The 72,089-nt window shown below is 38.1% G+C and overlaps 4 protein-coding genes across 11 annotated transcripts; 2 read left to right on the top strand and 2 right to left on the bottom strand.

The window, feature by feature from the left end:
- Nucleotides 1-30,919: 30,919 nt before the first annotated feature.
- LOC110912797 lies at nucleotides 30,920-33,320 on the bottom strand. Of its 2 annotated transcripts, none has more exons than XM_022157610.2 (6): nucleotides 33,218-33,320; nucleotides 32,129-32,269; nucleotides 31,977-32,024; nucleotides 31,827-31,884; nucleotides 31,606-31,743; nucleotides 30,920-31,382 (listed from the first exon to the last, which is right to left on the bottom strand). In XM_022157610.2, the coding sequence occupies exons 2-6, from the start codon at nucleotides 32,206-32,208 to the stop codon at nucleotides 31,092-31,094; spliced, it is 615 nt and encodes a 204-aa protein (XP_022013302.1). In that variant the 5' UTR covers nucleotides 32,209-32,269; nucleotides 33,218-33,320; the 3' UTR covers nucleotides 30,920-31,091. The 2 variants fall into 2 exon arrangements, with proteins under 2 accessions (XP_022013302.1, XP_022013303.1); XM_022157611.2 differs by having other exon boundaries at nucleotides 32,129-32,241; nucleotides 33,218-33,307.
- A 14,479-nt stretch (nucleotides 33,321-47,799) lies between these two features.
- Nucleotides 47,800-56,844, bottom strand: LOC110912794 (G-type lectin S-receptor-like serine/threonine-protein kinase At4g27290). 7 transcript variants are annotated; one of them, XM_035983983.1, is made up of 10 exons: nucleotides 56,826-56,844; nucleotides 56,692-56,739; nucleotides 56,570-56,607; nucleotides 52,297-55,803; nucleotides 51,448-51,567; nucleotides 51,207-51,373; nucleotides 48,960-49,170; nucleotides 48,639-48,876; nucleotides 48,395-48,545; nucleotides 47,800-48,272 (listed from the first exon to the last, which is right to left on the bottom strand). In XM_035983983.1, the coding sequence occupies exons 4-10, from the start codon at nucleotides 53,579-53,581 to the stop codon at nucleotides 47,964-47,966; spliced, it is 2,481 nt and encodes an 826-aa protein (XP_035839876.1). In that variant the 5' UTR covers nucleotides 53,582-55,803; nucleotides 56,570-56,607; nucleotides 56,692-56,739; nucleotides 56,826-56,844; the 3' UTR covers nucleotides 47,800-47,963. The 7 variants fall into 7 exon arrangements, with proteins under 7 accessions (XP_035839876.1, XP_022013295.1, XP_035839875.1 ...); XM_022157603.2 differs by having other exon boundaries at nucleotides 52,297-55,068; nucleotides 55,664-55,803; nucleotides 56,692-56,842; XM_035983982.1 differs by having other exon boundaries at nucleotides 56,692-56,844.
- On the top strand, nucleotides 51,235-60,340 carry LOC110912795. Its single transcript, XM_022157608.2, has 2 exons — nucleotides 51,235-51,366; nucleotides 59,213-60,340. Exon 2 carries the CDS (start codon nucleotides 59,223-59,225, stop codon nucleotides 59,913-59,915), a length of 693 nt encoding a protein of 230 aa, XP_022013300.1. The 5' UTR covers nucleotides 51,235-51,366; nucleotides 59,213-59,222; the 3' UTR covers nucleotides 59,916-60,340.
- A 170-nt stretch (nucleotides 60,341-60,510) lies between these two features.
- Nucleotides 60,511-64,333, top strand: LOC110912796 (enolase-phosphatase E1-like). Its single transcript, XM_022157609.2, has 2 exons — nucleotides 60,511-61,208; nucleotides 63,508-64,333. Exons 1-2 carry the CDS (start codon nucleotides 60,834-60,836, stop codon nucleotides 63,514-63,516), a joined length of 384 nt encoding a protein of 127 aa, XP_022013301.1. The 5' UTR covers nucleotides 60,511-60,833; the 3' UTR covers nucleotides 63,517-64,333.
- Nucleotides 64,334-72,089: the final 7,756 nt, after the last annotated feature.

Raw genomic sequence — 72,089 nt, 5'->3', positions numbered from 1 at the left:
CTTTGTAAACGGGGAATGATGCTTGGTATGATGAACATAGATAAGGATCACTTAAATGTAAACTGCACAAGTGACACAAAGATTTATACGAGGAAAAAGCCCTTGATCAATGAATGACCTCCGGCATAAAAAACCTCGGCTGATGGAAACTACCGATCACCAAACTTCAATATAACAAACAATGTTTACAACTTCGGATGGTAACGAGCTAGGTACAAGGATCACTATAGTATCGTATGCTAGAGCGTGTGAGAAATGTGTTGTGTTCTCCGAATGTTCAAGAGTGCAATTTGTTAGGACCGGTTTGAATCCGAAACGATTGCGTATGACACGTTCGACGTGCGGAAACCGTGAACGTGAATAACCGAAACACACGAGACGTACTGTTAACGTGATTCTTTGATAGATCTGAAAAGATATAAGAACCGTGAATCACCTTTTGCCTTTCTCTCTCTACTTTCTCTCTCTAGCTTCTCTCTCTAACCTCTAAGCTCCAAAGATCAAAATGGCAAAAGTTTCTAACTAAAAGCCTAAGGCTTCTATTTATAGGCCAAAGGTGATAAGGAATCTTTCCTTATTTACAATAATGCCACCTTGCCTTTAGTAACAAGATATTACATTGTAAACACTATAGTTCTTCTGTTTCAGCTACGAACTGAGATGACGGAGGCGATAGACATTAATGTACCAACAGACTCCCCCTTGGATATTGCCGTAGTCAATCTCAAATCTTCAGACTTGTAGCTTCTTTTCTTTTCTCTCTCTCTTTAGTTTGAATATAATCCCGATGGATCTTTCTTCAGCTTCAGCTCCCCCTTTCGGTGAACTCTTCAGGCTCCCCCTTTCGACAAGCTTCCGTGCTTTGGGATCGACACCTGGCTTTCCAGTTACAAGCTCTTCCAGGAACGATACCTGGCTCCTTACACGCTTCCGTTTGCATTGAGCTTGTCTTCAGACTCCCCCTCAGACTCGGCTGTCGGGATCGTAGTCTGGAATAACATCTGCAACACTCATACGTTTATAAGTGACAGTGTTTTGACATTGTCCAGAAATCGTAATCTGGCTCTTTAAACTTTCTAAATCAAGATCCTGATTTTAAGATATAATAATATGAATATATCCAGGATTATCTTGACTCTCTCTCCCCCTATCAAAATACTTTATAGATTTGACAGCGTTAAAGAATCCAAATCGAAAAACTGACTCTTTTAAGATTTTAACAATATGAGCATCCAAATCTTTCACTGTTGATCATCCAAGTCCAAATTAATGACCTTGGAGATATCACAAACTGTTTTTAAATTTTGATTTTAATTTTAAAAACTTCAAGCTTCAAATTAATGAACTTGATTTATTTCCAGAAACACGATTAGCATACTTAGATCTTGAAACTTAACACTCAGACATCAGTTGTCGAAAATAAAACAGAAATCAAAATCTTTTTGTATTTTTCTGAAAATATAAAGCAGTAAAGAAATATGTACAAACATATTTACAGACAATATTTTTGTTTGAGTTCGTGTAAGAGGATCATATCAGTTTTTGAAACAAATCACTAGCACCATTAAGCTTTAATCATTTTAAGTTCTAAACGATTCACCTCGATTGACGATATAGTTGTCCTCTTAAATTTTTCACACAATTTTCAATCTATTCAGGATACGTTTTAGATATTTTAGGAACTTAGCTCGATTTATGTGTCCCACCTCTTGAATATACTCCCGTATCCAGAATCTCAATATTCAGTCTTACAGGCAAAAGTACTACAATGATGTCTGTACATAAATTAGGAGTTAAATGCGAGAATTGAGGGATCTCAGGTCAGAACTTCCGTTCAGCAGAGAGATATCAATTTCGACTTTTCGGTGTGTCCCCTTTAGAGAATCTTTTAGCTACAACAGATGATTATCAATTTTATTGTCTAATCACTGAGGGCTAGAATGCTATGTTTCAAGCATTTACTGCAAAGCATTATCCAAGGACTAGGTCAGAACTACCGTTCAGCAGAAGTCCCGGAATAATACCCCAGACATCATAGAGTATAAACACCTAGTATATCAGAATACAAGACCTTTCAAACGAGATTTCAGGGGTTACCTATATATCCAAGTAGTGTTCCCCACAAATTTCGCAAGTTTGAAATTTTAGGTTTATATCCCGAATAAATCTACTAAATGTACGAAAACCTATCGTAACATCATCAGTGAGACCATTTATCACATTTGACATTACATTTCTTTAGCGTGCTGTGATAGTCCACTGATGTACTATCATTTCCTCTTTTATCAACAAAAACTCAAATTTTTTGAATTTTATCATGTTTTTGGCTTTTTCAAATTTTCTAATGTTTTTGGATTTTCTGACAATAATATCTCTTACTCCCCCTAAAATTCAAAACCATTTAAAGAAAATTTGACAACTTGATACTGACAGCTTTGTCTCGCCATCCATTTTCTGCATCTCATGCATAGATTTACAGAAAACATATTGTACCCCCATGATTTACAACACATTGATCTTTTACAGTTTGAAAACCGTTTTTCAATCTTGTGATATTAATCATGTTTGTTCAGCCGTGAGGGTTTCGGCGTATTCAATCAGAACTTCCCCTGAAAACAAACTATTTTCCCATTATGATTTCAAAACACTTAAGTTTGTTTTAACCAAAATGGTTTTTCCAGAAAATAAGTTTTGATTAATTCAGACACGGGGTTTATTCATCACCTTGTTCTTTCATCAACTAATTCGAAAGTTAAATCAAGTACAATTTAATGTCCTTGATAAAACATTTCTCAAGAAAGATTCCGATTCCTACTCCTCAATTACCAACCTGGGAGTTCCGGCAAATTCAAATAACATATTTTTGAATTTTTTTATATTATTATTTTATAAAAAATTAGAGACAAACATATTTTTGATTTTCAAATTTTTGACAAAATGAAAACATATTTTTGGTTTTTAAATTTTTCAATTTTTAGAGTTTTTGAAAATATTGTTTATTTATGTACAGAAATCAAACAAACTCCCTGTTTAACCGTTGCAGGGATCAGCAGCCTCCGGTGCCAGGCTGCTTCGTTTCTCCTTTGGTTGACATTCAGTTTTCTTCAGAAACACCTGCACATTCAAATTTTATCAAATACGACCCAATAATTTTCTTTTCATTAAAGATGGATGCCGATTCATGCTTCGCGATAAAGGAAGCTCCGGCAAATTAAATTGTTTAATCAAACATTGTATCCACCCAAGCCTCACTAGCCTTGGGTGTAACCTTGACTTTAGCAATCTGAATCTTAAAGTTTTCAGCCTTAAGTGGTGGAAAATTTGCATCATAATCAATCGAAATTGACTCCTCAGACTTTTTCACCTCATAAGTTGAACTTTCTGTTTCTGTTTTCGATTTCCAGATTTGTTTTTGTTTCTCATTTTTAACCAAATCAACATGTTTCTTAACACTCCATGTTTGACCTTTTGGAGTCCCACGTTTGTAAAAATGTGACTCTTTTTGAACATTTGGACTCTGAACAACATCTTTTGGTTTCCAAAATTGGTTTGGTTTTGTTGCATCAACAATTGTTTTCCAACTTTGTGTTGTTCTAAGTTCGGGTGTCACTGGTTTCCAAGTTTGTTGTGAGTCAGCCTTTGACAATTTTGGCTTCCAAGTTTGCTTTGATTCAAACTTGGTTGACTTTTGATTCACAACTTCATATTTCTGTTTTTGAACATAAACAGATTTCTTTTTCGTCTCAACACCAACAGGTTTCAGATTTGGACATTTGCGAGCAAGATGTCCTGTTTGATCACATTTAAAGCATGTTCTCTTTGAAACATCTTTGACCTGTTGTTGTTGCTTTTTCTGGGCCTGAAACTCTTCATTTGACTGTTGTCTAAATTTGAGTTCTTTCTCTTCTTCTAAACTTGTTCCGTGAACGAAGTTCATTTTTGCCTGAAAATTCGGAGTTTTATTTTTATTCCAATTTTGTTTCTTCTTATAACCCAACCCAGCCTTCATGTTTTTCTTCTTGTAACCAGGTTTGTTATAAAAAGTTTTGTGACCTTTACCAGCAAATTTTGGAATTTCAGATTTTTCAATCTCAACCATCTTGAAAACTTTGTCAATCTTTTCTGAAATCACATTCTGAATCGGGAATACAACGTCTAAGAATAATTTGTCCGATCCAATCATGGTATAAACCAATCCCTTTGAATCATCATTCAAACTTTTCTCAGATTTTGTGTTCTTCAGATATGCATCATGAAGATTTCCTTCATCTTCATCATGTGATTCAGATTTACCTGTATGAACCGACTCTTCGTTCAAGACACTTTCAACGACTTTACCTACCACCTCTGAATCATGAATATCATCAGATTTGGAATAGGTTATGTCAATGTTATCTGGCAATTTGTCTACCATGTTGAAAGCTTTTTCGACCTTTTCCTCATCATAAAATGCAAACTTTTCCGGTGGTGGAACTTGATGAAACTCTGAGCCAATGCCTTTCTTGTTCTGCTCAGACTCACCATCACCCGGTTTTATATTGAAAATTCGTTCAAGCACATATGACGACACATGGTAACTTTTTAACTTGTTGTTTTCCTGTTCTAAATCAACAATCTGTTGCTTTAGCTTAGCAATATCCTCAATATATGAATTAACAACATCTTGTTTTATAGCATACATTCGTTTTAGCTCTTTTGTTGTTTCAGACATATAATTCATTCTAGATTGAGCATATTTCATTTCGTCTTTCACTTTTTCATATGACTCTTTTATAATCTCATATGATAATTTCATTGAATCATATTCCTTTTTCATTTCTTGACAAGCAATCTCTTTTTGTTCACATTTATTTGTCATTTTCAAAACGTTTTCTTTCAAAACCTCATTTTCTTTTTCTAATTTGTTACATTTTTCTGAAAGTTTTTCATCATTTTCTTGTAAAACTTTTTCTTTTTCTAACATTTCTTTGCATTTAATTTTGAAAATGTTTTCGAATTTTGTAAATTCAAGTTCTTTTATTCTGAACTGCTCATCTTTTTCTGTACAAGCTCTGCACGGTACCATGCATTTCTTGCACTGTTCAAATGGTTTTAAGAATTCAGAATCAGAATGTACCTCAGTGTTTGGCACTTCGGTGTTTTCAGCTTCCTCTGGCTGCTTCATCTCAACATCATTCAGCTTTTGTTCAATACTAACTTCTTCGCCAACATCACCAGCATCTGACTTGACATCCTTCATTTCTTCTTCTTCAATTTGCTGTTCTTCAACTTCTTTCACAGCTTCAACTTTTACAGCTTCTGTTTCGACTTCTTCAGCAACCTTCTTCAGATTAACTACCATCTCTTCAACACTCTTCTTCATTTTCTCTTCATCCCTTTTTCTCAAGCATGACAGCATAGCATATCGGATATCTTTCTCGTATTGTTTAACATATGCATCATCTTTCGTCACTCTTCTGTAATATTCAGCTCTCAACGGGACAGCAAAAAGAACATCATCAAAGATTATATCTTTCTTTGGAACAACTGGTTCTCCTTCTCTGTTGTAATAACACTCTCTCTTCTTGTCCCATCGTTTGTTGCTGACAGCATTCTCATATTCTTCCTGCATCTCATCCATTCTTCTGTAAACCACATCTCTTTCTTTATGTGTTTTCTCATTCAAGATCTCTTCTCGAGTTTTCTCTTTGTTCTCAATCTTTTCTTCATGGTTTTTAGCGGGTTCTTTTTCTTCTTTAATTTCAGCAACATTCGCAAACTTTCTTGGTGCTGTCGTAGCTTTCCCATGAGCTGTTTTGCGAACAATATCATTACGATCTTCTTCTGGACAAATTTGAGACCAATCATATCCTTCATCAGGATATATGACAGGACAAGCTCTTGAAGTTGTTTTTGGTCTATCTTCAATCAACTTTGGCTCTTCTCTGCTTCGATGGTAGATCGCCTTTTGATAATAATCATCATTGAAAGGACGTTCATTTCTTTCAGCAACTTCTGCATTCTTACACTCTCTTTTGAAATGACCTTTTTGCTTGCATTTGAAGCAGGTCACTTTTGACTTGTCGAATCCGAGCTTTGTTGATGGACCACCAAGAGATTGTTTTCCAGTAATTTCCATGTATCTTTGTGCTCTCCGAATGCAGCTTGCTAAACACCAACGAATATCAATAAGCTCCATCTCCTCTGGATCAATCTGGTCGTAGTCTTCTTTCGTCAGTTCAGAATTACCGATTTTTCCAGCTACCAGACCTTCATATGATTCCAGGACAGATGCAAGAAAGCTCATTTGCTGCTTCGCTGCATTGATACTCATTGCTGGAGAATTTTTCAGTTTAAGAGCAATGTTGCATAAAATTTCATCTGTGTCTTCTGAATTTGTTTGTGAAGATGAATGATATCCAGAATGATGACTTGTTGACGTTGTTTGAGATTCATTCATCTTTTCACCAACGAATGCTGTTTTTGGTGAACCAACGCCTTTCTCTGAAAGTACACTACTTTTGTAATACAAGCCGACATTCTGTTGTCGTGAAGACTCTGTCATCTTGCTTTGCTTCTGCAGCTCTAGATCATGACTCTCAATCTTTTCAAACAATGCATCAAGAGAAATTGTATCATATGAATCATCATTTTTCAAAATAAACACAAACGTTTGCCACTGATCAACTCGTGGTAACGCTTCAATCACTTTATCGATGATTTCTTCTCTTGTTTTAGCAATTTCAAATCTTTCGAGTTCGATTTTTAGGTGACAGAATCTTTCTATCATTTGTCTCACCGATTCTCCTTTTAAACTATCAAAAAGATCAAATTCTTTTTTAATTAGCGTGATTTTGTTCTTTTTAATTTGTTTGCCACCCTCAGCTTTAATACGTAGAGCTTCCCAAACCGATTTGGATGTCCCGCTATGATTTAATAATGCAAATATATCGTTTCTAATTGCTGACTGTATCAATGCGATCATCCTTTGTTCAGCGGCAAATTCTGCTCTGTCGTCTCTGGAGAATTTTTTGAACTGTAGATCTTCACCTTTATCATCTTTTGGCTTTTCGTATCCGTATTCTAGACAAAACCAACTTTCATGCGCATACGCTTTTGCCCAATTAATGAATCTTTCTTTCCACCAAGTGTAATCTTCAATGCTTTCAAGCGTTGGTGGTTTAGAATGCGTTCCGTAAAAGTTATCATGCTTGATGTTCTCATTGATTGCCTTTGTGATGGTTTTTGGTGTAACAGTTGTAACTTCGGATGATTCAGATGTGAATGCGTTGAAAAACGTGTTATAAAATTCTTCAGCCATGATGCTTTTTCTTTGAATTACCTCGAATCACCTGAATGAATTTTGTAAACAACTGATTAGTTCAAAGATTTTTAACAAACTTAATTTTGAAAGTTAATTGATTTGATATGATTAACAATTTTTATGATTCAAATCAATTCTAAAATATTTATTCAATTTGATTTTTGTCAACCGAATGGATGGGGATGGTTACTAGCCGATCGAGTAGTAATGGATGCTAGCCGATCGGATAGGAATAGTATGCTAGTCGATTGGATAAGAAATGGATGCTAGCCGATCGAACAGCTGTTCGATCGAGTTACCTACTTGATTCACACAACCTTCTGTTCGATCGAGTAGGAAGTAGTGTTCACTCGGTTAGGGACAAATGCTGGCCGTTCGGTTAGCACTTGCTAGCCGATCGGTTAGGATTATTACTAAAAGCTTTAACACTTCTCAAAGACCTGCTATTCGATCGAATAGCTGTTCGAACCAATTTTAACCAGCTGTTCGATTGAATGACTTTCTAGCCGATCGAACAGCTGTTCGATTGAAGTGCACTAATATGCTGTTCGATCAAGAGTTTCTAGCCGATCGGTTAGCACTTTGCTAGCCGATCGGTTGGGAATGGATGCTGTTCGATTGGGAGAAAAAGGAGGTGAGTCCTAGTCGTTCGGCTAGGTCAACAAGTCAACGTTTTTAATGAATGTCTGAGGTTTCTATTCGATCGAACAGGAGGTACTAGCCGTTCGATTAGGCCAACCGATCGAACAGCTGTTCGATTCAAAATTCCTGTTCGATCCAAAATTCCTGTTCGAATGATAACTTCCTGTTCGAACGGTTAGCACTTTGCTAGCCGTTCGACTAGCCTAACCGAACGGTTGGTCTACTCGATTCAAGTAGGACTTCTGCTGTTCGATCGAACAGAGTTTGACATCAACATGACGAACAGTTTCAGCTCAAACGAACACAAAATCACTGATTTCTCTCAAACGGCTTGGAATTTTGACCTGAAAATTTGTAGGATCATAGATCAGATATAGGCGCACAACATATCAAAATTTCATCCAATTTTAACCGTAAAAACACTGTTAATTTTGCGATTTTCAGATAAAAACGTGAAGAACAAGAAAGTATGAAGAAATTTGACAAATCTGAGTAAATTCGACTCTGAATCTGAAGGATTTCTGTGCGTATTCGTGCGTTTGATCTGTGCAATCGAGCTCCTGCTCTGATACCACTTGTTAGGACCGGTTTGAATCCGAAACGATTGCGTATGACACGTTCGACGTGCGGAAACCGTGAACGTGAATAACCGAAACACACGAGACGTACTGTTAACGTGATTCTTTGATAGATCTGAAAAGATATAAGAACCGTGAATCACCTTTTGCCTTTCTCTCTCTACTTTCTCTCTCTAGCTTCTCTCTCTAACCTCTAAGCTCCAAAGATCAAAATGGCAAAAGTTTCTAACTAAAAGCCTAAGGCTTCTATTTATAGGCCAAAGGTGATAAGGAATCTTTCCTTATTTACAATAATGCCACCTTGCCTTTAGTAACAAGATATTACATTGTAAACACTATAGTTCTTCTGTTTCAGCTACGAACTGAGATGACGGAGGCGATAGACATTAATGTACCAACACAATTTATATAAGCGTGTGTGGTCGAATTTTAGGCAAGTCACCTAACTACTAGCTCGTTACCCCTTTATAAATAGAAGTAAATTTAGCCTAACTAATTGCCCATAATTTGTGCTAAGTTTCCATATTCTCCACAACGTCTATTTCCGGTGATGTATGTGCGAGATTTACGTGAAAGATTCCTTAATAACGTTGCCAAGACCAGGTCCAACTCGTAATTCCTGCAAAACAACATTAAATTCAAAGAGAACAATCGTTAGTATGAGGATCCTTAGGATGATCCATGATCCTGATCCTGAAGCTCTTCTGAGGATCACTATTTGCCAAAGAAACAAGGATCACTTGTTAGGATATCATGTAAGGATCATAGGTCATTAAAATCCTGCCCTAACATATATGTTGATTCTTTGTTAATTACTAATCATTTTAACGGATCCTATGCAGTCAAGGGTGAAAAATTAATTGAATACCTTGGTATTCTTAAAAAATTAGCAGGATATTTCGATGTTTTTACACTTGAACAGGTACCAAGGGAGGATAATGCTGAGGCAGATGCCTTGGCAAACCTGGGATCATCAATCAGGATACTAGATGGGACCCAAATACCAATATTACATATCTTGTATCCTACAACGGATCCTCAGGATAAAGAAGTAGCAGGTATTCAGGATCCTGGAGTAGAGTATCCTGAGAAGAATTCTACATCCTGGACGACTTCAATCATCAGATATCTCAAAGAAGGACATATCCCCGAAGATGAAAATCCTAAGGCATTTAGGATGAAGGTATCCCGATTCACTATTATAAATAATGTTTTGTACAAGAAATCTCTTGCAGGACCATATTTGAGGTGCTTGGAGGATCCTGAAGCCAAAGAAGTACTTCAGGATATACATGAAGGGGATTGTGGTAACCATACTGGGGGTAGGTCATTGTTCTCCAAAGTATTAAGGACAGGATATTATTGGCCAACGATGAGGAAAGATGCTGCAGAATATGCTCGAAGATGTGATGCATGTCAAAGGCATAGTAACATACTACATCAACCAGCTGAACCACTATATCCTATAGCATCCCCTTGGCCGTTCATGAAATGGGGGATGGATATAGTAGGAAAGTTACCAAAAGCTCCGGGAGGAAAAGTCTTTATGCTAGCAATGACGGATTATTTCTCTAGGTGGGTTGAGGCTGAAGCATTTGTCCAAGTTAGAGACCAAGAAGTAGTATCCTTCATAAAGAGGAATATCCTGACCAGGTTTGGGGTACCAGCCGAAATCGTCTGTGATAATGGGTCCCAGTTTATAAGCAAGAGGACCACTGACTTTTGCAAGAGTTGGGGAATCAAAATGGTAACATCCACCCCAGTACACCCTCAAGCGGATGGACAAGCAGAATCCTCAGACAAGATAATCGTCAACAACTTGAAGAAAAGATTAGGGGCCAAGAAAGGAAGATGGGCAGAAGAATTACCCTTTGTTTTGTGGGCTGATAGAACGACGGTAAAGAATGCCACAGGCCAGACCCCATTTTCCTTAGTGTTTGGAGCAGAAGCAATGATTCCAACGGAAATGACGATACCTACTGCGAGATCTATCCTACAGGATCCTGAACGGAATCCTGAGGATTTATGTCAAGATTTGGATACTATAGATGAAAAAAGGGATGCAGCATGGTTAAGGATGGCAGCGTATCAACAAAGAATATCCAGGGCATATAACAAGAATATAAGGACTAGAAGATTTCGAGTTGGTGATTGGGTGTTAAGAAAGGCTTTTCAGAATACTACTAATCCTGCCGACGGCAAGCTAGCTCCTGTCACACCCCGATTTCCACGTGTCTCACCGGTGGGCCCGGTGGGGGATTACCGTGACGTAGTTGGCAACATTATAGTCAATCCACACAGTATATATGAATGCACAGCGGAAGCATAAAGATAAATATTTTTCAACATTAAATGTAATATCAATGTATCACCATTGTTGAAATAATAATCCACAGGGGATCAGATAATAATATTAAAAGTATTGTTCAATAGACTTCAGGCATCATAAGCTTGTGAGACTTCTAATGATGCTAAGGAGAAATCCCAGCCAATTACGCCTAGTACCTGCATTTAGTCTTTTTGGGGAAAATACGTCAGTTTACACTGGTAAATACATTCAACTGACACTTTTGTAAAATGTTTAATAAAATTGGTTTAAATGCTCAAGGCACAAACTCTTTATAACTTGGGATAATTTATAATCAAATCTTGTAAAGAATTACATGTTACTATGCTTTCGGTCGCCCGAGTCATATCGGGTTTAAGTTTAATAGACACACCACATAGTATAAAACCGTGGCGGGTAACCGACACGGGTCTTTATATTTGTCGTAGCTTAGACCGGTCGGTTTCAAAGGATAGTTACGGTTTAATCGCGTGAAAGGCGAATACCGTGAATGGAGTGTGATTTTGACCCAACAAGTTTGAAGACTTGTTTTATATGGGTATAATAATCATACTCTGGATTTTGGGGTCAAAACAATATGGTTTGACCCGTTTCGGCTAATTTATGTAAACTAGTTACATAAGCCGAACCGTGCGCGTAAAAGGCGCAACGGGTAACCGTAGGAGTCTTACACTGTTTTCCTAAGTCAATATGCTTTAAAGAGGTTGTGATATCAGTAGGATACCTTCCATAATGGCCGTAACGAGTTTAAGTTCATATTATGCCCCGTAGGGGTATTTCGGTCTTTTTAAAGATTATAAAAGAGGTTTTAGAGTTCTACAGGAATTCTGAGTTTCCCGAACAGTTTATTAAAGTCTAAAATACTTTATTTATTATTTAAAATCAGTAGCAACTGGAATCGGGTCAAAAGACCTTGTAGAACTCAAGTTATGGCCGAAAAGGATATATTCGGTATTTACCGAACCGTTGCCATAACCGTAGGTTATGAGCAGGTTAAAAATAATTAAAAATCTTTAAAAATCCCGAAATATTATTTTACATCAGTGAGTAAAAGGTTTGGTGTCGAAATCCGGGTTTAGATAGGCGTTATGCTAATTGCGCTATTTAATTACTAAAGTTTCGCAATTTGCGCTATTTAGCATAACTCCTATTCTGGACCTCGGACTGACGTGAAATTTTAGGGACATGCTTAGAAATCAGTAACCAAGGTTATGATCCTTTCACATGTCCGAAATTCTCGTTTTAAATTAAAAAGGGCGTTAGGGTCAACTTTTAAGCATTTAACGGAAATGTGTAAAAGACTCGGACAAACAACGAACCGGTCACAGAGGGTTATACCATCATGTAACCTGGTCCTAAGAGAGTCCTAAGGCATATCTAAATCAAACTTTAACGGGTCAGAACTGAAGTCAATGCAAAATTCAAACTTTTGTGACTTTCGGCTCCGAACCGGGTCTAAACAGAAAATGGTCGGATCAAACAAGCTTAGATTAGTTTATATACTTATTATCATGTTTTATGAGTGTTCAAACAGGTTACATATCATCTACATTACAGATTATGCAAGAAATCGCAAAATGACATTTTTGTTGACTTTTTCTAAGCACGTTTGACTTGACATTTGGACTAGTTAGAGTGGGAATCAGAGGGTGCCCTTTTAGGGGTTTAATGCCCACATGATTACCATCATATAACTATCTTTGATTCGACAAACCACTGGACCATTCGTGATTTATCTCAAAGTCAATTGTTAGTTACGACGGATTGACTTTTAGACTAAAACTATGGAAAAACGAAACCACAAAGGGTTAGGCAACTTACAGAAGCTTGGTGCACGACTAAGAATGATAGAGGAAAGCTTGAGAGCTCCAGGAATGATCAGAAGGCAAGTTTTGAGGTGTGTTTCACTTATGCACAATGCCTTGCCTTTTATAGTGAAAAAATGGGCTTAAGATCATTGCACATCACCCTACCATGGAGCATGGATGTTCAGCAGGTGGCCCTAGGTGCTAGGGGTCATGTAGAGGGCGCCCATGCTTCATTTATTGCTCAAATGATCGTTCACAACTTCAAACAACAAGTCTGTCCAAAGTTTCTGCATCTGGGACTTGTACGCGGCCCGCATTAGATTTACGCCATATGTACGCGGGCCGCCTGGATCTTCATGTCAAGAAACGTATCTACAGGTGGCTCGCGGCCCGCCTTGGCTCATGCACATCTTCAACGCGGCCCGCATGAGGTCTGTTTTCAAAGATTTTCAAATCTTTTGTAATGATTAACCTGACCTTTCGGTTTCGAAGGGGTAACTTTGCGATTTGGCCCTCGATTATTTACCGTTAAGGGCCTCGTGCCTTTTACCCGCACTGTTAAGTCCCCGGTTAGTTTAATTACTATCCGAAGAGCCTTAACTTTTATTGTTGACGCTTTTAACCCTTCTCCTACGAATTTGATCATAACTTTCTCGTTTAAAAACGGAACTTCGCGGAATTTATATAGTATATTCTAGTGAGTATATTTTACTGTTACAAAGCCTCGGGTTCATCAAAGGGTCACTCAGAGGTATAATTAAACATGTTGACACAGTTAACCCCTGTAGCTTGTAATCTCTCACTTTCTTCCGCGTTTCGCTCCGTACGATCCATGATTTATTCGTTTGAAGGTACGAGCATCGTTTAGGGTTACTATACAGTATATTTACCCTTTGTTGACATTTATAACCCTCGAATTTACATACTTTCAAGGTTTGTCAACTTTAGTCCTTTATTTAATATCTAATGCCACGTGTAAACTCGTGACACGTGTTAACACATTATTGGACACAAAATTTCGAGGTGTTACATCCTCACCCCCTTAAAAAAATCTCGACCCGAGATTTACTCAAACAAATAAGGGTATTTCTCTTTCATCGTGGCTTCAACCTCCCGCGTGAATTCGGGACCTCTACGGGCATCCCACTTGACCTTTACTATAGGCACATGCTTCCTTCGAAGCTTCTTTACCTGTCGATCTTCAATCGACAAGGGCTTCTCCACAAATTTCAAGCTCTCGTCTATATGCACATCTGTGTGTGGGATCACCAATGATTCATCAGCGAAGCACTTCTTTAGATTGCAGATGTGGAACACATTGTGAATTCCATTGAGCTCCTCCGGTAAGTTTAGCTTATAGGCAACGGACCCGACACGTTCGATAACCTCGAAAGGTCCTATGTATCTCGGGCTTAGTTTGCCTTTCTTACCGAAACGCATCACCCCCTTCCAGGGTGATACTTTAAGTAACACTTTTTCACCTACTTCGAAGTGAAAATCCTTACGCTTTAGATCCGCATAACTCTTCTGCCTATCTCGGGTAGCTTTGAGACGGTCTCGAATCTGGACAATCTTGTCCGTCGTCTCGAAGACTATCTCTGGTCCTGATAATTGGACATCTCCAACTTTCGCCCAACAAACAGGCGATCTACACTTTCTACCGTATAATGCCTCGAAAGGCGCAGCCTTAATGCTGGTATGGTAGCTATTGTTGTAGGAGAATTCGATTAGTGGTAGGTTCTTATCCAACTACCACCCAAATCGATAACACATGCACGTAGCATGTCTTCCAACGTCTGAATAGTACGCTCACTCTGGCCATCTGTCTGAGGATGGTAAGCCGTACTAAAATTCAAACGTGTGCCCAAAGATTGCTGGAAACTCTTCTAGAAATGCGACGTGTATCTAGTATCCCGGTCAGAGATAATAGACACAGGTATTCCATGCAAGGCTACAATCTTATCAACGTATAACTGGGCTAACATGTCGGAGCTATAAGTCTCCTTGATGGGTAAGAAATGCGCTGACTTAGTCAGCCTATCAACGATAACCCATATTGTGTCATTTCCTTTCCTCGTCTTGGGTAACTTGGTAATAAAATCCATAGTTACACATTCCCACTTCCATTCAGGAAGTTCAGGCTGTTGTAGCAAGCCAGATGGCTTTTGATGCTCAGCCTTGACTTGCGCACAAGTTAAGCATTTTGCTACATAAGCGGATACAGACTTTTTCAAGCCTATCCACCAATAATTTGCCTTTAGATCCTGATACATCTTATCAGCTCCCGGGTGAACAGAATATTTGGAACTATGGGCTTCCTGGAGGATAACATCTCGTAGTCCTCCATAAATTGGAACCCATATTCGTCCATTCAATCGTAAAATTCTGTCCTTGCTAAGAGTTAACTGCTCCTCAGTTACTCCCAGCTTCTCTTTAGGATAGTTAGCCTCCAACACAGCTTCTCGCTGTGCAGCTAACAACCTTTCAATCAAATTATTCTTCACTTCAATGCTCTTGGCATTGATTCGGATGGGTTTCACCCTTTCCTTTCTACTTAAGGCATCAGTGACTACATTCGCCTTGCCGGGATGATATCTGATTTCACAATCATAATCATTTAAAGTTTCCATCCAACGGCGTTGCCTCATGTTTAACTCCTTCTGATTAAACAGGTGTTAAAGGCTCTTGTGATCCGAATAGATCACAAACTTGATACCGTACAGATAATGCCTCCACAGTTTTAGTGCAAACACAACGGCACCCAGCTCCAAGTCATGGGTGGTGTAATTCTTCTCGTGCACTTTTAACTGTCTCGAAGCATAGGCAATAACCTTGCCTTTCTGCATTAGCACACATCCCATGCCAGTGTGTGATGCGTTGCAGTAAACCACGAACTCATCGGTACCCTCAGGTAATGTCAGTACAGGAGCGTTGCTCAGCTTTTGCTTCAGAATATCAAAGGATTCTTGCTGCTTAGGGCCCCACACAAACTTTACTTTCTTCTTGGTCAAGGAAGTTAAGGGCGCAGCAATCCTTGAAAAATTTTCAATGAATCGCCTGTAGTATCCTGCTAACCCCAGGAAACTACGAATCTCAGTAGGCGTCTTTGGCTCTTGCCAATTCATGACAGCCTCTAATTTAGCGGGATCCACCTGGATACCACGCTCGCTGACAACGTGTCCTAGAAATTGGACTGCTCGTAGCCAGAATTGCACTTAGAGAATTTGGCATAGAGTTTCTCATGGTGTAGCAGTTTGAGAGTACAGCGAAGGTGTTTCTCATGGTCAGCTCGGTTCTTCGAGTATATAAGAATGTCGTCGATGAAAACGATGACGAATTTGTCTAAGTACGGCTTGCAGACGCGATTCATGAGATCCATGAACGCAGCCCATGCATTTGTGAGCCCAAAAGGCATCACTAGGAACTCGTAGTGACCGTAACGAGTCCTAAATGTGGTTTTATGAATGTCTTCATCTCTGACTTTCAGTTGATGGTAGCTTGACCTTAAGTCAATCTTCGAAAAATAACTTGCCCCTTGTAACTGATCGAACAAATCATCGATCCTCGGCAAGGGATATCTATTCTTTATCGTGACCTTATTAAGCTCGCGATAATCGATGCACAGACGCATCGATCCGTCCTTCTTCTTAACAAACAGGACAGGTGCTCCCCAGGGAGACGAACTGGGTTTGATGAAACCTTTAGCTAGCAGTTCATCCAGCTGGGTCCTTAACTCCTTCATTTTGGTTGGTGCTAGCCTGTAAGGTGCTCTAGCAATAGGTGCTGCTCCAGGGATGATATCGATCCTGAATTCCACTTGCCTATCTTCAGGGAAAACTTCTGGATACTCCGAAATGACGGGAATGTCTTCTATCTTCGGTTTAGGCTATTCAATAATCACCTGTGCCATGTAAATGACACAACCCTTCTTTAGACATTTTGAAGCCTTGAGCATAGTCACTTGCTCAGGCAATCCGTACTGGGTATCTCCCCGAATGGTAAGCGATTCACCAGACGGAATTTTTATCACCACTTGCTTTCTGTTGCAGACGATTTGGGCCTGGTTGTGAGATAACCAGTCCATACCCAATACTAGGTCAAAACCAGCCAATTTAAAGGGAAGTAGAGATAGAGGAAAAGAGTGGTTCTTAATGGATATCACACATCCATCTAACACAGTGGAGACGGTTTCTATGGTTCCATCTGCTAGCTCTACCTCGTAGTTCACGTTTAAGGTTTTGACAGGCATATTAAGCAATTTACAAAACTTATGATCTACGAAAGACTTATCAGCGCCCGAATCAAAAAGTACTCTTGCAAAGATATCATTTACAAGAAAAGTAACTGCGATCACGTTATCATCCAGCACTGCTTCTTTCGCCTCCATCCTGAAGACTCTAGCATTGTTCTTCTTGGCCTCTTCAGGCTTCTTGGCATATTTAGGGTAGTTACTTTTAATGTACCCCTTCTCGTTGCAGTTATAGCAGGTTGCATCTTTTATCTTCTTGCAGTCCACGGTCTTATGGTCCTTGGACTTGCACAACCCGCAAGCATACGACTTCGACTGAGTCTGCGAATTTGATTCGAGCCTACACTTTCCAAAGTGATGTCTCTTGCAAGTCTTGCACTTGGGCTTCTCACCAGACTGTTGCCCATCCTTCCTTGACTCCGACTCCCTCTTGTTATCACCGTTTCCACGGTGTTTCTTGCTCGACCTCCGTGAAGTTTCATCTTCACGCTTTCTCTTTTCAGCTTCTTTGTTCCTTAGCGATCTTTGTCGGACCGCATCCAGAGTAAGGGACAAAGATATGTCGGCTACAGATCGAAAGGTCGCTGGCCGAGAGGCCTTCACCCTTGCCTTTATTTCGGGGGCTAACCCACCGATGAAACGAGCGATTCTCTTTGGCTCCGGGGTTACCAGATATGGAACCAACCGGGACATCGTGTTGAAGCTCGTTAGGTAAGCTTGGCAGTCAAGGTTTGTCATCACCAATGACAGGAAGTCAGTCTCTATCTTTTCAACCTCATGTTGAGGGCAGTAATTCTCCTTGATGAGAGAAACGAATTCCTCCCATGTCATGCTGTATAGAACAGCCTTTCCCAAGGCCTGAACCAACGACCTCCACCAAGCCAGGGCCTCGCCCTTGAATGATTGAGACACAAACTTTACCACGTCTCTTTCTGCACAGTCGCTGATGTCCACCACGGTGTCCATCTCGTCAAGCCACGTCATACAATCGACCGCTCCTTTCTCCCCAGTGAAGTCTCGGGGTTTGCATGATACAAAGTACTTGTAAGTGCAGCCTCTGGCGCGAGATGCGTCAGTATATACTTTTTCTTGACGGACACTGTTTTTATTGGACGAGTGATTATCATCGTCCTTTTTGGGCTTGGACAGCGGTTTGCTGTGAGATTTTGTGTGGATTTTCGGCTTTGAGTGTGGTTTGGATATGGTTCGGCTCCGAGATTCAGTATATTCCTCATATTGTCGATCCAGAGCTGCCTTGACAGCATTATCAACAAGAGCTTTCAACTCTGCGCCCGTCAGATGAACCTGGGCGTTATCATATTCGTCTTCTTTCGAGTGGCTATTTTCTCCTTTAGGATCAGCCATGGTAACTTGAATCTGTTACAGAAGATAACGAAAATTTTATTTAGGAGTTTATTATGGAATTGTCTTTTATGGCAATTCATTAACCATGGTAAACAGAGACCATATCTGGTTAATTTGTTACTCACTATTATTTAGGATTTGAATACACTCATCCTAATTACAAACAATATTGCTAGTGGCATAAAAGCCTAGTCACGAGGACGTTTTTATAATATTAGCCGAGATTACAGAGAATCAAGGTATGAAGGCTTGAACCGCAGTCCTTTTATCCTTTCTGACAGGGAGTCATAGACCACCACTGTCTTTTGTCTTATATGACAATCATTATGGCCCATAGGCACTACATCACTAATGGATGCTTAATAATTCGGCCCGTAGGCACTACATCACTAATGAATGTTTAATAATTCGGCCCGTAGGCACTACATCACTAATGGATGTTTAATAAATGATCATCTTTATTGATGATTTAACCCATGATTTATAAATCATTAATTTGGCTTTAAAATCCTTAAAGGATTCTTATATGAGAATGACGCGTGCGATTTTTAACGAATCACATCTGCCATGAATGTTAACATGATTACAGAGGTTAACAGGGAATCTGAATCTTTTAATCAGGTCTTACCATCTTGGCCGGATCTTATAAAGACACCTGGCTAGGTTTCACTCTTAAGATTCTTTATTTCGGCAGATTTAAATTTAAAAGGAATGATTTTTGATTTATTTCATATATACTAAATAACAAAGATGAAATTTGTAACATAACATTCCATAACTTCAAATACGATTACACGCTGCCCTAAACGGGACTTTATAATTAAATAACTACCTACGCAGAGGTTTATAGAAAAACAAGTCCACGCAGGGACCAACACAAGATAGATGTCCGCATAGGGACTATAAAGATAAGTCCACGCAGGGACTAAATTGCAATTACAATATTACATAAGGAGACTAATGGTCTCGTTTCTTCCTTCCCTTCAGTAGGTTTGCAAGGCCCTTGAGAAATCCACGATTACTCTTGCGTTCTTGTTCGAAGTCTCGTTCCACACGGTTTAAACGGTGGAGTATTTCTTCTTGCTCCGGTGGAGAAAAACGTGGCTGCTGCGACGGTTGCTGAACCAGAGGTCTAGAGGGTATTGGATACCCATGAGCTGAGTAATCTGCTCTCCAAGAGGTTCCATGGAGGGCATTATAATTTGCCGCTATCACATATGGATCGGCATCATAGTTATAGTTGTAGTGCGTGTGGGTCGGCTGCTCAAACGGATTGTATGTCGTGGAAGCGTCGTACGCTGGTATCGGATTGTCATATCCGAATGGTGGCGGAGGTGGTGCAACTGGTGCAGAATTCATCTCTGCAGGGTGACCAGAAGGTTCCCATAATTGTGGTTCTTCTTCAGGTACTGATGGAAAGTGACTCGCACTCGAGTGGCGAGGGGTGCTGAAATGAAATTCCCCTCCTCGGGTGGACATCCGTGCGCCTGATCTTCTTCTCCTTGGCGGATCTGGAATTACTGGTTGAACCGGTGGCGGTGGTGGTGGCGTAACGGCCACAAACCGCGAATCCTCAGAAGGATCCTGTTGCTGCTGTTGATCATGAGGAGAGAAGTGATGAGATGGTGTAAAGTACCAATTACATTGGTCAAACCTCGCCTGGTAACTATCGAAACCTTGATAGGGCGTTCCATGGAAGGATGACCCATCCGAGATCTCGATTGGATGATTGGGAGTACCCCTTGCAGGTTCGATGGGGTCTGTATCCTCGTCCATATCCACTACATTATCTTCAGAAAAGTGATCCTCTGGTCCTAGAGGGTTATACCCTATTGGCTCTTGGACATAATCCGCCGGGTTAAACTGTCCTATGAAGAAAGGTGAAGGATCGCCATAAGATCGGTGCGAAGCAGATCGCTGTAGAGGTATAAAGGATGGTTGAGGGTTATTGGGATTATTTTCTGAATCTGGTCCAAATGAATGGCGGTATGAGGGTGTTGAGCTATGCGAGGTAGAATGTCTCGCAGGTTCAAAAAGGTTTCTCCTTCGTCTCTGTGGTTCCTCACTCCTTTTACTGGAAGGAGCTCGCATGTTCGAAGGTTCAGCTTCGTGATCATTGTGAGTAACGATCGTTCCTTTGCCTCTTCCTCCTCTTCCTCGTCTGATTGCAGGTGGCATATTTCCTACTTTCAAAACTTTAAATAACAATAAACAATAAAAGACAAACTTGGAATTACAATTCGAATTTGTCCTATGTTCTTGTCTAGACTCAAGTATGTGCAATTGTGTAACTGAGATTAAACACAAAGGTTAGTGTTTAATTCACTCAATGTTGGCTCTGATACCAACCTGTCACACCCCGATTTCCACGTGTCTCACCGGTGGGCCCGGTGGGGGATTACCGTGACGTAGTTGGCAACATTATAGTCAAACCACACAATATATATGAATGCACAGCGGAAGCATAAAGATAAATATTTTTCAACATTAAGTGTAATATCAATGTATCACCATTGTTGAAATAATAATCCACAGGGGATCAGATAATAATATTAAAAGTATTGTTCAACAGACTTCAGGCATCTTAAGCTTGCGAGACTTCTAATGATGCTAAGGAGAAATACCAGCTAATTACGCCTAGTACCTGCATTTAGTCTTTTTGGGGAAAATACGTCAGTTTACACTGGTAAATACATTCAACTGACACTTTTGTAAAATGTTTAATAAAATTGGTTAAAATGCTCAAGGCACAAACTCTTTATAACTTGGGATAATTTATAATCAAATCTTGTAAAGAATTACATGTTACTATGCTTTCGGTCGCCCGAGTCGTATCGGGTTTAAGTTTAATAGACACACCACATAGTATAAAACCGTGGCGGGTAACCAACGGCTACACTTTTATAGTTATGGACATAATGCCGGGTGTACGCCTACACCGGGATGTCAAGGTCGTGGCCATTCGTAAATGCTGCCAAGGATATCCGGGACATGGTCATTAAGCCCCCAAAGGCGTTAAGCCAACAAAACAAGTTTTTAAACGGGTCACATTGATAATACCCAACTACTAATGAGTTGGGGTCAATTGCCCGACCAAGCGGTATTTTAAATACCGTAACCCAAGCCCGTATAACGGAAAATAAGTTAAAAGTATTTACCTTTGCAAGGATAATCCTTAATTGAATAAATCACAGATAGCTTTTACTGGTCTCCTATTCTGGAACGAAGGTTTAAAATAACCTACTAGAATCCTAACGGGTCTTTATATTTGCCGTAGCTTAGACCGGTCGGTTTCAAAGGATAGTTACGGTTTAATCGCGTGAAAGGCGAAAACCGTGAATGGAGTGTGATTTTGACCCAACAAGTTTGAAGACTTGTTTTATATGGGTATAATAATCATACTCTGGATTTTGGGGTCAAAACAATATGGTTTGACCCGTTTCGGCTAATTTATGTAAACTAGTTACATAAGCCGAACCGTGCGCGCAAAAGGCGCAACGGGTAACCATAGGAGTCCTACACTGTTTTCCTAAGTCAATATGCTTTAAAGAGGTTGTGGTATCAGTAGGATACCTTCCATAATGCCCGTAACGAGTTTAAGTTCATATTATGCCCCGTAGGGGTATTTCGGTCTTTTTAAAGATTATAAAAGAGGTTTTAGAGTTCTACAGGAATTCTGAGTTTCTCGAACAGTTTATCAAAGTCTAAAATACTTTATTTATTATTTAAAATCAGTAGCAACTGGAATCAGGTCAAAAGACCTTGTAGAACTCAAGTTATGGCCGAAAAGGGTATATTCGGTATTTACCGAACCGTTGCCATAATCGCAGGTTATGAGCAGGTTAAAAATAATTAAAAATCTTTAAAAATCCCGAAATATTCTTTTACATCAGTGAGTAAAAGTTTTGGTGTCGAAATCCGGGTTTAGATAGGCGTTATGCTAATTGCGCTATTTAATTACTAAAGTTTCGCAATTTGCGCTATTTAGCATAACTCCTATTCTGGACCTCGGACTGACGTGAAATTTTAGGGACATGCTTAGAAATCAGTAACCAATGTTATGATCCTTTCACATGTCCGAAATTCTCGTTTTAAATTAAAAAGGGCGTTACGGTCAACTTTTAAGCATTTAACGGAAATATGTAAAAGACTCGGACAAACAACGAACCGGTCACAGAGGGTTATACCATCATGTAACCTGGTCCTAAGAGAGTCCTAAGGCATATCTAAATCAAACTTTAACAGGTCAGAACTGAAGTCAATGCAAAAGTCAAACTTTTGCGACTTTCGGCTCCGAACCGGGTCTAAACAGAAAATGGTCGGATCAAACAAGCTTAGATTAGTTTATATACTTATTATCATGTTTTATGAGTGTTCAAACAGGTTACATATCATCTACATTACAGATTATGCAAGAAATCGCAAAATGACATTTCTGTTGACTTTTTCTAAGCACGTTTGACTCGACATTTGGACTAGTTAGAGTGGGAATCAGAGGGTGCCCTTTTAGGGGTTTAATGCCCACATGATTACCATCATATAACTATCTTTGATTCGACAAACCACTGGACCATTCGTGATTTATCGCAAAGTCAATCGTTAGTTACGACGGATTGACTTTTAGGCTAAAACTATGGAAAAACGAAACCACAAAGGGTTAGGCAACTTACAGAAGCTTGGTGCACGACTAAGAACGATAGAGGAAAGCTTGAGAGCTCCAGGAATGATCAGAAGGCAAGTTTTGAGGTGTGTTTCACTTATGCACAATGCCTTGCCTTTTAAAGTGAAAAAAAATGGGCTTAAGATCATTGCACATCACCCTACCATGGAGCATGGATGTTCAGCAGGTGGCCCTGGGTGCTAGGGGTCATGTAGAGGGCGCCCATGCTTCATTTATTGCTCAAATGATCGTTCACAACTTCAAACAACAAGTCTGTCCAAAGTTTCTGCATCTGGGACTTGTACGCGGCCCGCATTAGATTTAGGCCATATGTATGCGGGCCGCCTGGATCTTCATGTCAGGAAACGTATCTACAGGTGGCTCGCGGCCCGCCTTGGCTCATGCACATCTTCAACGCGGCCCGCATGAGGTCTGTTTTCAAAGATTTTCAAATCTTTTGTAATGATTAACCTGACCTTTCGGTTTCGAAGGGGTAACTTTGCGATTTGGCCCTCGATTATTTACCGTTAAGGGCCTCGTGCCTTTTACCCGCACTGTTAAGTCCCCGGTTAGTTTAATTACTATCCGAAGAGCCTTAACTTTTGTTGTTGACGCTTTTAACCCTTCTCCTACGAATTTGATCATAACTTTCTCGTTTTAAAACGGAACTTTACGGAATTTATATAGTATATTCTAGTGAGTATATTTTATTGTTACAAAGCCTCGGGTTCGTCAAAGGGTCACTCAGAGGTATAATTAAACATGTTGACACAGTTAACCCCTGTAGCTTGTAATCTCTCACTTTCTTCCGCGTTTCGCTCCGTACGATCCATGATTTATTCGTTTGAAGGTACGAGCATCGTTTAGGGTTACTATACAGTATATTTACCCTTTGTTGACATTTATAACCCTCGAATTTACATACTTTCAAGGTTTGTCAACTTTAGTCCTTTATTTAATATCTAATGCCACGTGTAAACTCATGACACGTGTTAACACATTATTGGACACAAAATTTCGAGGTGTTACAGCTCCAAAATGGGAAGGACCATACGAGGTTGAATCAGAAGCAGGGAAAGGAGCATATAGACTCAAGGATATGAAAGGGGATATGCTACCAAGATCCTGGAATGCAATACACTTAAAGCTCTATTTCAAGTAAGAGTAGAATTTAGTTTCTATCCTAATGGTATGTACTCTATCTTTTTAAGTATATTTATGCATTATCTTGAACCCAATACTGACTTAAGCATCAGAGGGGTGTTAGCCAGGCTAACACCCACCTTAGTTTGTAGTTGTTTTGCAGCATATGCTCCAGGATATAGCTCCAGGATTTGCACTTGGGACGAATCGGAAGACTAGAGGATTGGCCCCTCTCTCAAGTTTAAGGGGTCTCAATCCCTTTAAAGGTTTAAAGGTATTCACCTTTCTTTCGAATTGGGTTTAAACACCTCGCCTGGAGCGCAAGTTATCTAGGTATAGTTCAAGGTAGCGGGACCAGTTCATGTAAAAGTGGCTGACAATTTCGTTACTGTTGGCTATATCCTGGATCCTGAAGGTATATGAGGATTGATCACCCTCTCTCACGAAAGGGTATTTTCATACTCTCTAAGGTTTAAAGGTTTTCACCTTTCTAAGATTTGGATTTTATACACTCTCGCCTGTAGCGCATGAAACTCAGGGTTTATCCCCAGAATATTAAGGGTTTGCCCCAGTATGTTGAGGATTCATTTCAGGATAACAAGGTGTTTGCCTCGATGTGTTTGGAATTTGTTCAAGCCAAACCATGAATACATTTGCATTTTTGTGTCATAACAGGGGACATTATACTATTCCAAGGTCGGATCCAAGTTTATAAGTATGAACTGGGGATATTCCTATGGTGAAAAATTGGAATTGACTCTTTGGGAATCTATGGTATGATCTTTCCTTTTCTCAGAAGATTTACATTTCCTAAGTTATATAATGATATCCTGACCAGGATATCTCTTAAGATACTTGTCAGGATATTCCTAGATGATGTTCCCATAATATTTCTAAGAATTCTCAAACAAAACAATTTTCATAAATAAGATTCACGTAATGAAAGGAGTAAAGTCAAAAAAAGGGTTATATTATTAACTTGGCAAAAGATTATGCTTTTGGCTTCGTCTCAAACCGAGACCCGTCCACCAAAAGCATAATTAGTTTCTCAACATATTTACTTAACAAATGAAGGCTTCGTCTTGGAACCCAAGATACCTCCACCTTCACTTGTTAAAAGTATTCAAAATAAACTATAGTAACTGATAACCAAGGGCTTCGTCCTGAAACTCAGGATCCCTCCACCTTTGGTTATCATATTGTCTAAATGCAGAAAAGTAAATTGTTCAAGGGACCACAACCATCAACTCTAAAAAAGTGGGCTCCGGCCTAAGCATCAATATCCATCATCGCCCACTCAGATGCCCTCACACAGCGGCATCCTCTCCAACCTTCTCTGGTTTACCAGCATCCTGCCCAGCATCCTCACCAGCATCCGCTCCAGCATCCTTCTTGTCTCTAACCTGATCCACCACCTCGGCTGATTTGGAAGACTCACTGGCTTCTGCAGGGAGTGGCACAGCTTTCCCTCCAAGCTCCTTCAGTTTGGCCACCCAAGAGTCCACCGGCCAAGCTGGGCACACGAGGCCTGTCTCCTTGGCCTCATAGGCCATCTTGATGCGGGCTTGTAGCAAGGAGACGATGGCGGAGGCCTTAATCCCTTCCCGGAAAGAAACCATGGCCTGCTCATGATCCATTTCTGCGTTGGCAAGTTTGAGCTCAGCCTCTTGGGTAACTTTCTTCATTAAGCTATCGTAATGCGGGGACTTTGCTTCAGCGATGGCGCCTTGGTCAGCAACTGTGCTTTCGAGCTGTTTTATCCTGGCTTCGTGGAGTGCAACAGTACCGCAGGCATCGTTGTACAGGTGGAGCAGATGCTGAAGGCCCTGCACATCAAATTCAGGTATGGGTCAGAATATATTAATCAGGATATCCTTTCAGGATATATATGCAGGATATGTAGCAGGATACTACCTTGTTGAGGAAGGATGTCATGGGCTCTAAGGAGTCGGAGAAGCTGAGTTCATCATAGGAGAACCCCTCGGAGCCTGGGGCACTGATTTCAGAGCCCTTCCTCTTCTTTGCTGTGGAAGCACGGGTCCTAGGGTTAGCCTTGGGGGCCGGCAGTGGCTTGGAGCTGGTAGCAGCAGGTGTCTCTTTCTTGACCATGACAGGAGTAGGATAACTGTCAAGCTCGTCAAGGTCAAGGAGGATCAGAACTTTGTTGGAGTCTGCACAACAGGGAGTAAAAATTCTTTCCTAAGATATTTCAAATAAGAACATGTATGCATGATATTGAGCAGGATCCTTACCAGACATGTTAACACTGGAAAGAGGGCTTGGAGTTGGTGGAGACGGGTTAAAACTTCTTTCAGCTTCAGGAAGGAGTCTGATAGCGTCAATCCTTTTCTGTGAATCTGCAAGAGGAGGTGCTAGCTTCCTAAAATCGGCTGCAAACAAAACAGTAAAAAGAAAGTTGATCAGTTCAGGATATGAAACAAGATACAAAACAGGATCATCCTAAAGCCCTAAATCCTACCCTTTCTCAACCACTGCACTGGGTATTCCGTTCCACCAGGGATTGAGTCTCTTTTTACAAAGAAAAACTTGGACTTCCATTCCTCCTCATTCTTGGTGGCACGAAGTACCAGTGGGTCGTTGGAGGTAGAGTAGAACAAAAAATGGCAGGAACCATGGCATCTAAGCCGATTTGCTAAGGGGAGGTCATGAACGGAAAGGTCAGGAATATGGTTGTTCTTGATTTGATCAAGAACGAGCAGGACTCGCCATAGCATTGGCATTGTTTGACTGAAACAGACTTTTGTGGTATCGAAACTCGGTGATGAAATCAGGAAATGGAAACTGTAACCCCAAGGTAAAAGGAAAAGCGTTGAAGCATATCCATTCGTCGGAAACCATGTCTGATCGGATTTCCCGATCAAATGGCCGGAACACCGTCCCTTTCGGGAAGATGCCGGAGGTTTTAAGGGCCGACAGAGTCAAAGGTGCATATTTCCTTCTCCGGATCCTGGAGAATATTTTGGTGAATAAACGAAGGAGCGGAGTCACCGGAGCTTGACCTTGTCTGTCTCGCCATATCTTTACCGGAATAGTATAGAGGAAAGAAGTAAGGAGAGAGAGAGAAGGGTTTTACCTTTTTCTTCTTGATAGAGATTAAATGGGGTGAACGAGAGAAGATATAGGGGAGTAATGAGTAGAAATAGGCTGAACGGTTACAAGCGGTCACATCAAGTCCTATCTCTTAATTGCCTCGGTTGTTGTGAAAAAATGTAACCGTTAGGACTCAGGATCCTTAACGGCAACATTTTTAGGGACAATTGTTATGGGTAAAATTCTGAGCTCCTAATATCCTGGGAAATATCTTGGGTTATATCTTGAATAAATGATATCTGCTTATATCCGAGATGCTCATTCAGGATGTCTATAATATCCTGAATAGTATCCTTAGGATTACTAACGTGTTGAGTGCAGGAGTACGCGTGCAGGTGCCCAACGTTCACAAAGACTCTTTCTCCAAGAGACTCGGTCCAAGTCGTTCAAATGAAGACGTTGAAGCCGCATTACCCGGACTACAACGTTAACAATGGAATATTCGGAAGCATCCCATATTTGTAGGAATTTCAGTTTGTATTTGATTACTATAAATAGGTGGGTATACCGGATCGAATAGGACATCACAGCTACACTTACACACTTGTTCTCTCGCAACCTGTACTCTCACACAAATCATTGTAACACTTAGCGATCTGGTCAATATCCTGCACTGTATCCTGAAGTTTGAAGTAATAAGAAGAACTAGGCAGCTGCGATTGTCAGCTCCCGAGGTTTTGTGCCGACGATCTAGATTGATCAAGGGCTTTCCTCGTACATCTCGTGTCAACCCCTTTACTTTTTGCTCATCGTTTGATCATAGATACAGCTCAATATCCTGAGCGTATCCTGAACACTGTTTTTCCAAACAACATAAACAGCATATTTTCAACACACTTTTCAGCACACTACCTCACTTAACTAATTTTATCACTAAATTGCTTCGGTAATTTTTGACCAAAACAACAGCTACGCCTTAATTTCGGGACGAAATTCCCTTAAGAAGGGGAGGCTGTAACACCCCGTGTTTCAGAAAGTCAAAGTCAAAGGAAGAAAAGATTGCTAATTGCAATCTGTCACTCCTTGCTTAAATATTGATTTTCCTTGACTTGTAATCGAATTATGTGTTTTATTTGCTTTAGTATCTATAATAATCGTTGTTTAATCGCTAATCTATTTATCGCTTTATCGCTAATCGCATCGTAATCGCGCTTGCAACTTGATTAATAGGTTCTGTATATTGTTTTATGTGTGTGTGCTATTTATGTGTTACTTGTGCATGTTTACTTTATGTTTGGTGGTGATTAATCGAAACGCAATCGCAACTCTATTGCAACGCAACGCAATTCAATCGCAAACGCTAAACACAAGTTAATTATGACGATTGTATGTTAGATATAGGATCTATGTGTGTTTATTATTAATCTATCGCATCGTATAATCGACACTCGCTTAAACGCATCACAACGCTCAATACGCGAAACGAAACGCCAAAACTCAACTCGCCGGACCACTCGATCGAATGACCCTACGATCGAATGGTCATCGGTTATCCAATCGGATGGCCATCCGATCGAAGTACCATCCGATCCGACACCTGCACCCCACTTTCCTTTTCTGGCAACCTATAAATACCCCTGTCACCTCACCAACAGTGATGTGACAGCTCTCTCGTTCGACCAGCACGCTCCAGCCCACTTTTCCTTCGATTACTCGCGATTCTTGTAAGTTTTCCACTCAAATCTTGTATATCTATGTTCTACACACACTTCTTCATCATTTTCTCCTTTGAATCTTAACTTTTAACCGTGAAATCAGTGGATTTGAGGTGTTCTAGGATGATGTCACCATTGAGTTCTTATGAACTTCAAGATGTGGCTTCATTCCACCAAGAACAACTCAGATCTGAAGGATTTCCACAAGATTTAACATTGTTTTCACCTAGATCTAAACATTTTCGAAGTTAAAAAGATTGAAAGATACTTTTCCAACTTTCTTTCAACTCTTTTACACTCAATGCACTCAAAACCGATAGAATCGGAGCTCATATAGGTCTTCTACTCATTTCTTAGTGAAGTGTCGGTCTGAGATCTGATTTCTATCAAAGAGACAACCGATTAGGGATTGAACATGAACAACTGTCAAGAACAGTTAACTGATCGGATTAGGGTGATTCCTGTTCGATCGGACGACTTGGGACTTGACGAGGTTCCGTTGTTTAGTACGTTGTCATACCGTCTCAAGCAAACCGCAAAACTTTTCAAAATAATCAAGTTTCAAGACGCTCAGGTCGTTGGGACGGATTGTCGTCCGATCGGATTGCCATTCGACCGAACAACAATCCGATCGGATTGCACTTGAGCCTCCAACACTTAAACATTTTCTTAACCGTATCTGTGAGCAGATGGATGACTAAATACTGTTTTGAATTCACAATTATAAGCCTCGTATAGCTCTATACTCGGCGTATATATTTATTCACGCGCCTAAACAACATCGTATCAATGTCAAATCTGACTGACATACGTTGCGTATAGCTCTCTACGCAGCGTATAGGTGCCTCGTATACAGGCTTTGTATGGCTCTATACGTGGCGTATATCTGCATGATTTGACAGTGTACGAGATTAACTGACTGGTCATGTACCTACCCTGAACCTAAGCCACGTATAGCCCTATACGCAACGTAGGTACAGGTAGGGTTTAGTGTGCAAATAGCAACTTGGTGTGCCAATATGCACACCCTTTAAAATGGTATAAATTATAGGACTATGGCCCTTTGTGACATTTATTTTTGTTATTCTTCTGTTTTTGTTTCGCTCTTATATATTTTATGACTTCTAAATGCATATTAACTGAATAGTAAAAAGTTAAAAAGTTATCAAATTTTTTTATTAGGATGATTTAATCACATATTTTGTTCATATTAAGTCTTAAAACCATGATTCAAGAAACTCAAATGGTTGATGTTATTTTGCAGGCAGTGGAATATTTGGTCATCTCTCTGATTCAAAATTGGGAAGAAATGGATGACTCACAATTGTATGCGTTATGAACATCATCTATGGCCTAATGTGACTTCAATCTCCCCCAATTGTACGCCCTCCTCCGTCTACTCTCTGGCTTTAGTACGGGCGGGGTCGGTATCTGCCTGCCACTGAACCCATAGGACCCAACTTATACTTTTTCTCAGCCGGATAGCTCCTTTTAGGCATAGCTTACATAGTCCAATCATGGCCCTATCTTTACATTGCTTCTTCCTTGTGTTCATGCTCCCTTTCACTACGTCATTCATTCGAGGTAAAACAGATCATGCATGAAATCGCCAAAACAAATGGCAAACGTCTTCCTGGAAATGTCCGCATTGTCATAGACAAGGAAACGAAGAGCGGTGGTCACAAGGAGGATATAGAAACTCGAACCAAAGAAAATGTCACGGATAGACGTAATCAAGTCAAGAATAACTCGAAAGCGTTTGTTTCTTCTGATGGGAATCAACTGCAGTCGTGTACTATGGGCTAAACTTAAACTTATGAAAGATATTTGTGGTATGTTGGTATTTGGTGAAGATTAATTTAAATTTCAAATAGTATGATTAAGTAACCATTAGAACAAAATAATACAGTCCATAAAGTATAGTTGGTCATTAGCAGGTCTTTAGTAGGGTTGTTAGAACAATTAAAGCCATTATTTATCAATTTTGTCTCGGTTATTTGTTTACATGAGAAGAGATCAACCTTTAGAAGATGTATATCAGCACACTTTACAACCAGCTTTCCAAACAAAAAATGTATATCAGATTCAGAGTCTTAACCAAATGGTAAAAGATGCTAATATTTGAAGTTATCATCCTTTTTTACCGACAAACAGTATACTAAGCTGTCAACAGATAAACAAGTAAATACAATAGGGAGACCAAACCCGCCACTGAACTTCAATCATTGGTCTAGTCTTCTAACAAAGCTTGTGGATTCTGTATGAACACCTCCTCATTTGTTTCATTCGTGGGCCCACAATCATTACCTCCAAGAATCTCACTTATCATCTTGTTAATTGAATTTCCTCTAGCTTTAACTCCAATTGCCATAGCCGTCTTCAAATTCACAATTTCACCCAACTTAAACGATCCACCTGTCGTGTCTTTCACAGAGATGACAGGCACTTCCCTGGATGAGGCCAGGATTGGCAGATGCTTTGTAAGTCCTCGAGGATTACAGTCGGTTGCTATAAGAATGGCCTGTAATTACGTAGCAAATTAGGTTTTTTTATTAAACGTGTTTGTGGGTTCGACCCAAAACTGACTGAACCCGTTTAGACTAATTCCAAAGTCGCGTGGTGTCATAAATACACACCCCTACCAGCAATACCCTAGACCATGTAAAGCAACTAGCGCCAGGCAAGGGATTACAGACTACACGTTATGCCTTTAACAGTATTTCCGAGTCCAAACAGTAAATAACCTGAAGTCGGAGGGGAGGCTGTTTAGCATTACGACTACAGTAAGTGGCCTTTTGTAGGGGAGAGCTAATAGATCCATGAACCGCTGGCATTCGTTCAAGTACACGGGTCACATCATTGACACCAATTGAAAATTGTTGCTAATAAGCAAGATCAAAAGACCATTAATCAAAATCAGAAAAGATTATAAAATATAAGTAAAAATAATAGGAAAAAATAAAACCTTGAGCCAAATTTTATGAGGTAACGATTGATCCGCAAGTCTGGCTGACTTAATTTCTCTGGTCCAAAAAAAGGAAAATTTTTATCTGTCAGTGTATTTACTACCACTGAACGGACAATAAATCTCATTCTATTGCAATGTATTTATTACCTCTGAATTGAACTGAGAAGATGAAGGAGACTTTGACCTTCATAAGAACTTAAACAAATGCATACCGTATTAAGATCACATTTAGCAAGCATACATAAGAACTAAATCAACACAACATGAGTAAAATGAATAAAAAAGAAATGAAAATTTACTTTAGCGGTCGAAAAATGTGGTCAGCCGGGGAATTTTGAGGCAAAACTACCGCACTTTTGTTTCTGTTTTTAGCCCGCATCTTGCATTGAACAGTGAATATGATGCAAAGCTCCTTCGAGAGAAGGGTTTAATCAGGAATACTGTCAGCATAAGAGGTCAAAAATAAAAAAAGAATATCGGATGAGCAACAGCACAGAATAGTAACATATAGAGGCGACAACTTCTCCATAACACGAAAACAATCTGTCGTTTCTAACCCGCTTAATAAAAAAGGTTGTGTTCACGTTGACTTATTTAGCCTGTTTAATTAGACTTAAAAATATATATATATATATATTTTTATAAGCTCAACCTGTACAACCTTTTTAACCCATTTACAACTTGATTCCAACTCATTTAAAACCGATTTTACTGGTATAGATAAATAAGTTACCCGGATGCGTTTGGGTTACAATCTACATGATTAAAATGACGTTTAGGTTAGGATTGATGTATTTGACACGAATAAAAATACATGTTCTGTTTGGGTCATCAATAAATACATCACGCCAAACCAAAACCCGTTAACTCACCAACCCAACAATATTGATACCCCTATAGGCTTATACTACTAACAAGTTGCAGTCAACCTAGCTACTTACTACCTACAGACTTTTCTGTTCAGTTGGAACAAAAATGGCAGAGGGTTTTCCATTTCTGTAACCTAACACCCATAAACCTTTTAGGGGGAATGGGGCATAAATTTGAAAGTCTTATATCTATTCTATAGGTGGCAATCAAGATCCATCATTCAAAGAATGGGGTAACACAAAATAGTCTAACGGGTCAGAATGGCAACTATTATAAAACTCGTTAACTTGAAAAAGGTCTTAATCCGGCGAAGTACAATACATTGTATTCCATACTGATAAGCCAAGAACTACAGATTCCAGAATAATAACAACGTTTTAGGTATAGTTCTGCTAGATATTTCATATGAAACTTCCGTACGTACGAACAATGAAAACAAAATATTCTTAGGGCCCTAAAACTAATATTGCCACAATTCGTGATGCGATTTTCAGATGTGAAGGAGGATGAGAGAATACCTTGGACTACACAAACGCTCAACAGCCGCCAGGAGGAAGAAGATTATGGCGAATGAATATTGAGTGCATGTTTGGGGTTCCTTATTTTGAAGAAAAAAGTCCTTTTACATGCCCAAAAGTCTTTTTTTTTGGTGTTTGCCTTTCCTTTTTTAGCCCAAAAGTCCTTTTCCAAAGGCAAAAGTCATGTTTTTCTGATTTTTTGTTTCCAAAAGGACTTTTCTAAAAGTTGAAAATAAGTTAAGCCAAACATGCAGTGAATAGTAACCATAAGTTAACACTATTGGGATCCCACAACGGGCTTTTAGTCCGGTTTTGATCCATATTGGTTTATCATTTTTCACCATAAGTTCCTACCTTTTTAAAATGAGTGAAATGCCCGAATAGTCCTTCTGGTTTGTTCAAATTTCACCCTTAGTCCCTAACTTTTTAAAATTACACTTTTGCTCCTTGTGGTTTGCTTAGTTGTTACTCGGATAGTCCCTGAAGCGGATGAAGGTTAATTTTCTCAGTTAAGTTGGTGTGAAATGACTATACTACCCTTACTTATTAAAAAACAATTATTAAAACAAAAATTTAACTATTGTTTTTGGGACCCTACCACTTACCAACAATTCATCTTCAACCTCAGTCAAACACAACCCCAAACCTCATGTCTGCAACTTTACATTCTTCATTATCTCTCCCATCCTAAATAGCTTTCTCTCCTCTCTGTCACACACACTAACACCAAACACACATACACCAACTTCCCTTTTTTTCAAACGTAAACCACCTTCTAGGGTTTCCATTTATCCCCTTTTCACCATTAGAACCCCCAAAATATCTCAATTCCTCACGCCATCCTAACAATCATGCTCACACATGCTGTTTCAGCTTTTCTACACTGCAAATTTAACTTAAAATTCATCGTTTCTCACCATTTTCCAAAGCAATTGTTGTAATGACTCATCTGTTTTAGATTTTTTTTTCTTCTAATTGAAGACTTGACAGTTTAAGAGAAAGAAAAAAAATAAAAGGTAAACAAATTTGTTTCTTGTAATTGAAGACAGTTGAATGCTTATTTTGATTTCACTTCTTTATCCTAACATAGATGTAAGCGTTAGATTAAATTTGAAGTCGACTTGAGTTCGCTAGGCGGGTTTATTTGTCATTCGTTGAAATATGCATTTGGTATTTGAAGTTTTGAGTAATTAAGCAGCGGTGTTGATAGTTGAATCACGCAAGCATTTTATTCTTGTTTCCAATGCCATCATATGAGGTCCAAACAATACTCCCCCTCTCTTTCTCTGAGATAATTTGTGGCGGTGGTGGAGGGTAATGTCGTAATGGTGGCGGTGATGGTTGCCGGCGGTGGTAGAGGTAATGGTGGTGATGAACTGCAGATTTTGTTTGATAGAATGAAGAAGAGTCGAGGGTGGGGCCCACATGAGTTTAAATGATTAATTAGTTTCTTTTTAGTGTATTTATATATTTTTTAAGTAAGGGCGTTTTTGTCATTTCACAACCACTTAACTGAGAAAACTAACATCCATCTGCTTTAGGGACTATCCGGGTAACAACTGAGCAAACCATAGGGAGCAAGAGTGTAATTTTAAAAAATTAGGGACTAAGGGTGAAATTTGAACAAAACACAGGGACTATCGAGTCATTTTACTCTTTTAAAATAGTATGTTTGGTCCCTATGATTTGTATGGTTGTTACTCGAATAATCCTCAAAGTGGATATCTGTTAGTTTACTCAGTTAAGTTGGTAGGAAATTACTAAATTACCCTTACAGTTAATAAACAATAATTAAAACATTAAAAGATATATAAAATAATTATGTGTGTGGTCCCCACTCCACCCCTCACCCAATCAGCCCATTCCCACCATCTATGTGAGACCCACCCACTACAACTATCATCTTCAACTAGGGGTGTTCAAAATCGGATATCCGAAATTTTCAGATACCGGATTTCACTATCTGAATCCGTATCCGAAATTTCGGATACGGATTTTGATAGTGAATCGGATATCCGAAAATCCAACTTTTTATTTAATTTTTATTTTTTATTATTATTTTCATATTCGGAAACGGATATTTTGGATAGTTTCGGATATCCGAATTTAAGTTTTCGGATATTTCAGATATTTTCGGATACTTTGGATATTTTCGGATATTCGGATATCCGAAAAAAATGAAAATTAAATTTTCAGATATTTCGGATGTCACACCCTGGCTTTGCGGAAGCGTGGTTAATTTGGTGTGACTTCTTAATACCATAGCTTAATCATAACAAAGCTATATGAAAATAAAACCATGCAGATCATCCATTGATTTAAATTTCAAAATAAAAGTACCACAACATTGTTTTAAAGTGCTGACACATGCAACGGAGATTACAACCTAATAACATAAAAACATTGTTCAGAATTTATAACAACAAACATAAAGCGGACGTAGTTTAAGAACTGTGGCTCGTCCAGGCAAGAGCCACGACCCCTAAACTTGGATGACCTTATTTCTCTTATGCAGCGTGAAAACGTAGCATACCATGCCAGATCCTTAATTACCTGAAATACATGTAAGTTGGAAAAATCAACAAAAATTGTTGAGCAAGTTCATGTGTAGTGAGTAAGTAAAACCTTTGTAAGTATAAAAATCCTGGTATGTAGCAAATAAGGAAAAAGAGATCACCAATGGTTTGCAAGGCCATTGATATGTGTGAAGTGCAAGTAGGAAGACTCAAACCTAGCATATTTTGCGTTGGGTACAAAGTCACCCCGAGGTCCGTTACGCTGGGCCTGGGGCTGGGCTCGCTACACCCAGATAGATCTACCGCTACTGTCCCTCGGTCCTACAATGAGGATTAATGGCCTCAAGTTGCGCCTACCCACTCACATGATCTAAATAATAACCCTCCTTACGCTAACCATACCATGTAAAAAAGGTACTTGTAATCATAGTAACATGTATTTCACCCCCGCAGTTTAGAAAACTGAAAATAGTTAAGAGAAAAGGGGGACATGAACTCACAGTGGTGCGTCTCTATCAAGTAAATCTCCTGATCAATCTGCTGTGCGACGACCTACACGTACTAACTTTATTAGACGGACGGCCGTGCCTTAGCTTAAGGTTTAAGTTTCTGGGGAAATAGTTAGACAACTATTTCATAATTACACTTTGTAAATATTTGGTAAATATTTTCCTTCCCAAGGATGGGGGATTTAATACATGTGCGTTTCTGTATCTTCGGAATATATTATTAAGTCTCACTTAAAATATATTTTAATTCTAACTCCAAAATAAAAGTATTCTTCCCAAAAATATTATATTTTATTTCACATAATTTTCCAAAATAATATCCTTGTCAAAATACACATTTATGCGTATTTTCTGAAAATACAAAAAGTTATGTTTTAAAGATCGGGTGGTATTAATAATACCGTTGTAACTTAATATTTATTGTGAAGGCGTTCGTATTGTTTTGGAATTGTTAACCTTCGGTAATATTATTTTTACCCTAAAAATAATATTTGTATAGTTCACAAAATAATCATAAAAATCTCACAAGTGTTGTTATGAATATATATATATATATATATATATATATATATATATATCAAATATATATTTATCACGTTTTATTTTGTGAAAATCCCACCTTCGACACTTAGAAATTTTGTAATAAAAATCGTGGCGAAATTTACATTTTTGAAAACAAGTTAGAAATATATTTATAACACTTGTGATGAAAATATTTTCATGTGTTAGGTTTTTGGAAAAATATCACCAGAGTTTCCCCTGTAACTGGAGGTGGCCACGCTTTCAAGCGTATCATTTTCTTTTAAAATCCAAATCAACAATTTTCTCAATCAACAATAAACAGTATTCAAACCATCAAACTAGTCAAAATATATGTAAATCTCAAACATACATGAACTTGTGGTTTATCCAAAATATGTAGAAATTTTCCATTACTTTTAGTGGATCTTTGTATAAATCAACTCGGTTTCTTGAAAATCTCGTTTTTAAAGAAGTTACATCTTTACAACTTCTTGTCAACATTTACAAAAATAGTTCTTTTGTCAGAACTTTGTGTTACACAAGTGTCTACACACTTGTGTGTTTACAAAAATCACTCTTGTTCACGTAAAACCCGGTTTAGAAAATATGATTTCTTTTGACGCTTGGTTCTTTGAAAATACCACTTGTAGATCCGTAGATCTACTAGTTTTGAACACTATTTCATAAGAAAATTGCTTTTACACAAGTTCATGCTTAGTATGTAGTAGTGTTTCATCATTTAACCCTTTTCATACTTTAACATACTCTAAGTCATGGTTCATGAACATGACTAATCCGGGTTAGATGATGATCCGAGCTACTACTAACATAGATCGGCACTAAATAATCACAACAAAACAAGTCTCACAAGTTTTACACAACTTCATAGTTTTTATCCAACATGTTTAACATCTTAGTAAACTTTTAGTGTGTCATCTTGTAAGTTCATGAATTTTAACCGACAAAGTTCATTTTAACCACTTTAGAATAGATCAAGAAGGCGTTTAGAGTCACTTACTACTAGCTCGAGGCTAGGGAAGAAACTAGTCGAAGATCGGGTGGATAAAAGCAATATAGCGAGGTCCTTCACAATCCGAGTGCACCAAGCTTCCTTATACGCAATCCTTAGCACTTGTAGTTGTATGGAATGGGTTGAATGAAATCGAAAGGATGATGGATGGATGTGGGTGCTCTCGGTCGAAAGTTCAAAGAGAGGGAGAGAGTGGAGTGTTGTTGATAAGTGTGGTGAAAGTTATGGTGTGCAAATGATTGCTCTTATAGACAAAACCTTCATGTTTAACCAATGGTTCTCATGTTCCCTTGATATTAGGCAAGCAAGATTTAAATAATCAAGTAAAGGACATGGGGGTCACATATGGTGAAAAAATTCGGTTGGGGGGGGGGGGTCTTATGGTTAGATTCCAACTAAAATGTAAGTATTAGTTAGATATTTAGGAGATTAAACCATTTATTAGTATGTTATGCATTGTAGCGGGTGTTAGGTTATTCGGGGACCCTAACTGGCTCAGAAAAAGAAAAACAATGTTGATGGCAATATTTTTATGTTCCGGGTATAGTCCGGTTGTTCGGTTGGATAGTGATCCGTTAAAGTGCTTAACAAAGCTTTAAAGTGTCGTAAATATTATTTTTAGTGACACAACTTATTCCCGACACTTTGGAAAGTGTCTAGTAATATTTTTCTCATGTTTTGGCACTTTATTAGGTAGCTAAATGCTGAATTTTTAATTAAAGTGCTGAATTTTGTACTTAGGGTACGTTTTAGGCACATCCGGTCACTGTAATTATCTCCTAGTGACGCAGTTCTACAACCCTCTTATCCCTACACTCACTACTAGTGTAGGAAACTATCTCTGGCTCATACAGGCCTTAGAGGCAGTACCTGCCTGGTGCTAGCTATGTTAGCACGTTTAATAGGTTATACGTTAATTGTGCTACTGTGCTTTTGGTACATCAAGGTTGTCACTAAAGTTCTGTATGTAAATAATAGAGTAACAGCAAATAGAGTATGAGACATGGTTATATATATTTCAGAAATCATGTAGAAGTTTATTTACCATTGTAAGCAAGCACAGTAATTGAGTAGTAATTAAATACTAATTAATTCGTACGGATACCTGGTTTTGTGAGGGTTGTCACATCGGATATCCGAAATATCCGAAAATTTTGAAAATCACTATCCGAATCCGAATTTCGGATATCCGATTTTTTGGATATTTCGGATTTGGATATCGGATATTTCGGATCGGATTTTCGGATACGGATAGTTTTGAACACCTTTATCTTCAACCCCATTCACCCTCCAAATTATGTTTTTTTGTTTCTGGCAAACAATAAAACAAGAAGACTGCAATTTTGAACCAAGATTCTTGGACTAGCCATCCAGATAATGATAATTTTCAGTTAACATATATAAATATCAAAACCACCGGAAAACAGTTAAATCAACATCGATGTAAACCACCAGAATCTGAAATTTAGTTGAATCTGATGTTTGTGCGTGATTTCATATTTTCATCAATTTATGACTATAACTAGATGCTAAGGTTTTTAATCGATGCGTTAGTTGTTAACTGTTATGAACATAACGACTTACGGAAACTTGTTGATGCTGCAGCTATTTTTCAATCCCTGTTATTCGAAGCCACTGGTTGGACAGTAAATCTATTCTATAGGTGGCAATCAAGATTCATCATTCTGGGGACTATCCGAGTAACAACCGAGTAGCAACCGAGCAAATCATAGGGACCAAACATGCTATTTTAAAAAGGTGGGGACTAAAGATGAAAAAATGGTAAACCATTGGGACCATCCGGGTAATTAACTCTAATTATTTTTTAACCACTTATTCACTTTTACTTAACCCAACAACAATCTAATTTTATTAACCAAATTACCCAAGCCCAAACCCAGCCCAAAAAATTATCCTTTTTTATTGATTGTTTTTTTATTGTTTTATGCGGTGATTAGGAGAAAATATTGATGTAGAAGTGTTTGATCTTTTATGTTTTTTGAGGTTTTTTTAGATGTTCTAGACTTGTAGTTAATGATTTTGTTGTTTTATTTTAAGCTTTGTTTGTTTAAATGATTACTAATCAACATTTAAAACTAGGGCTTGAATGTTTGAAAATTAAAATTGAAAATTATGGACTATGATATTGGTTGAACATGATTATTTATTTTGTTTAAGTGTTTAGTGTTGTTTTATGAACTTATGGAGCAATTTATATGTGATAAGAACCATCGGCAGAGAAGTTATGGCGCGATTTCTCAAGACGAAGAGGGTTTGACCATTTTTTTTTCTTCGGATTCTTCTAATGAAAGACCAAGCTATGTCTTAGATAAGTTTTTGGCAAATTGGATTTAAATAACCCCAACTTTCTCAATTTGGCCGATAATAATCCCAACTCAGTTATTAGCCGATAATAATCCGAACTGGCTCACTTTTGGCGGATAATAGTCCGCCGTTAAAAATAGCTTAACGGAGTTAAGCTTTTTTCCGAATTACAAACTGATGTTTTACGGATTTTGATCAGAACGAGTATACGAGTCGATTTATGTAAAACTTACCTCGAAACGATGCTTCAAACGGCTTGATTTTTGTTAATTGGAAGTTTAAACACCCGAATTGAAGCACCGTTTTCGTCGTTTGGGGCAATATTTCGAGGTAAATTTTACATCAATCAACTCGTATTCTCGTTCTAATCAAAAGCCCTAAAACATCAGTTTGTAATTCGAAAAAAAACTTAACTCCGTTAAGCTATATTTAATGCAGACTATTATCGGTCAAAAGTGGACCTGTTCGGATTATTATCGGGCAATAACTGAGTTGGGATTATTATCAGCCAAATTGAGAAAGTTGGTATTATTTAAATCCAATTTGTCGTTTTTTTGTTGTTTTATTTAATGATTAGGAGAAATAGTAGCAGGTAGGGTTTGAACTTTGATGGTTTTTTGTTGTTATTTTACTTGCGATGATTTTTTATGTTGTTTACTGTTTTACTTGAACCTTTGTTTGTTAATGTAATAGGAAGTTAGGAAATAGAGTTTGATTGTTTGAAAATTGAAACTGACCCAACCTGACCCAATCTGATCCGACCCGCGAAACTTTGTTTGTTTATGTTTACTTGTTTTACATGACCCGACCTGCTATGAACCAATTTTTTTTATATAGCTAGGGGCCTAAATTCTTTAAATTTTTCCGCACCCTAGGAAAAAATTCTTGTGTCCGCCACTGGTATCAATTCAGAAACTTGACCATAATCATATGTTTTTGCTTATGCACTAGGATTTTGACCTGTCGTGCGTTGTGGCGGCGTCGAAAGTTAAAGTAACTCGTATTTATACTGTATATTTGACCCGACTCTTTACTTAAAAAATTACATCGCCATCGAATGAAAACGTAGTATATTTGACCCGACTTGCTTTCAAATACAGTTTACGAACGTACACAAAATAAGTAGAACATAGATAAAAAAGTATAATAATTTGTACAAGTTGCGGTGTAAAGTCGTAAAAGTCATTTAAACCAAAGGAGGTGTCAAGTTATTAAGTAGAAAAGGTTAAGAATATCAAAGTTGTCAATTACTGAAAGTTAGAAATGAATGTGCAACTTACTTAAAGATAAGGTTTTTTTTTTTGGGTAAAGGGTATACCCCGGTGATTGTATTACTATAAACCAAAACAGAGACAAGTAGATTGGCAGAGTACCAATCTAGTTCAATAGTGTGACATGCCACACTAAAGTAAACTCACTAAAAAGCAAAAACAACGCACCAAACACCTAACAACTATACATCAGAAAAACTATTAAGTGATAATATTAGGTGTGGTCGGACTCATTCAGCAATGATATCCTCCAAGTCTTCAAGAGTCTTGAAACCTGCTCATTTACTTTGTACTTGAACGAGTGAAGCTTCAACGGGACTGTTTCAACAATCAGATCTTCTAATATTTCTGGAGGACGTAATTGGTTGTTAAAAAATCTGGTGTTCCGTTCCTGCCACACAAAATAAGCTATGGCCGCCACCACTAACTTGCGGATCACCCAAACCATTCGTTTAGATTTTGCAATAGGGATAATCCAAGCCATGATTTCATCCCATTTTCCATCAATATGCATCATATCTTTTTTTTTTCTTATAGAATACCAAATCTGTTTAGAGTACGCGCATTCGAAAAAGAGATGCTCATGAGTTTCCAGCCCTCTATCACAAAGGAGACAACACATCATACTCGCCTTACCCATTGCATTATTCCACACTTGAATTCGGTCTTGAGTTGCAAGCTTCCTTTTATATATCAGCCAACAAAGGAACGCGTGTCTAGGGATATTAAAAGAAGACCACACCATATTATACCAGTTAACTTGTTGACCAGTTCTCCTTAAGAAATTCCACGCCACTTTGGTTGAGAAAGGTTCAATCGAATCACCGTTATATTTCCACATGATACTATCGTTTTTGTGAAGCTCGATAGAAATAGGCGCTAGTTGAAAGAGAATAGGGAACATGTCCCGCCAAGCAGCTGGCCACCTCCATGTATTATCTTGAATCACATCAGCTACTTTAGAGTATATGGACAGCCCCTCTTGTCGCATTTGTCTTGGTGTAACATATGAGCTTAGAGGGCATTGGTCACTCCAGTTATCAAACCACAAGAAAGTGCTTCTACCGTCGCCTATTTTGGACACAAAAAACTTGCGGACAATTGGTCTCATTTGAAGTAACTTCCGCCAGCTCCAACAAGCATTATTCGGAGTAGGAATATCCCATAAACTTCTATCTTGCAAATGATATGAATATACCCAGTCCACCCATAGCGATTTTCTTCGAGAAAGGATACTATTCATATGAAAAGCCATTAGAGCTTTATTAACATCCGCAATGCGACGAACCCCCAAACCCCCTTCAGATTTCGGAAGACAAACAACATTCCAAGATACTTTTGCTTTACCTTTCACGATGTGCCCTTGACACCATAAAAAACTCCTCATTTTTTGTTCAAGTTGCTTAACGATACTTGCCGGTAAGACGAAAACTGAAGCCCAATAAATATAGAAAGGTGAAAGCACAGAAATAATTAGTTGTAATCTACCCGCAAAGGATAGATATTTAGCTTTCCAATTTGTAATTCTATTCTCCATCTTCTCAACCAACACTTTGCAATCCGAGTATAAAAGTCTTGAAGCAATAAGAGGGACGCCTAGGTACATGATCGGTAATGAGCCTTCCTCGAACGGCATGATAGAACGGATATTATTTTTAACTTGACTCGGGACATTACAGAAGAAAACCGTACTCTTCGTGAGACTCGGTATCAAGCCAGACATATCCTTAAAACTGTTCAGAGCGTCCATAATGACCTTAACAGAGCTAACATCCCCTCTAGAAAACAGAAAAAGATCGTCAGCGAAACACAAATTAACGATTCTTTGCTTCTCACATTTTTTATGAAATCTGAAGGCTGAATCAATAGACCAACGTGAAAAGATATGGGGACATGGGATCCCCTTGTCAAAGACCCCTCCTGCCTTTGAAATAACCAAAAATATTCCCATTCACACTGACTGAAAATGACGAGGATGTAATACATTTCATAATCCATTCAACCATACTTGGATGAAAGCCATATCCCTTCAAAACTTCACCCAGAAAATCCCAGTCTACCGTGTCATACACTTTTTGGATATCTACTTTGAATGCACATCTTGGAGCTCCAATATCCCGATGATAATTATGCATCAGCTCTTGAACTAGCAGAATGTTGTCCGTGATTCTTCTATTTGGCACAAACGCTGATTGATTCAAAGTTACCAGCTTATCAAGGCTCTCTAAAATTCTATTCGATAGAATTTTAGTAATGCACTTATACATCACATTACAACACGAGATTGGGCGATAATCAGTAACCGTACTAGGAGTCGGAATCTTAGGAATAAGGGCAATAATTGTATGGTTCACCTCCTGAAGCAATCGATTAGAAGTGAAGAAATCCTTTATTGCAGTACAGACGTCATCTCCCACAATCGGCCAACCTTTTTTAAAAAAAACCGATGAATAGCCATCCGGTCCAGGAGCTTTATTATCATCTATAGAAAACATTGCCGACTTAATTTCAGCTACCGTAACCTCTTGAACCATATGCTCAGCCACCGAAGGTTCCAGCACGTTAGGAAATAAGTTAGGAGTTGGCATCCGGGTTGTATTTCCTTTCTGACCAAGAAAAGTGCTGAAGTGATTCACAAAAGCTGTAGGAACATCAGCTCCCTCATACAGGTTTCCATCAACATCTTTGATAATATCCACACGGCTTCTATGATTTCGACATTTTATTGAATTATGAAAATATGCTAAATTGGCGTCACCCACCTTCAGCCATTCAACCTTTGCTTTTTGACTCAAGAACCTTTCTTCATCAATAAGAACTTCTTGATAAGAAGCCAGTAATTCCGATTCCCTTTGTCTACATTCCTCATCCGCGGGGTTTTGATCCACTTTAGCTTGAACTTCATCCAAAGCCTCACGTAACGACTTCACTTTATTATGAAGGTTGCCTTGTTTGTAGAGAAGGCTACGGAGAGGATGTTTAAGAGCTCTCAATTTTTTCACCACTCTAAACATTGGAACACCATCAATTTGTTTCATCCATTCAGATTTAACAATTTCACCAAACTCCTTTTTATACGTTAAAAAATTCGGGAATTTAAAAGGTTTCAGTTTGCTACTTCTTGTACCCGGAATCTTAAGGAGGCACGGCGTATGATCTGAAATTCTATACGGATGAAAGACAGCACAAGAACTTGGAAAGTCATTCGTAAAATACACGTTAGCCATAACACGATCAATCTTTTTTCAGAATACCCATTCCTTTTTTCGGTTTTTGGTTCCAGGTATAGTGAAAACCCGAACTATTCACATCAAAAACTTCCAGATTCTGAACACATTCCTTGAAATCTCGCATTCCTGTTGTAATTTTAGAAGTTCCCATGGCCATATCCTCTAGATACAAGGATGAATTAAAGTCGCCCATAATAACCCACGGTTTTTTCCGGACAAAATGTTTGTGCATACATAGACTTTCCCATAGTTTCCGACGTTCCATGTAGTAATTATCCGCATACACAAACAAGCAAAACATAGCTTTATTGATATCCTTGAAAACAAGTTGAGCATGCATAACTTGAAGCGTAATTGATAAGACCATGAGATCTACATAATCACTATTCCAACCCAAGAGAATGCGTGTGCCCTTCGAACAAATGCTACCATTAGACGACCAATTCCAAGAACGACAAATCTTCTTACACACACCCAAAAGATTTGAAACCTGAACATGAGATTCCAGAATAGCACACACCTGAATATTATTGGTATTGATGACACTACGAACCTCTCTTTGTTTCAGGGGACGGTTCAAGCCCCTAATGTTCCAGCAAGCAATACTATCCATGGATACCCATATCAGCAGGAGTGCTTGCCCCTGTTTTTTCATTACCCGTTTGCATAAAATCTGAAATTTCATTTATTTCTATCACCTCTTCAGAATCCGATGTCTCATCTTCTAACCTGGCCTCATTTGAATCAAGACATCCAAACGAATTCCCAAGTTTAATGCTACTCACCTGAACTGTATCATCTCGAGGACTAGATCTAGTCTGATTGTTACCCTGCATATGAGTCGCAGTTGAAGTGCCAGGCCGAGAGTTCAGCTCAGCCGCATTTGAAGTGCCCTGACGAGAGTTCGGCTCCTTAATAACCAGGTTACTATGTTTTTGAATAGGCCGGTATTCAAACTTGGGCTTTTCTTTGATTACAATACCTTTTCTAGTCGCTTTTTTCTTATTCACATCCATAAAACCATCTCCATCAGTTTGCTCCTTACCTTTCCTGTTATCTTGAGTGTTAGTCTTAACCTCCTTAGGGCAGTTTTCTTTTGTATGGCCAAAAACACAACATGTCGAGCACCTCGGCGGGGACCATTCATATTCCACTTTGACTACACTCAGCAAGAACCCACCACCTTCAACATTTGGAATAGCAACCGAGACTGTCTCCTCTAGATTCTTTTCAGCGTCCAATTCAATCACCGCTCTAGCATAACTACTGCGGCCCCAAGACTCCAAACACATATTCGATGTTTTGTTATCCAAGAATTTCGGGGATCCTATCTAAGAGGCTATTAAACTTAATCCATCCTCGGTATAAGCCGCTAACGGAACATCATGCATTTTCACCCAGACCGGAACCTTTTTAAATTCTTCCTTTTTTATCTCCGTTTCAGATGACCATGGCATTAGAATATGGGAACATTACGAATAAGCCACGACCCATCATGCAAAACCTGCTCCATACCTTCCCTGGAATCAAATTTGAAGAAGAAAAACCTTTTGCATTCATCATACTCTTTTGAAGGCCATACTTTTTCCATCGATTCTTAACAAAATATTCTACTACCGGAAAGGCTAGTCTTTTACCCAGAAAGTATCCATAGAGGACATTACTACACTTTTCCTGGACCTTCTTAACCGACTCCAAAGGTATTGTGACATCCGCATTACACTGATTTACCTCATTTTTTAAGAACCGGAAGTTTACTCTATTCGTCTTAACTCCACCTTTTAGTTTTTCAGCAAAAGTAGTATTGAAGAAATCAGACTTTTCCTTACTACCTATGTTATCCATCGCATTCATGATATCCCCCTCTGGAGAAGAGTTGGTTGTCGTATGATTTGCATGAAACACGTTCGAACTGCCCCCCCCCCCCCCATAATCCAACCCCACTGGTTTCGAAATAGCGGCTAATCCATCAAGTATCAACGGGTTGTTTGTCGAATATATTCCCCTCCTAGGCATAAGAGGATTACCTTCAATGTTGGTTACACGCAAACCAATCCCGCGGACAGGAGCCATACCTGGAGTTACATCAGAATCATCAGCCCCTATACGTAGGTCTTGTAGATTATCCAGATTGGGGTAATCATCCCCACCCGAATCCGCAACTCTCTCCATCAGAACAACGCCACACTAACCATGCAAAGGGAAACCACGAGAAAACAATCAGATCACCAGCTGTCGCACAAGAGAAACCCTAATCCTTTAAACCCTAGTGCCGATTATCCACCCTTAACCGATTATAAAAGTGTTATCGATCTAGCTAAGTTAAACTCAGTTAACCGCAATCAACAACAACTAGTTTAATCAATCAGGGTTTCGAAACGAATCCCTAGAGCGGCGATTGAAGAAAAAACAAGGAAAAACCCTAATTCCTAATCAGTCACAAATGCTAACTAGTTCGTTCTAGAGTTTCGATGAATCAAACTCTAGTAACAGACTGTTATACATAAGATCATGAAGAAAAATCTAGGGTTTCATGAAGAACAAAAAATCGCCTAAAGGAGGAAAACTAGGGTTTCTTGATCATGGAAAACGTAACTGTAGGGTTAATAATAGTGTTTCATGTCAAAAAAATAAGGGTGTAAATTGGAAAAAGTGAAAAGTGTAAGAGCCTTAAAGAAATGGAAAAGTCAAAATTTGAGGGTTAAAAGAGAAAGGTCTCCACCAACCTTTCTCTTTAATAGTATATAAATAAGCGTTGTTGTTTAGCATTACATAATTGATGGGTTGTTGAAGTCTTCCACCTGTTTTGCTAAAAAAAAGAGTAAACCTCAATTTTTGTCCCTGTGGTTTGCTAATTTTAACACTCTAAATCCAATGCTAAAAAAAAAGTAAACCTCAATTTTCGTCCCTGTGGTTTGCTAATTTTAACACTCTAAATCCAATAGTTTAAAAATTGCATTTATTGTCCATTAGCATGCTGATTTTAACAGTTTCAGTCCATTAGTTTGCTGATTTTAACACCAGTCTTAGTGGTGTGGACTGAAAGTGTTAAAATCAGCAAACTAACGGATGATAAATGCAATTTTTAAACTATTGGAGTGAAAGTGCTAAAATCAGCAAACCACAGGGACGAAAATTGAGGTTTACTCAAAAAAAAAAAAAAAAAAAAAAAAACCGAATGAACACCAGTATCATCTTATATACAACAATCATCATGGATCCCACACTATGCTTTACAAAAAAGAAAAAATTAACAATAATAAGATCAAATTTGACACGCCTAATCCTGTAAAATTTTTGGGTAGAAACTATACAAAAAATTGTATACTAAAGTGGGAATTTTCTATCTGGGTTGCATATATGTGACACTTAAGTGGTTGGATGAACTGCCCTCAGGATTACTGGATGAAGATTCTGCTTCCTGTGGTCTTCTCCTTTCTGTATAAAAACCAGGTTCTTTAGGTTCAGGCAATAGAACTTCACTACCTAGCATAAGAACCACCATGGTCATGTCTGGTCTGTCTTCAGGATAATTTTGCACACATAGTAAACCAATTTGAATTATTCGGTTCACTTCTGACTGCGTATAGGAACCCTTAATAACGTCATCAATCAAATCCATATGTTTCTCATTCTGATATAGCCTCCAAGCCTGTTTTCATGTAAATAATATGCCATTTAATCAGTCTATTTGACCCAAACCAATATGTTAAATTTTTAAAAGGCCCTGATTGTTTTATTAGGCTTAATGGACTTCTAACACTTAAAACTTACATGTCCAAGAAGATTGAGATCATGATTCGCATGACGAAATCCTCTATTTTTCTTTCCACTTACAATCTCTAGCAACAATACACCAAAGCTAAAGACATCCGACTTGACTGAGTATATTCCGTCAATCATATACTCAGGTGCCATGTAACCACTGCATGAAATTAATGATCAAATCAGTTAGCATTTGTTAAGGGATAATTAAACTTAATTCCCGTAATTAGAGTGATAAAAATATAATTCTTACTAGGTTCCCATCACTCTTCTTGTATTTGCTTGGGTGTCGCTTCCCTCCATAATTCTTGCCAACCCAAAATCTGATATTCTTGGATTCATCTCTTTATCTAATAATATGTTGCTAGCTTTTAAATCTCTATGAATAATCCGCAGCCTCGAGTCCTGGTGAAGATAGAGAAGCCCCCTTGCAATCCCATTTATAATTTTGTAACGATTTGACCAGTCCATTGACTTTCTTTTTCCATCATCTGCTTAATATATTAGTAATTTGACTTTCTTTGACCAGTCCTTTAACAAATACAGGTATAAAAGAATCAAGAGAAATATGTACCAAAAATGAAAGAATTCAAGCTTTTGTTAGGCATGTATTCATAGATCAGCATTCTCTCCCCTTCCTTAATGCAGCATCCTAAAAGCCTCACAAGGTTTCGATGTTGAAGTTTAGCAATGTACTGAACCTCATTTCGAAACTCGTCTAGTCCTTGTTTCGATTTTCTTGAGTGCCTCTTTACAGCGATTTCTTTTCCATCCTCCAAAACTCCCTGTAAATGAGTGATTTTGGCACAATGGATATAAGTTGATACGTGTGTTGATTGATTGTTCATCTTGAAAAAAATGTGGTGGCCTAACTACTACTAATCCTAGAGGTGCCCATTTTTGTGTTTTATTAAGGATGGGTCAAACTACTGAATTTGGGTAAACAAGTCAAGTAAGTCAAGCGGATTAAAAGTTACCCAAACATCAAAAACATACTGCTTAAAAATTGTATTCAAATATTTATATCTGCTATAGTAATACTAATAATCTTAAATAGCACATTCATTCTATATGGAAAAGAAAAACTAAAACTGATCTTAAATTAAAACGACCAATTTCAGCCCAACCTGGTTTTTTTTATTCAAAAGAAAATCTCGTATTGGTCAAATTACAAATTTTAGCTAGAGGCGAATGGGCCGAAAGGAGGTTGAAGGTCATTCAAACATCAAACGAGAATGCATACAAAACATGGAAAAAAAGAACTTATTAACTTATATAAGTCATAAGTTATAAATACTAACTTCTTAAAAACAACTTCTCAACACACAAAAACAACTTAAATAAACTAACTCAAACACTATAAAAATAACTTATTAACTTTTATAAGTCAATAAGTTGCTTCAAAATAAGCTGACCCAAACACCACCTAAAGTAAAAAAAAAAAAAAAAAAAAAAAAAAAAACAAAAAAAAACAAAAAGAATGAAAACCCTAAAACATGGAAAAAGTAAGGTAACACCCAACCTGTTCAACCTGTCTTACAACAACCCAATTTAACTTAAACCTATTTTGTTTTTTATCAAACATGGTCAAATTTCAAATTTTAGCACAAAAGGAATGAGTCAAACGGTAAAAGTAAGCCCAAACATCAAAAAAATAATGAATACGTTTTTATTAGAGGATTTAGGGTTGCTATAATCATAAACAACATATTCATTTCCAAATAAAAAAATTAACATAGAAAAAGTAAGGTAGCACCCAACCTCTTCGAAGCCTGAATATCTTAGGCTGTGGGGAGTGGGGGTGTTTATGAGGTGGGGGAAGCCAGACAACGCTGGCTAACACACTCCGAGCCAGCGTTGGCTTTGACGTTGTCCAGTTAGTGTCGCTATGAAGCCCGACGTGGGGCGGGAGGAGAGCTGACTTGGCTGGCTACTACTGGCTGTGGCATTAGGCATATGACCGTTGGGCTAGTCGTTTGTCATAGCTGTTGGCCAACGGCTATTTTAAAAAACAAATTCTTTTATTTATAATCGAAAAAAATCTATCTACATGGCACTCCTACGCCCCTTCCACACCCCACTTTTTTGGGTGTGGAGTGGTGGAGCCCACGAGTGCTATGTGTCATGCAAAGCCTCCAACCCAAACAACCATTCCCCGCAGCCTTAGAACCACTCATTTTATACTGAACTTGTTTAGTTTTTATAAGAGTAAATTACAAAAATCGTCCTTTATGTATGTCACTTATTGCAAACTGTGTCATTTGTCTTCAATAATTACAGAAAACATACTCGATGTTTGCAAACCCTTGTAAGTTATGTCCTTTAGCCCTAACTCAGTTAATTTTTTGTGGTTAAATCTGACCAAATGGACCCCTCATGAGGGTATTTTGATTATTTTACTCTCATATAGTGTCCATTTGATCAGATTTAACCATAAAAATACCCTCATTTGAGGTCTATTTGGTCAGTTTTAATCACAAAAAATTAAAATATTGGATGGGTGAAATTACAATATTTAGCTAAAGGGGGAACCGGATGAAAGTCACCCACTCATCAAAAAATTAATGCATACATGTTTTATCAAAAGAATTAGATCTTCTATTGTAACATCATTATTTATAATCATAAATACAACATTCATTTTGTTTGAAAAAAAATTATAACAAGGAAACAGTAATGTAGTACCCAACACATTCAACCTTTTTATCCCGCACCTATTTTGAATGTTACCTAACCCACCTAACCCGCTAACTAAATTATCAACACAACTTGTGTTGCATGAATAGTAGTACGAAATATTGTAAGGTATGACCAATATTACCTTGTAGACGGGCCCAAAACCGCCTTCTCCAAGCTTTAACTCATCTGAAAAGTTACTTGTTGCATTTGCTATGGTGTTGAATTCAAACAATGGCAATTCCCAGTCTTCCCTCTTGTTTACAGTGGCAAAGTTGTTTTCAGGAACAACCCTAATTTCTCCTGTAAGTTCTAAAATTGCAACTTTGTAACTAATTTACAATTTCACATATCCTTAGTAAAGATTAAGGTGTATAGATATTTACCATTTTTCTTTTGTGCCCTTTTTCTGTAAACAAACAGGCATAGAGCCAGTAGAACTGTAATAGACACCACCACAGGAATGACTATAATTATAACTCTTCTCTTTGTTCTAGCTTCCCTATCTGTTGCACAATGCAGAATTGACCATAAAGTTAACAAAATATGAAAGTATTACTTAAATTGTTAGTGGTGACAGTTTCAACCCATTTATGAATGGGTCAAATCTGGTTGGAACATCTCGGTAGCAATCCTAAAGACACTAATTTCTTCTCTAATCTGTCATCATTTTCAAACATCGTTACATTTGCACGTAATACCATCATTTACGTTTAAATTTCATAACTATATACTATTTATTTTTATACTTTTGTTATTTTGTTTAATAATGCCTAGTTAAACTATTTAGTTTTTTTTTATAATATTGTTTACAAATTTATAAAGTTCTTGTACAAATTTTATGAAATTAAAAAAATTATACAGTATAAAAGTTCACAAGTTCTTAGAAACTTACAAAATAATTATTATAAATATATAAAAAGAGTTCTAAGTATTGTAACTTGTTTTAAAAATTATTTAAAAAAAAATGAAGTAAACAAAACAAAAAAGAGAAAATCAAATGGGTCCAAAACCCACAAGTTTCATCTCATCCTTCACCAAGGAAAATTAGTTAAGAGGAAAATATATACATTTAAACGGGTCAAAATTTGTCCATACCTGTAATTTTAACTAAATAAAAAAGATATAGTCTTGGATGGATAGATAGCATCTCAGGCAACACTAATTATTTACCCATTTTAAAGAGTTAGTTTGGGCCAACCATTTTACAAAACAAGATGAAGTTTGGGTCTTACCACCTAATTCTGAGGCAGCCATTCTTACAAAGATATCCTGCCCATCTTCAGCATACACTCTCATATCAATCAATTCATCAAACCAAATCAAGCATCCACTTCCTGTACTAATATTCAAACTAGCATAAGCGGTACAATTACACTTCCTCAAACATTCACTCTCACACTCCTCAAGATTCATACTCGCGTTAAACCAACTTCTCCTCGTATCCGGAACCTTCACACCCGACTGCTTCACAAACCCGTCTCCACCCGCCGCACAATCCAACTCCACTTTCCTCACACACCCGTTATCCCAATCCGCCCGTCTCCATTCCTCAGGGAATCGCGGCTCAAACCCACGCAAACACCCACAAGGAGGGGAATCGTTAATGCTACAAATGCCATACGCCCCACATAACCCGTAGCGATCACAACTATCCATTTGTCCTGTCACATAAATCTCCCATCTCATGCTTCTTTCGATCCATGTATACCGCTCTAAAATACCATCCACACTTAGAATAAATCTAGACACAATGGAGCTATTAACAAGCTCATACTTGTAATAAACTTCCCTCTCATTAAACTCAAACCCGAATGTATAAATCTCATTCGGTTTCAAATTCGGCATGCCACTCCACCGCAGCCCGTTCCATGGCCCGGAACTAAACTCCAATTCGGAACCTCTCCTCAACAGAATCTGAGGGTACCCATTCGAATCAAACCGATTTGTATACTCCCCTATAGAAGGATCATCAACACTCTTCCATGAAGTCAAATACTTATCTAATCCCTTCACAAAGTCCTTCCCAAACTTCATGCTTGGCATAAATGTATCACCGGGATAATCGAAGCTCTGCCACACGTAGTTATCCGGGTTGGTATCGTTTTCGTTCCTGATCATTAGGTTCCCAGTGTCTAGAAGCTGTGCGACTGGATTGTTTGCGGTTGTGGATGAATTTGATGACCAAATTATGGTGTTTGCATGGTTAAGAAGCATTAGAGTCCCTTCATTGTTGAGTGTTAACACACCCGAGGTGTCGTTGAGAGGGGTTTCACGATTCGCGACCCATACGACGGTTATGAGTTCGATTCTGTTGTACCAGATTCCGAAAAACCGGTTGGGTGAACGGGTTGAGGGGGTGAAAAAGCCCATTCTGAAGGATTGGTCATCTGAAACGATGGTTTGGCCATCGGTTATGTTTTGGTTTTGTGTAATGGTGCTGATTGCAGTTGTGGTTAACAAGAGAGTTGAAATGGTGAAGAAGATGATGAATAGGGGGGGACTCAAAAAGCATTTCATATTTGGTAGGCGGGTGACGATGAAGTTGTGACACCTGAGTTGTTTTTGTAGTTTGAAAATGTGAATTGTAGTTTGAAAATATGAACTAGTGGGAATACCGTTCAATATCTAAGTTGGTTTTTGCATAACTTTTTTTGTTTTTATATGAATGAATGAACGGTGACAAAGTAGACATATTCAAAGCGCGGGGTTAACATGGGTGGGTAGTGGGTTGACTAATTGTTCAAATAAATAGCTACAATAATATAAACGGGACTGGTCGGATCAAATACATATCCTGAATTTCTTTCTATTAGACCAGGAACGGAATTGTTTAGGGCCATAGTTATTGTATTCTATTCATATAAACTAACTCTAAGTAGTCGGGTCAAAACAAATATAGATTGCCTTAATTTCATTCAAAAACAGAGCAACAAGTCAACCTTTAAAACTTATGTAAAAGGTTAAAGCAGGTTTGAGTTGAAATGTTGTTATTTGAAGGAAGGAAGGAAAGGGTTGGGTTAACAATTAAGCAAAAGTTTATTTTTCTTTTTATACACTCTTTATTAAAATAAATCAACTCATACATAGATACATTTTTGTTTAGTCAAAATTATCAAACTTTAATCAACTTATTTATAGATAAAATAGTCAAAATTATCACATTTAATTTAATATTGTTTCATGCAAATGGTACGTAGAAAAGCATTTGATCTAACGCACGAGTTAAAAATGGTATCCACTAGAATGAGTTGATTAGTCTCCTAAATGGTTATATCCAGTCTTTGAGGATAATGATTGTAAACACATGATCTCTCATGGTAGCATTTTTTTAGTGCGTTCCCAAAGGTCAGGCTTGTGTTACCAAAGCCTTTGAAATTGAATAATTCAAATCTACTTAATCGACACCCCATAATTCAAATCCTTTGACTTTTTCAGATTTCAACGGGCCAAACTTGTCCTCCAAAGCCTTAATTTGGCGTCACTTTCGCTGTGTTCCCGAGTTAAGCTAAGGGGAGAAAAGAAATGATTATCTCATTTTCTTTTCTCTTCTCTTCGTTTCTTTCCAAATTGGAAAGATTAAATTTAGGCAAAAAACCTCTTATTTTCTCTTCTCTTCTCTCCTTTAACGAAACTGTGGAACACAACTAAAAATTATTTCCTTCCAAATCTTTTCTTTTCTCTCATTTAATGAAACTCGAGAACACAGTGTTTATCTCTTTCATTCTACTTCTTTCGTTTGTTTTTATTTCGGATTTTTGGTGTTTATATATATATATATATATATATATACTAGCCTAAGATCCCGCGAGCTTCGCGGGTGGCTTAACACAAACATATAATATCTACTGGCATTGAAGCCCATGTAGATCATCATTTTTGTTCTAGGCCTTTCCAAACTTAGGCTTCACGTCTAAGGGTTGAAACATGTCCCAAACAAACAATACACGACCCTAACTGGTACAAACCCAAAACCAAACAGAGTGATCACTTCCCTATCCAAAAACCTGTTACATACCAGCGAACCTTTAATAGAGTAACAAAAGGTCATGGTTTTCATATTTTGATTGACATCAAATTTATATAAACTTCAATATCTAAATTCTTATTTAAATTCATATTAATATACCAAGGGATGATATCCTTGAAAACAGTTAAATTCAAGGAAAGAAAATAGATATCACTTAAAATTGTTGAAATAATCCTTAGAAAGAAATAAACGTTCAAGTACTAATGAAATTAGTAAACTACAATTAATTCAAAAAAAAAAAGTAACGCAAAAATCACAAGTCATTAAAGACTTCTTTATACGTTGAAATTGACCAAAGTCTCCTCATCAAAACCCATTTCTTCGATAAAAAGTTAATCAAGCTGTTTCTCAGAACCCATTTATTCGACAAAATAATCATCATATGTAATACATAAACATAGGTGCTCAAAAAAAGTTTCAAAACTTTAAAGTTTTTTTTTCAACAAAACCACCGAACTTATTTTGCTCCAAACCCATATTTACCCGAACTTAACTAATAATAATTTAATTGAACTGAACTCATTTTGCTCGGAGCCGTCTTAACCCGAAATCATTTTAAGAAGGGTACTCACATGGTTGACAACGTATATGAGTCAGTATCAAGTCTTACATGACCTCTAAACATTTGTGGTTCGACATGAGACTTAGAATCAAGCACTTTTTCCTCTGTTGTACTGGATGGTACTTGTGAACCAGCAGCCCCTTTTTGAACCTGAAATCCACATAATTCGCTATTAAATGATGGTTAAAACAGTTTAAATAGGTAGGTAGCCTGCAATCTGTTTCTAGAGTAAAAAAAAAAAAAGAAAACTTAGATTAGTAGTTACTATTAAGAAAAGGATCAATACGCAACTTCAGCTAAGCTGCCAATTTAGTAAAACATGGCAGCCCCTTTTTGAACATGAAATAATAACAATTCACTATTAAATGACAATCAAAACAGTTCAAATCGGCAGGCAGCCTGCAGTTTGTTTCCAGCTAAAAAATTAACCAATATGAATGCGGATAAAAAGTTCAAGAACCTCCAAAACACCAATGAAAAAAGGACCAGTGACATGAGTTGTTGTCGAGTGTCTGGTGTGATTATACTTCATTGTCTTGGCTCCTCTATATCGATTTTACCACACCTTTAATATACTTGGTAGTTAAAAGCTAGTGAGAGTAACCCTACCTGATATCTAAATTCGATAGTTTCACCATAGATAGCTAAAAAGACGAATATAAAACTTGTATGAAATAGACGAATGTTGTAGTATGTTAGTCGTTAACTTCCATAACTAACAAATACTACAATAGATGAATCTTATTTATTCTTTGATTTACCTTCTCAAATTTAATTGATGAACTATCAATCAACACATCTTGCCTTTAACCTACCAACCTATTCAACACTAATAAAAAAATTTAAGGTGGGACATGTACTCTGTAATTCCAGGACCTTTACTTCCATTTGACTATTGAAAGTCAAGGAGACTTACCATAAGGGCCTCCTGCTAGATTTATCCATTGAGACCACCTTGAGCATGGTTAAAAGAATCTAGATTTATAAAATGACAATTTTAAGAAAAAAATAAAAAGAAGTTGACCAGATTAGACAAACCTGAATCAAGGAATTAGTGAATTGTTCAAGCTTTACCCGATGAAAGTCCTGTGCATAACAATTTTAAATTTCGTAACTAAAGAGCATGAATTATGTGCATAAAACGGTTTTAAGAAGCCACAATGTGCGTGTACCAATGTCTTCCATCCATTAGTAAAGTAGAACTCAGACTCTATTTTTTCTATTTATGTGGTCCAAAAATAGCCACAAATAGTTTCTATCGACATTGGACCAAGTGTAATCTGGTTGTCACCAAAATACTGCTCCATAACTTGTGTCATTTTCTGTAACACACAATGTAAGTATTTTTAAAAGTATGTTGGCTACAAAATTCTTTCCTATTAATATTTTTCATCTCCTCAAGTTCTTTTTCATAATCGGCTAGCTAAATTAGTGTCACAAAGTGAACCAATCATGAGCCATAGATTATAAACATGTTGATATACGATACAAGCGAATTCAAATACAATAAACAAAACTCACAGGGGAAACTATTATGAGTTGTAGGACACCAGTATCTCTTGCTGCTTTCTCATCATTATCATATCCCCCGTGTAAATCACATGCTCAATTAACAAAAAACAACAATCAAATTGAAATAGTTGATTTTATTTATTTTTTTAAATCAAAACAGTTTAAAAACTGATTCAAACCTGTTCTTACCAGTCAGGTTCACATGTCCTCAAACCGAACCGGTTTTTGTCCAAAAAAATACAATTTTTTCCATGTCTAGCTTTAATAGACAAAAACATCAATTATAGGTTGAATGCACAGATCGCAACTATTTGGACAAAGAAAAATCTATGGTTAAACTTGTTTGAATCTAATAGACTTAACCTTAACTGATCTCATACAATGATACATGGTGTTTAATCCAATATGTGCACTTTTAGAGTTCTAGTAAAAAAAACTAAAGGTAAGATGGTATACCTCAGTCAGATAGTTTCGTCACTTAATGTAGTGGCAACCAAATCAACATGTTTAGGCCTTTAGGGTCTCAACACAATTGATCAAACTCTTAGTGTGACCCTTTAGCTGAAGATCTTTATCCTTGTTCTACAAATAAAAAATCCATTCAATATACAACAAACAAATGAATTACAATATACTACAATGTACAGTTCAAATTTAAATAATGAAATTCCATAAGAAATATATTAGGGGAGGGACATTTTGTATAGATCTTCCTGATTTAAAAAAAACCCTAAATCAGTATAAGCAATCAAAATCCTATGATATTTTAATACGCACAAAAGCCAGCAAATATAATATGAACCCTAAAATTTGCATATCCAATTTGTATAGTACAATCGGAAACAAAAATCAAATCATTTAACTTCAATCTGAAATAAAAAAAGGGAAATGGGGATAAAAGATGATACCGTATTGGCTTCAATCTTAATGGTCTTCAACCTCTGCGTCTCTTTACCAAGAACACTGTTAGTGCATTACATCTATTGACTTCGTCTTGTATCATGTAATAGAATAGGATAGGTTAGAATATCAGTGCACGAGGTTCGAGAAACAAGAAATAATGATTTAGTGAAGTGATTTAGCTCATAAGGACCAAGGTCACTTGGAGCGAAATCAGAAGATTATGATTTCGCTCATAAGGCACTTGGTCATTGGAGCGAAATCAACTCACTATATAAGGTGCACTTGTTTGTTCATTTGGCACAGAATCTGGACTGTGAAACGACGTGCTGCCAAATTGTTCTCAGGTTGTAATCAGTGTTAAATCAATACAAGAGGCATTATAATTAGTTTGAGCATCCGTTTCATTGTTTCCGCCTTTGAATCGGATAAACAACTCTTCTGATCGACTCATTCGGGTTCAACAACGATCCTACAAGTGGTATCAGAGCACAGGAGGAAGAGTTTAGCTCAATTGCATCAGTTTTCTGTCTTCTACATCTTCTTTTTCAACCTGAACAAGATTTACCGGTTAAAACCAGATCAAAATTTCACAGATTGTTTAAAACTGAACATAGACAAACCCTTGAAAGTTACAGGACAAAATTCGACCTAAAAATGACCAAAATTGACATCCGAAGTGATTTCGCTCGTATGGACAACTGCTGATTTCGCTCGTATGGACAACTGCTGATTTCGCTCAAAATTACATGCTAATTTCGCTCCAATGACAGTCTGATTTCGCTTTTGAGACACAAAGAAACATGATTTCGCTCCAAGAACATGTTGATTTCGCCCCAAATTTTTAAAATCGTGATTTCACTCCAAGTGCTAGTCTGATTTCGCTCAAAAGATCAATCCTGATTTCGCTCAAAAGTTCAATCTGATTTCGCTCGAAAGACTTAAAGTCTAATTTCGCTCATAGTGTTATTGTTTGATTTCGCTCAAAGTGGATGTTTAGCTTATAATCTGATTTCGCCCGAGTGTCATATTTCGCTCGAAAGTGAACTTTTTCGTGTCAAGATCATTTCACAACAATCGAGTGTCGGTTTATTTCAGAATATTTGATACTGTTTAAACTGATTAAGTTTGTTTGGTTTGTTCTCAGGTGATTGAAGATGTCAAGCAACGATGAAGAATTTTACAATACATTCTACAACGCATTCACTTCCGAATCGACAGATAGAAGATCTGAGATGAGAGAATATTCAAGAGAGATTTCGGAGAATTTGAAGTTTGAGAATATGTATGGATGCCAACAAAAACCACCGAAGCTAATGAAAGTTGAAGATTATAACTGGTGGAAAAACCGATTTGAGGGTTGGGTAAAAGCTTTCGCTCCTGAAAGTTGGTTAAAATTGAAAAATGGATATACTGCACCAGTAAAAGAGGGAGGAGAGATGATAAATGAAAAAGATTTCACAGACATAGATATAAAAAATGTTGTGGCTGAATATAAAATGATTACATTGATCAAACAGTCAGTGAGAGAGGATATTATTTCGTTACTTGAACAAGAGAAAACTTCGAAGAGTTTGTGGGAAGCGTTAGAGAGAAAATGTATAGGAAGTAATGAAATTGTTAAAAACAATAAGAAATTGTTGCGTAAAGAGTTTGATCTATTCAGTTGCATGAAAAATGAATCTGTTTGTAAAATGATCGAAAGATTTGGGCATCTGAAAATGGAGCTGGCCAGACACAAAATCACATATACTGAAGAGGAGCTGGTGGATAAATTGTTTGATTCATTGCCAAATGATCAAGATTGGCAATATTTCGCTCTAATGTTGAAAAACACAATCAAGCCTTAAGAGTTAACAGTGGATTTGCTGATCGAAAGACTTGAAAGCCATGAGTTGGAGATAAAGAGATCTAAAGTCAACAGTTCAGCTCATCAGCAGAATGTGGAACTTTATTACCGAGGAAATGTACCACAAGCTGGGTCTCCAAGAATAGCGTTTTCTGCAGAAAGTTCAAATTCAGTGAACAATGAAAGTCTTCACAGTGGATCTTCTTCAAACACTTCAAGTCAATCTGCTTCCAAGAATTTGTTTCAGTGTAATATCACAGTGGATTTGAAGAATGAGCAGAATTTCAGCGAAGAGTCAGCAAAACAACAGATGGTTTTCTTGGCATCTGTTCTTGAGTCATACGAAATTCTCGTTGCAGGGAAGATTGGCAACACCAACTTGACGAAAGAAGATTATGATCAAATCGATCCTAAGGAGATGGAATTGATCGACATAAGATGGTGCATGGCCAGTGCAGTAAGGAGGGCACAGCGTTTCATGGAAATAACCGGAAGGAAGTCTATTGGTGGACCTTCTACCAAGTTAGGCTTTGATAAGTCAAAGGTGACATGTTTCAAATGTAAACAAAAGGGTCACTTTAAGCGCGAGTGCAGAAATGATTATGCTGATGATTCTGAAAACCCGTTCAAAGAAGATTATTACAAGAAAGCAATTTATCATCAGAATAAGTCTGAGCCTCCAAGATTGAAGCAGCCTGAAGAAAAATCAAGGGCTCTTGTAGTTATTCATGACGATGAAGGTTATGACTGGAGTCAAGTTTGCCCTGAAGAAGATGCAGTTGGATATGCATTTGTAGATGATGCTGATCCTGATAGATGGTGGAAAGCAGATTATGCAAGATGGGAAATCGGGAAACTAAACGAACCATTCAAAGAAGCCCAAAGAGCCAAAAGATGGAATGAAGAACTAGAATGTTACATGGATCCACGGGGTAATCCAGTTGTTGACCCATCAAAAGTGGATTTCGAAGCTGTAACAAATTTGCTTCCAAGACAGGTTACTTTCAACACAAGAAGGTTATCTGATAAAACATATCTGCCGGATTTGGAGAGCAAAATAAGAGAAGTTTGTGAAGCAAGCCTACTGAAGGTGGTAGAAATGAAGAAGAGAAAAGAAGAAGAATTGAAGAAGATGATTGAAGAAGTGAAGATTGTCACAAAACGTGCTGCTGGAGAGGAACAGAAAGTTGAAAAAGAACAAAAGATAGAAGAAGCACAGAAAGAAGGAAAAGAGGAGAACAAAGAGGAAGATCAGAATGCTGAGACAGAAAAATTGGTGCTGAAAGAGACTGAGGTAAGAAAATCTTCTGACTGGTCAAATGTTAAATTTGTTGATAAAAATGAAAACAAGTGCAGGAATTGCATAGAAATGTGCAAAGCTTGTACTGAAAAAGATGACATTATAAAAACAAAAGAAATTGAAACAAACAAACTTGAAAATGTTTTCAAAATGAAATGTAAAGAAATGGTCAAAAAGGAAGAAATTTTGAAATTAAAAGTTGAAAAGCTAACACAGAAATGTCATGGTCTTGAAGAAGAAAATAAGTTTTTGAAAGAAAACTGTACTGCTAAATGTGTTGATTGTGTTGAAAAAGAATCTAAATTTCAAGATTTACAAAAACAGTATGATTCTTTAAAGTGGTCGAGTCAGAGAGTACAAGAAGCTTATGATACTTTGAAAAGCCAAGTCAAAAGTTTTGATCAAAGGTTGTCTGAAACTTTAGTCACTAAAGAAATGTATGAGAGAAAGTTTAAAGAAAAGCAACTTGAATTGAACAAATGTGTTGATGAAATTGCTAATCTTAAACAAGTATTGGCTGAAAAAGAAAAGGTTGTAACCAAACTTCAAAGTTATCATAACTCTTCGTACATTCTCGAACGCATTTTCAACATCACACCAGATGACAAAGATACTGACAAGAACAAAAAGGGTATTGGTTCAGAATTTCATCAGGTACCACCACCATTGAGAAACAATTATACTTTTTATGATGAGGAAAAGGTGGCAAAGGGTTTGAACATAGCTGACCAATTACCTGAAAGTATCGATGTGACTTACACCAAATCTGATGAAGCTGATGATTCAGAGGTGGTGAGTAAGGTTGTTGATAGTGTTTTGAAAGATGAGTCTACCAAAGGTAAGTCTGAATCACAGGATGAAGATGAAGGTAATTTTCATGATGGTTATCTGAAAAACACAAAATCTGAGAAAAATTTGAATGATGATTCAAAGGGATTGGTTTATACCATGATTGGATCGGACAAATTATTCTTAGATGTTGTATTCCCGATTCAGAATGTGATCTCAGAAAAGGTTGATAAAGTTTTCAAAATGGTTGAGATTGAGAAGTCTGAGATTCCAAAGTTTGCTGGTAAAGGTCACAAAACTTTTTATAACAAACCTGGTTTTAAGAAGAAAAACATGAAGGCTGGTTTGGGTTATAAAAAGAAACAAAATTGGAAGAAACATGAAACACAAAATGTTCAGGCAAAACCAAGTTTTGTTCAAGGAAAAAGTTTAGCAGAAGAGGAAAAACTCAAAATTGTACAACAGTCTATTGAAGAGTTTGATGCTATGAAAAAGAAACAGCAACAGGCCAAGGATGTTTCAAAGAAAGTGTGTTTTAAATGTTGTTGGTGCACGAAATGTCTGTTGACTACGTTTGCATTGAGTCTTAGGTCAAGTTAGGTTAGATTGGAGCTTGAAAGTCAAATTTAGGGTTTAACTTGACTATTTCGCTCATGTGTACATGTAGGTTAGTGTTTTCGCTTATAGGTCATAGGGTTTCGCTCCAGGGAACCAAGGGGTTTCGCTGATATGGTTCACATGGGGTTTCGCTCATAGGACATGCCATATGAGCGAAATCAGTAAACTATAAATACCCTATGTGTGAATCTCATTTGTAACTTGAAGCGAAACCTGGTCATGCTTGTGGTAACGAAATTATGTCAAAATCAATTCAGAAAGCATCAATATAGAAGGAATTAAAGAGGAAAAGTTGTTGTTACTTTGTGTACATTGATTCCGCCTTTATACGCAAAGACGAACGATCTCTACTGACTATTTAGGGTCTAAACCGGTCCAACAAGTGGTATCAGAGCTCAGGACGAGGAGTTCATACTACTACAGCTTGATTCTACCAAATTCTCTTACTTCTACTCACTTTCTCTTATACTTTTTCGATTTGAACTGGTTCCTACGGTTGAAATGGCCTGAATTTCGAATATAACGTGCGAAACATAGTAATAACAAACCCTAGAAAGAATCAGGTTAAAATTCGGACTAAAAATGGTAAAAATATAATAAAAACCCGATTTCGCTTTTATGAACTTCGAGGGGTAATTGGTTGATTTCGCTGATAAGAACATTAATTGCTTGATTTCGCTTATTTGAACATCTGATTTCGCTCATTTGAACATCTGATTTCGCTTATATAGACAAAATCAGATTTCGCTCATATAGACAAACTCTAATTTCACTCATAAGGTCAAGTTGCTAATTTCGCCCGAGTGTACATCAGTTCTGATTTCGCTTTTGTGTCACTGTTTTTCAAAATTTCGAAAATTTTTCTAAGTGTTTGCTGATTTTGCAGGTACGTTAAAGATGGATGACATTTTCTTGAACCCGTTTAGCGACATGTACGCATTTGCTAGAAATTCGGGAGACGATTCATCTACAAGCAACAACAATGAGAATCCGCCTAATGCCAAGAAGAAATTATCGGATGCTTTGGAGGTTGAAAGTGCTTTCGGAACTTACAACAAACCACCGAAATTGATGGCTATCGAGGAGTATAGTCAGTGGGCAAAGAAATTCGAAGATTGGTTGATGGCCTTTGCGTTTCCGAGTTGGAAGAGTCTCAAAAACGGATACGATGATGGAGGCAAAGAGGGTCAAATTTTGTCAACATCTGATGAGATAGAGTCGTTTGTGGCTGAGCAGAAATGTGTGGCATTATTGTTTCAATCTATGCGTGAAGATATAATCTCTTTGATTGATTACTCAAGTGCTAAAGACCTCTGGGCAAAATTAGAAAAGAAATTCTTAGGAAGTACTAAAATCGTGAAAAACAAAAAGAAACTTCTTAGGAAAGAATTTGATTAGTTCGGGTGTTTAAAGAATGAATCGGTTTCAAAAATGATCGAGAGGTTTGGACATCTGAAGCTGGAACTAGCTAGACATGATATTAGATATCCTGAAGATGAGCTAGTTGACAAACTATTCGATTCATTGCCAGATGAGATAGATTGGCGATATTATGCGCTGATGCAGAAAAATACTATCAAGGCACCAGAAGTGTTAACTCTAGATTTGCTGATAGAGAAACTAGAGAGTCACGATTTGGAATTGAAGAAGACATTCAAAGTCAATCACTCATCTTATCAGCAGAATTTGGATTTGTATTATCCAAAGAGCATGATGCCAAAAACAACTTCTCCCAAGACTGCGTTTTCTGCGGAGAATGTGTCCACAACTAGCAAAGAAAGTCAAAGCAGTGGAAATCACAGTGGATCTTCATCATCTACAAGTCATTCTGATGCAAAGAATCGTTTTCAATGTAACATCGCAATAGACTTAAAGAATGCTCAGAATTTTGATGAAGAGTCGGCTAAACAACAGATGATCTTTCTAGCATCTGTTTTGGAATCGTATGAAGGGTTAGTAGCAGGGAAGATGTAACATTTGTTCTTGTAATCGTTGTGAACAGTTCAGTTATCAATAAAACAATTTTATTTGATCCCAATGTTTGTTTGGTTGTGTTTTACATTTTTCATGTTTTGACTTTTGTTCAATTTCAAACTCTACATCGCTTTCTGGAGAATTATAGGCAAAGTGGTGCATAAACGTACTCAGTTTAATGCGACAAATACTTCGGAACAACAACATATACTCAACATACCTTAAATAACCTTTACATAACTTAGAAATAAGTTTTGAAGGCTTTGGTATGGCAAAAACAAGTTAATTCGCTTACAGGGACTAAACTTGACAAACTGCAAAAGTATGCCAATTTGAACTGTAACGAACATTCCGGAACATGTCCATAAGTTAAACATACCATAAATATCCTTTATATAGCTTAGAAATAGGCTTTGAGGGGTTTGGTATGCTAAAATAAACTTTTGGATCATTCAGGGACTAAAAGTGTCAAAAAGTGCACAAGTTTGCACTTTCGCGCATAACTTACGTTCTGAATACATCCGGCCATCCAAAAATTTATGTAAGCATTATAATATTATGCCTTAGTGTTTGGCATGAGAAAAATCCATTCGTCGCGTCATTTGGATCGTTTTTCGCGCTTATGCGCATTCCGTCGTAATTAACCGAACATCGCGATCGTACGGCCAAACGAACCAACATCCGACATATTTTTGAGCATGTTTCATGTCCACAATGTTTAGGCATCATTTTAGGGCCTTAAAGTTGGCTTTACGGGCCTTAGAAGTGTCGAAAATGGCTTAAACATGCAACAGGGACCAAAACTGCTAATTCTGAAACTTTGTGCAGATCAGACATAGCCAGGCGGCCCGCCTGAGGTTTGTCTGATCCTGATGCGGGCCGCATGGCCCCTTCAGTAATAGAAACTTTGTTTTCTTGCTAAGATTGGCCTTTCAAACACTCCAAAGGGCAATGCCCTTTCACCATCTCCGGAGCTAAGGGTCACATTAAGCCACCACAACATCTTGACAAGTGTACGGCTTGGATTGTGGCACGATATTCAAGAAACGATCCTAACGGCTTTACTTTTCCTATAAATACCCCCCCTTTTGGTTAAAACCCACAAAAATCTGATCAAAAGCTCTAAGTTGGAACCTTTGTTTCATACCTGAGCCATTTTGATCTAGATTAGCATTCGGGGACCCTTCGTAAGTGTTCTTTCGTTCTTTTATTCACTTTTCGAGTCTGAAAGTCACAGTTTTGTTTGACTTTCTGTGTGACCAGCTTATGGTCAACACGAAGTTCATTGGAACTTCATAACATGAGCGTGATCACGATGGTTATAGTCCGTAGTGACTATACCTACTGATTACCACGTTATCTAGGCTCAGTGACGAGTCGTAGTTTCGGCCAAAATGCGTAATCTTGCGTATTTTGTAACCAAACTACTCGTGAGCATCAAAGCCGTTTGTTTTTATGCCAAACCTGTTTTCTAAACTTAGTTAAGCATGTTCTAACATGCTTAGCTCGTCACTTTTAGTATAGTGCTTATATAGGGTCGTAAGGTAAGCGATCTAAACCATCGCTTATACTTTCGAACCCGACCCATTTGGTCGATCATTAGGATCCGACCAAACACATTAGGTGACCATAGCTATAACCTTCTGAGGTTATGCCTTGTGGTCACGATGTTAGGCGTTCCAAACGCGTTCTACGCGAACGACGCGTTAAGGTAGCATATGCTACCTAAACGGGTCGTAATGGATCATAAGCACTTAGGTTAGGTTTCGTTTTAGTATGTAGGCTTTGTTAAACCATTTTTCACGAGTCTCCATACTCGTTTGGTTTACGAACCCGCATACTATCCGATCCTTCCGATTTTGGTCCGGTATATTAACATAGCTACCTATTAGGTGCCGTTTGATATTCCGTGATCACTAGCATTGTGTGATTATTACACAAGAACTTCAAAGCAATCTCAGGTGAGTACATTGAACCCCATCTTTTACTGTTTTCCAAACATTTTGGGGTGGAACACATGTGCCTACTTGTTACTTTCATGCTTTCCATGTTTTCACATCATATACCTGCTATGTTCATTAGTACATTATAGTACATGATTACATTACATTTCATGCTATGTATGCCCATTGTGTGCGTACTTAGTACATTGTTTTTCATTACATTTCATGCTATGTATGCCCATTGTGTGCGTACTTAGTACATTGTTTTACATTACATTTCATGCTATGTATGCCCATTGTGTGCGTACTTAGTACATTGCTTTACATTACATTTCATGCTATGTATGCACATTGTGTGCATACTTAGTACATTACTTTACATTACATTTCTTGCTATGTATGCCCATTGTGTGCGTACTTAGTACATTGTTTCACATTACATTTCATGCTATTTATGCCCATTGTGTGCATACTTAGTACATTGTTTCACATTACATTTCATGCTATTTATGCCCATTGTGTGCATACTTAGTACAATTGTTTACATCACATGCTTTCATTTTGGTATAACATTTGGTTTGTTTAACATGGAACAATACATTCATTAACATTAGCTACACCGTTCGTTAGTAGGTAGTGGTACCATCGGAATTGACAACTCCCGTTCCTGAAATCCTAGGTTTGTTTGGATTGGAAGGAATGACCGAATTCGATATACATAACATAGATAAACCATTAATTTGTTTAAGGGTTTATCGCCACAGTCTCAAGGCTTGGATGTATGCATATTTCACAATACCGCATAAATGTTTATATCAATAGAGCATGCATTATTCCACAAAACATAACGTTGATTTAAACCATGTTTTACTTCAACACCTTGTTTTGTGCATTTTACATATGGTTTAGTTGATACATCTCACTTACCATACAAGATATATTTTGGGTACACATTACATGATCTACATTAAACATAAACATTTTGATATTGATATACATACTTGATGGTTTACATTGAACATAGACATTTCGATTATGGTTTACACAATAACACTTGACAATTGATTTATACATGAACAATTTACATGGTGGTTGGTTTGGGTAAATGGTTGGAGTAACGTGGCGTATGTAATATGATACAAACATGGTGGATACGCCGCTGGTACTTCCTATATATAAATGCTTGTATAATATTACATATCATAGCCTTATCTAAGTCATTTCAGTTTAGACACATTACCTTTTACACAAATAACATACTCTTCACAAGACATTATTTTTACAAACAACTTGTCTTATTCAACTCATTTTACTTGGTTATTCGTTTAACCTTACACTTATCTATACATATCATCTGATATTATCGTTTTTCAAATGGTTTACAAAGCAAGACAAATTACAAGGTTCATGACTGACTGTTATTAAACATTTCTTTAAACTCAAGTCATGAATCCCATTTTCACAAAACCTATGTATCTCACAGGCATTTTTATGCTGACGTACCTACTTTCACATGTGTTTCCAGGAGCTGTTCCATAGGATGATGATCATGACACTAGGGCGGACCTGTGCCTCAGAGACTAAAAATGAAGATAGACTAGTTTATTTATGTTTGAAACTCTTTGTTTTCCTGTTTAAGACAATATAACACTCTTGTTTATAAATAAAATACAACTTTGTATGCCATGGTTATGAAACAATTAATTCTGTCCCAACACTCCCCGGCGTTTCCGCCGCGGTTGCATGTTGTACGCGGCCGGGGTGTGACAGAAGAGTTGGTATCAGAGCCAAAGGTTATAGGGAATTAGGTTATTAGTAATGCTTTGACCTAGACTATAACTTTCTAGGACCCTAACACAAGTTATGTTGTGTTTAGATTTTAAAACATGCACATCACCTATCCTTAGGTGATAACCACAACGAGAATTTCGATTCCGAATCCGCTTTGAAAATTAATCATCTGTTCTAGGATGATTGATTACTAGGTTTTGAACCCTCTGTTATAAGGTTTTGAACCCCTTTGGATTTTCAAAAATCTCGTCAAGGTTTTCGGGTTTTAATAGTGTGAACACGTGCGAACTGGAAGAGTGAATGCCTGTACCCTGGGTTTTCTGTCTAAGGCTAGAGTGTTCGTACAAATCCACATAATCAGACCCGTCACTCTTACCTGGGAACTCTTGGGGTGAGTGTTCACTTATAGGCGAACATGTCTTCGCGATACATTATTTTTGACCCACTCAGTTTGACTAGACATTTCGTGTCGCTTGTTTGCTTTGCGATGCGTAACCACCATCTTTGCTTTTGTTGATTCTGTTTCATCTCATTCTCCTCATCCAATCATCTCACTCGTTTCCTTTCATGTTTTCCTCTTTTAGAATGCCTCCTCGACGCGAACACCAGATAGCAACTGCCGAGCTGGCAGAAATTATTGCACAGCAGATGGCTGCCCAATTCCCAAATCTCTTTTCTCAATGGAACCAAGCCAACAACAACAACAATGGTACATGCAATTTCAAGAACTTTAACTCGGCTAAACCACTCAAGTTTAGTGGTTCTGAGGGAGCAACTGGGCTTCTTCAATGGTTCGAGAGCATCGAGAATACTTTTCGCCACGTGCAGTGTCCGGATAATTGCAAGGTCGAGTTTTCCTCAAGCGTGTTTCAAAAGAGGGCTCTTACGTGGTGGAATGGGGTAATAAGAGACCGTGGTGCAGACGTCACTCTAGCACATACATGGGCTGAACTAAGAGCTCTTATGATGAGGGAGTTTTGTCCTCGTCATGAGCAACGAGCGTTGGAGAAAGAGTTTGATGATTTGAAGCAAGATTGTGGCGAGCACAGGGCATATACTGATAGGCTTGAGGAGTTGAGTCTACTCTGCCCGACTATGGTCGCCCCACTCGACAAGGCTATCGAAAGGTACATCGACGGCCTGCCTGACTCGGTACAAGACATTATTACTGGTAGCAACCCTACCACACTCCGTCAGGCAATCGAGTTATCAGCGACACTGACTGAGTCGCAGATTCGAAAGAATAAATTACACAGGAAGGGTGACAAGGGCAAGAAACAGTCGGCTGACAAAGAAGATAGCAAGAAAGGTCAAAACAAGAAGGGAAAGGATTCTGGTTCCTCAAGGGGGTCAAGGAAGCGTAAGGCTTCCCAAAATTTTGCTGTCACTACCCAAGCTAACCAGGCAGCTCCCAACCAACCCGCACAACCTCCAGCAAAGAAGCCCTATTCAGGAAGTGCACCTTTGTGCAATAGATGCAACAGTCACCATCAGCCGCAACATCAGTGCCGTTTCTGTACTAACTATGGGAAGTCGGGTCATCTTGCCGATGTTTGTGGGTTTGCTCAAAATCGCGCAGTTCAGAACCCTGCTCAACAAGTTGCTCAGCCTCCTGCTCAGCAACAGGGTCAAGCTGCACGACCACAATACCCACCAGGTGCTTGTTATAACTGTGGGGATCTGACCCATTACAGAAACCGGTGCCCAAGACTAGCCAACCAGAACCAGAATGCAAACCAGAATCAGGCTCAGGCTCGAGGGCGAGTCTTCAACATGAATGCTCAAGAGGCACATGCAGACAATGAAGTGGTGAACGGTACGTTCTTTATTAATAATCAGTCTGCATCTGTTCTTTTTGATTCGGGTGCCGACAAAAGTTTTGTGTCATTGTCTTTTGAGCCAATGCTTCGCGTGTCTAGACCGAAACTAGGTAAATGTTTGACAGTAGAGGTTGCCAGTGGTGAACCCATTGTTCTTAATTCGGTTCTACGCAACTGCCAGTTGAACCTCAACGACCATATTTTTCCTATTGACCTCACGCCAATGCAACTTGGAAGCTTCGAAGTTATAGTGGGCATGGATTGGTTATCTAAGCATCGCGCAGAGATAGTTTGTTCTGAGAAGATTGTTCGTGTGCCGCTGTCGACAGGCGAGATCCTACAAGTTCGTGGTGAGAAGCCTGCCGGTGGTCTCAAACTCATGTCTTGTTTTAAATCATGGAAGTATCTACGGAAGAACTATATGGCTTTCTTAGCACATGTTACAACAGATAAAGGCAAGGGTAAGTCTATTTCAGATATTCCTGTCGTTCGGGATTATTCTGAAGTTTTTCCTGAAGAGTTACCTGGTCTACCTCCAGCACGCCAAGTCGAGTTCCGTATTGATCTCGTACCTGGTGCAAATCCCATTGCCAGAGCTCCATATCGTCTTGCACCGTCTGAGATGCAAGAGTTATCTAAGCAGCTTCAGGAGCTCTCTGACAAAGGTTTTATCCGTCCTAGCTTTTCACCTTGGGGTGCTCCCGTTCTCTTTGTCAAGAAGAAGGATGGATCTTTTAGGATGTGTATCGATTATCATGAGCTTAACAAGCTTACCATCAAGAATCGATATCCCCTACCTCGCATTGATGATCTCTTCAATCAATTACAAGGCGCTTCTTATTTTTCAAAGATTGATCTGCGATCTGGATATCATCAACTCCGTGTACATGAAGAAGATATTCCCAAGACAGCGTTCTGTACTCGTTATGGACATTATGAGTTCACAGTCATGCCATTCGGTTTGACTAATGCTCCTGCTGTTTTCATGGATTTGATGAATAGGGTCTGCAAACCTTATTTAGACAAGTTCATCATCGTTTTCATTGATGACATCTTGATATATTCTAAGACGCGAGCTGATCATGAGCAACATCTTCGTCTTACTTTGGAACTCCTAAAGAAAGAGCAACTTTTCGCCAAATTCTCCAAGTGTGAATTCTGGCTTAAAGAAGTTCAATTCTTAGGACATATTGTCAACGAACAAGGTATTCATGTAGATCCCTCCAAGATCAGTGCGATTAAGGATTGGGATACACCTACTACCCCTACTGAAGTTCGTTCTTTTCTTGGTCTAGCGGGTTATTATCGCCGCTTCATTGAGAACTTCTCGAAGATTGCAGTTCCTCTAACCGCTCTAACTCAGAAGAACAAGCCATTTGATTGGGGATTCAAGCAAGAGGAAGCATTCCTGACTTTGAAACAGAAACTGTGCGACGCGCCCGTCCTAACTTTGCCCGAGGGCAATGATGATTTCGTCGTTTATTGCGACGCATCTAAATTAGGTCTTGGCTGCGTCCTGATGCAAAGAAACAAAGTCATAGCATACGCATCGAGGCAGTTGAAGATACATGAGAATAACTACACCACTCATGATCTTGAGTTGGGTGCAGTTGTCTTCGCTCTTAAGATTTAGAGACATTATTTGTACGGTACAAAATGTGTGGTTTTCACAGACCGTAAAAGTCTTCAACATATCTTCAATCAGAAGGAACTCAACATGAGGCAACGACGTTGGGTGGAGCTTCTAAACGACTATGACTGCGAAATTCGCTACCATCCTGGAAAGGCGAACGTAGTAGCCGATGCTTTGAGTCGCAAGGAACGTACTAAGCTTCATTGTGTTCGTGTCCAATCTGTTATTCAAGCTCAAACCGATATCCAAGCCCGTATTTCTCAGGCTCAACAATCTTGTGTTTCACAAGGTTTGATGGATAAGGAAT

This window comes from Helianthus annuus, chromosome 15, assembly GCF_002127325.2.
Source record: "Helianthus annuus cultivar XRQ/B chromosome 15, HanXRQr2.0-SUNRISE, whole genome shotgun sequence".
Taxonomy (NCBI): domain Eukaryota; kingdom Viridiplantae; phylum Streptophyta; class Magnoliopsida; order Asterales; family Asteraceae; genus Helianthus; species Helianthus annuus.
The sequence above is the reverse complement of the archived record's forward strand: the minus strand, read 5'-3'. Positions and strand labels throughout refer to the sequence as shown.

Coding starts and splice junctions, on each gene's coding strand:
- LOC110912797 (XM_022157610.2), bottom strand. CDS start 32,208: ATGCGGGCTAAAAACAGAAACAAAAGTGCGGTAGTTTTGCCTCAAAAT. Junction 31,744..31,826: donor CTCATAAAATTTGGCTCAAG/GTTTTATTTTTT, acceptor CTTGCTTATTAG/CAACAATTTTCAATTGGTGT. Junction 31,383..31,605: donor AGCCTCCCCTCCGACTTCAG/GTTATTTACTGT, acceptor ACGTAATTACAG/GCCATTCTTATAGCAACCGA.
- LOC110912794 (XM_035983982.1), bottom strand. CDS start 53,581: ATGAAATGCTTTTTGAGTCCCCCCCTATTCATCATCTTCTTCACCATT. Junction 51,568..52,296: donor GGCTGCCTCAGAATTAGGTG/GTAAGACCCAAA, acceptor ATTGTGCAACAG/ATAGGGAAGCTAGAACAAAG. Junction 51,374..51,447: donor AAGGGCACAAAAGAAAAATG/GTAAATATCTAT, acceptor TTGCAATTTTAG/AACTTACAGGAGAAATTAGG.
- LOC110912795 (XM_022157608.2), top strand. CDS start 59,223: ATGTCAAGCAACGATGAAGAATTTTACAATACATTCTACAACGCATTC.
- LOC110912796 (XM_022157609.2), top strand. CDS start 60,834: ATGGATCCACGGGGTAATCCAGTTGTTGACCCATCAAAAGTGGATTTC.